At 38.2% G+C, this 60948-nt stretch overlaps 2 protein-coding genes across 9 annotated transcripts; one reads left to right on the forward strand and one right to left on the reverse strand.

Moving 5' to 3' along the window:
* Positions 1 to 30943: 30943 nt before the first annotated feature.
* LOC110622792 (probable aquaporin SIP2-1) lies at positions 30944 to 48366 on the forward strand. Its single transcript, XM_021767428.2, has 3 exons — positions 30944 to 31455; positions 47636 to 47896; positions 48014 to 48366. Exons 1-3 carry the CDS (start codon positions 31159 to 31161, stop codon positions 48167 to 48169), a joined length of 714 nt encoding a protein of 237 aa, XP_021623120.1. The 5' UTR covers positions 30944 to 31158; the 3' UTR covers positions 48170 to 48366.
* Positions 43637 to 50085, reverse strand: LOC110622791. Of its 8 annotated transcripts, none has more exons than XR_006351920.1 (6): positions 49641 to 50084; positions 49403 to 49550; positions 49020 to 49285; positions 44338 to 47894; positions 43987 to 44075; positions 43637 to 43814 (listed from the first exon to the last, which is right to left on the reverse strand). XR_006351920.1 is itself a non-coding variant. In XM_021767427.2 (4 exons), the coding sequence occupies exons 1-3, from the start codon at positions 50010 to 50012 to the stop codon at positions 49056 to 49058; spliced, it is 750 nt and encodes a 249-aa protein (XP_021623119.1). In that variant the 5' UTR covers positions 50013 to 50085; the 3' UTR covers positions 43637 to 47894; positions 49024 to 49055. The 8 variants fall into 8 exon arrangements, 3 of the variants coding, with proteins under 3 accessions (XP_021623119.1, XP_043815488.1, XP_021623118.1); XR_006351919.1 differs by having other exon boundaries at positions 44302 to 47894; XR_006351918.1 differs by having other exon boundaries at positions 43637 to 44075.
* Positions 50086 to 60948: the final 10863 nt, after the last annotated feature.

The raw sequence follows: 60948 nt of genomic DNA on the forward strand, positions 1-60948 counted from the left end.
TGTCCATCAGTCTGGGGATGGAAGGCAGTACTGAAATCTAACCTGGTACCCATAGCATTCTGCAGACTCCGCCAAAACCTGGAGGTGAACTGGGGCCCTCTATCTGACACTATCGAAACAGGAACCCCATGCAGTCTAACGATCTCATCCACATATACCTGCGCCAACTTGTCCACAGAGTAGCCACTTCTGACAGAAATGAAGTGAGCAGATTTGGTGAGTCTGTCCACAATCACCCAGATGGAGTCCAATCTGTTGGACGTCGCCGATAACCCCACTACGAAGTCCATAGCTATATTTTCCCATTTCCATTCTGGAATAGGTAGCGGGTTAAGCATTCCAGCCGGCTTCTGATGTTCCAGCTTCACCCTCTGACACACTTCGCAGGCTGACACGAACTGTGCCACTTCTTTCTTCATAGCTGGCCACCAATAAACCTTCTTCAGATCTTGATACATCTTGGTGGCTCCGGGGTGAACGCTGTATCTTGCATTATGAGCCTCTCTCATAATGTCTCCTTTTAGCCCTATGTCATCTGGTACACATAGTCTGCTCCCATAGCGGAGGATCCCCTTGCTGTCGAATCTGAACTCACTATCATTGCCTGACTGAACAGTCCTGGCAATCTTTACTAACTCCGGGTCCTCATGCTGTTTCTGAGCCACCTGCTCCAGAAACACGGGTGTCACTCTCATCTGGGCCACCAAGGCACCTGTACCAGACAACTCCAACTGTAGACCTTCCTCAATAAGCTTGTAGAACTCCTTCACCACTGGTCTCCTCTCTGCCGCGATGTGGGATAGACTGCCTAGTGACTTCCGGCTTAGGGCGTCTGCCACGACATTCGCCTTACCCGGATGATACTGAATCTTGCAATCATAGTCACTCAGCAGCTCTACCCATCTCCTCTGCCTCAAGTTCAAATCCCTTTGACTCAAGATGTACTGCAAGCTTTTATGATCGGTGAAGATCTCACATTTTACCCCATAGAGGTAATGCCTCCACATCTTGAGTGCAAAGATTACTGCTGCCATCTCAAGGTCATGTGTGGGGTAATTCAACTCATGCTTCTTCAGCTGCCTAGAAGCATAAGCGATCACCCTCTCATTCTGCATCAGTACACAACCCAGTCCCACACGGGACGCATCACAAAAGACTGTAAAGTCCTCATCACTAGATGGCAGAGCTAACACTGGTGCTGAAGTCAACCTCTTCTTAAGCTCTTCGAAACTCTCCTCGCACTGGTCGGTCCACAGAAACTTCTGATTCTTCCTGGTTAATCTGGTAAGAGGAGCTGCTATCTTTGAGAAGTCCTGAACGAACCTCCTGTAGTAACCTGCCAAACCCAAGAAACTCCTGATCTCCGTCACTGAAGTGGGTCTAGGCCAGTTAGCCACAGTTTCTGTCTTCTTGGGATCTACCTCAATACCATTCTCTGACACTACATGCCCCAAGAACGAAATGCTCCTCAGCCAGAACTCACATTTAGAGAACTTGGCATACAAGCCATGTTCCCTCAAAGTCTGCAAGACCAACCGCAGATGATGGGTATGCTCCTCTGCATTCCTGGAATACACTAAGATATCATCTATGAAGACAATAACAAAGTGATCCAGGTACTGGCTAAACACTCTGTTCATGAGATCCATGAATGCTGCAGGGGCGTTGGTTAACCCGAACGGCATTACAAGGAACCCAAAATGCCCATATCTGGTCCTGAAAGCCGTCTTTGGCACATCCTCATCCCTTATCCTTAGCTGATGGTACCCCGATCTTAGATCTATTTTGGAGAAACAACCCGCTCCGGCTAGCTGGTCGAATAGATCATCGATCCTAGGCAATGGGTACCTATTCTTGGTAGTGACTTTGTTCAACTGTCTGTAGTCGATACAAAGTCTAAGGGATCCATCCTTCTTCCTCACAAACAAGACCGGAGCACCCCAAGGTGAGGTACTCTGTCGGATGAAACCCTTTTCTACCAGCTCTTGCAATTGCTCTTTCAACTCCTTTAACTCGGCTGGAGCCATCCTGTAGGGAGGGATAGAGATCGGTCTAGTGCCAGGCACCAACTCTATCTCGAACTCTATCTCCCTAGCAGGTGGTAAACCTGGAAGCTCATCAGGAAAGACATCCTGAAACTCTCTGACAACTGGCACCGAGGCCGGCTCCCTGACCTGACTGACTAGCTCTCTCACATGAGCTAAGTACCCCTGACATCCCTTCCTAAGCAACCTACAAGCCTGAAGAGCTGATATCAGACCTCTAGGTGTGCCCCTCTTGTCTCCTCTGAAGACGACCTCTGACCCGTCCTGATCTCTGAACCTGACTACCTTGTCCCTGCAGTCCAAGGTAGCACCATGGGTAGATAGCCAATCCATCCCTAGAATGACGTCAAAGTCTGTCAAATCTAGAACCACAAGGTCGGCGGAGAGGCATCTTCCCTCAATAAAAACTGGACTGTACTGGCAGACTGACACTGCCACTGACGGGTCACACTTGGGTCCACTGACCCATAGGGGACACTCTAACCCAGAGACTATCAGACCTAACCTCTCAACGGCTCTCGGAGTAATAAATGAATGAGATGCACCCGGGTCCATTAATGCATACACATCAGAACACCCAATGACGAGATTACCTGACACCACGGTGTTGGATGTGTTAGCCTCCTGCTGAGTCATGGTGAAGATCCTGGCTGGAGCTGATGGACCTTCACCTCGGGAACCAGAAGAAGAGGCTACCCCTCTCCCTCTACCTCTGCCACTGCCCTGAGTTGTGGCTGGAACTGCTGGCTGTGCCACACTACCAGAAGCTGTCTGCTGGGGCTGGCCCAAAAAAGGCGCTCTAGGACAATCCCGAGCTATGTGTCCCTCCTGTCCACATCTGAAACATGCATTAGTCCCAGCTCGACACACTCCCCTGTGTGGTCTTCCACATCTCTGGCATTCTGTACCATCTGAGCCTGAGCTCGAGCCACCGCCAAATCCCAGACCGGATTTCAACTTGTTCCAAAACTTATTCTTCTTCGGCTTCTTAGTGGTGCTATCCCACCTCTTCTTACCTGAGCTCTGAGAAGAGAAACCTGGTCCTCCTCTGCTTGGGGTCTTAACCCCTGAAGACTGGGTCACTGACTGCTTCACTGACCCCTCAACTATAGCACTTGCCTCCATTCTTCGAGCCATATCCACCACAGTGTGGAAACTTTCTCTCTCAGCTGACTGAACCAACGAGGAGTACCTGGAATGCAGCTTCATGACATATTTCTTGGCTTTCTTCGTATCTGAATCTAGAGCTTGCCCTGAAAAAGGCAATAGCTCCAAGAATTTATCCGTGAACTCCTCTACACTCATGTGCTCTGACTGCCTCAGTTGCTCAAACTCAATCATTTTCAGTTCTCTAGAACTGTCTGGAAAAGCCCATCCAGCGAACTCATTCGCAAATTCTTCCCATGTCATACCGTCTAGTCTCGGGTCCACATAACACTTGAACCATTCCCGTGCCTTCTTGCACTTTAAAGTGAACCCTGCCATCTGAATGGCCCTGCTGTCACTTGCCCCTAGCTCATCAGTTATTGTCTTCACTACTCTCAGATACTCAAAGGGGTCATCCCCTGACTTGTATTTGGGAGCATCTAGCTTGAGGTAATCTGTCATCTTTACCTTGCTCCCATCAACTGAGCTAGGTCTAGGAGGTTGAGTAACTGGGGCTGCTGGTTCTGTAGGTGGTGGAGGTGGAGGTGCAGCATTCCCCGAGGTGGGGTTTGCCGGGTTTGGATAGAAGGGTGAGGGTGGATAAGCTGGGTACTGTGTGTATGGTGGGTAGAAAGGTGGATAAGGCATGTAGGTAGGGTAGGGGTTAAAGCTGGAGTAATCCGATGTGCCTCCCATCGGATACCCTGAACCCTGTGGGAAGAGTGGATAATGGGGTGGAAAACCATACCCCGAGGCCTGAACGCCTCCCTGAGACTCCCCTGTCCCTTCTTCCTGCATGCTCACATCCAGGTTCCCATCCCTCCTCTGATCCTCTTCCATAATCTCCCTCACATCTGAAGAACTTCCTCCTCTATCAGTCCCCCTTCTGCTGGCATCAAAAGACCTTCTAGGATCCCTTGACACTCTCTCTCTGTTGGCTCTACAAGACATTGCCCTAGGCAATGTAGGAGGACGGGCGCTCGTGCCCTCATCCTCAGGTGGCACTCCAGTCAATCGCGCAGATCGACGAGTTCCTCTCATCCTATTCTCTGAAAAACAGCTCATAACAAGCAAACATTAGCATCATATGGTTCATGTGGGCACACATGAACCCTCATCGCATACATCACATAGCATAGCATATCATTAATGCACATGCATAAAGTCATGGCATTTCACATCATCATGCAAGACAGGACTCAACATCCTATCCTAGTGGACATGACCTTCCTATTGTGCTTGACCTTCTAGAACATCTATGAGCCCGACACTCTAGGTCCGATCCTATGAACCTAGGGCTCTGATACCATTCTGTAACGCCCCGAAAATCCGGACAGCTACCGGCGCTAGGATCCGGGTCGACTTAAGGCCGCCGGGACCCGTAGCAAGCCTGACATAAAACCTGTAAACCTGTATAATCCCATACATGATCAACAACATGCATAAAAATTTAAACTTTTCTTCATACATACTGTCATTCAACTAACTCAACCTGTGCATACTCTGAACATATACATAACATAGCCCCTCTGTGGGATCTCATCAAGCCTTAAAGGCAAAACAACCTGTGTTGAGTTAGTTTACATAAACATCATAACATAAGATCATGTATATACAAAAGGGATTAACAATATATTATGGTCAAGCACAACTCTATCCTCAATAACCTCATTACATAACATCCTGAATATTTTTACATTTCATCATAATACAATTATCATGTCCACAAACTAACTATTACATACATATGACTTTTTCTTCTTGCCTTCTCTATCTATCCCGTACCTGCAAACCTGGGGGTTAGGGGAGAGGGGTGAGCTAGATGCCCAGTGAGTAGAACTATAAAAAGAATATTTAAAATATGCTATCATGAAATGCGTCACTGCACAAACAAATCACACCACGGATGGACTGATTCAAAAATCCCTCAACTCCATGCCCGGCCCTATTATGGGCACCACAGGACTTCGTATTGCCCGGCCCTAATATGGGCACCACAGGACTTCGTACTCGGAGTTACTGCCCGGCCCTATTATGGGCACCACAGGTCTTCGTATTGCCCGGCCCTATTATGGGCACCACAGGACTTCGTATATAGAAGGCTAATGAATCATCCTAATGTCCATCCACTATCATCTATCACAACAATACAATGCGGCATAGTCGTGAATTCTAATGCAAACAACCTATAATATGATCATGATGCATGAAGCATGATAAAAGCATTTCATTTCTTAATTTAAAAAGGTTAAGTTTAGTTCCACTCACCTCTGGCTGACTCTGACAAACTCTGTAGCAGCTGGCTCACTGCTGGGGTCCTTAGTTCCTCGGGTCCGAACCTACACAGGTGGACTCCAATGAGGGACCAAACATACATAAACATAACTCTAATATATTCCCCAAAAACCCCTTAAAACATCCTGAAAATATCACATAGAGATATGCATGAAATGGCTGAACAGGGCACTTTCGGCGGCACCTTCGGCGGCCGAAAGTCCTGGACAGAGACGAAACTCAGGTAGGTTCGGCGGCACCTTCGGCGGCCGAAAGTGCCAGACAGAGACGAAAGTCTCTTTTCGGGGGCAACTTCGGCAGCCGAAAGGCCTGCCTCCCCAGCCATGTTCGGCGGCCGAAAGTGCCTTCGACTGCCGAACCTGGTTTCTGCCAAAGGGCAGAAACTTGGCTCTTTTGTGCATTTTCGCCTCCAAACTCACCAATCATGCATACCACTCAACCAAAACATGCATACAAGCTCCTAGGGGCCTCAAACAAGCATATACCCCAACTACAACACTTCAAACATACTCAAACATGCCACATTGCTCAAAGATCACATAAAACCTAACATTTACTTAAAAACTCATACAACCCTATACATGCCATTCTACCCCATAAAACTTCTTAAAACTTCTTTAAAACATATAAGGAGCTTGAGATCGGCCCTTACCTCTTGAAGATCGAGAGGAAGACGACCCAAACTTGGAGATCCACGAAAATGAGCTCCTGAGTTCCCAAAGCTCCAAAACTTGGTTTAAAAGCTCAAAACCTTCAATGCAAGCTTAAAACTCAAGAAAAATGGTAGAGACTTGGAGGAAGAACACAAGAGTTGAAAAAGGAAGGTCGGAAGTTTGCTATGGCCGGAAATGGGAGAAAGCTCGCCCATTTCGGCTAAGTGCCCCATTTATAGGTGGCTGGCCAGGCCACGTTCGGGGGCCGAATGTGCCTCCGCATCCATGCAATGTTCGGCGGCCGAACTTGACTTTCGGCGGCCGAACCTGGACTGCCCTCACTCATGCTTTCGGGGGCCTAACGTGCCTCCAAAACGCATGCATGTTCAGCGGCCGAACTTGACTTTCGGCGGCCGAACCTGGGTTTTCCTCCAATGCTATTTTCATGCAAAAACTCATTTAGTTTCATACTTAAAACCATTAAAACATGAAAACATTTTATGAAAGCATGGTTCTACCCTTCTAGAGGTCTCCGACATCCGAGATTCCACCGGACGGTAGGAATTCCGATACCGGAGTCTAGCCGGGTATTACACTTTCTCTGCTTGATCTACATGACATTGCCCTAGGCAATGCAGGAGGACGGGCGCTCGTGCCCTCATCCTCAGGTGGTACTCCAGTCAATCGTGCAGATCGACGAGTTCCTCTCATCCTGTTTTCTGAAAAACAATACACATCACACAAACATCAGCATCATATGGTTCATGTGGAAACACATGAACCTGCATCACATACATCACATATCATTAATGCACATGCATATACTCATGGCATTTCACATCATCATGCAAGACAGGACTCAACATCCTATCCTAGTGGACATGATCTTCCTATTGTGCTTGACCTTCTAGAACATCTATGAGCCCGACACTCTAGGTCCGATCATATGAACCTAGGGCTCTGATACCATTCTGTAACGATCCGAAAATCGGACCGCTACCGGCGCTAGGATCCAGGTCGGCTTAAGGCCGCCGGGACCCGTAGCAAGCCTGACAAACAACCTGTAAACCTGTTTAATCCCATACATGATCAACAGCATACATAAAATTTTGAACTTTTCTTGTACCAAGCTCAACCTGTGCATGCCCATAAACATATACATAAACATAAACCCCACACTGGAGCTATTATCAAATGCTCCAATGGGGCATCTCATCATACACAAGCTTGGTGGAACATAACATCATAAAACATAGATCATGTTTACAAAAGGGATTTCTATACAAGCTCGGTCAAGCACAACTTCTAAACCTCAATCTCAAAATCAACATTTACATGACATAACTATATATCATTTTACAATTTATCATGTCCACATTCTATCTATTACATACACATGACTTCATTCATCTCGACTTCTCTACCTAGCCCGTACCTGCAAACCTGGGGGATTAGGGAGAGGGGTGAGCTACTAGAGCCCAGTGAGCAGAATAATAAAAATATTATATTAATATTTCATGCTTTCATGGAATGCATCACACCACAAACATATCACATCAAGGATGAACTTGTCACCAGTAGCCCTCTACATATCCAATAGTGCCAAAACGTAGAATGGGTCCTGGTCTTTCTCTAACATAGCATAACATAACATTCCAATGTGCCAGAACGTAGAATGGGTCCTGGTCTTTCTCTTACATAGTACCAGCGAACGTAGAATGGGTCCCACTGGTCTTACATTCCATACCGTACATATCATATCGTCACATCATAGGTCGAGGGCTATGGATCATCCAACATTCATCCACATCAACAACAAAATATGCAATGCAACATATTCATGAATTCTAATGCAAACAACCTAGTATATCTCATGGCATTAATGATGCGTGAATCATGCTAAATGTCCATTACTTGCTTCAAAACGTAATGAGTTATTCCACTCACCTCTGGATAGCTCTGACCAGACACTGGAGCAGCTGACTCACTGCTGGGGTCCTCGGTTCCTCGAGTCCGAACCTACACAGGTGGACTCAAATGAGGGACCAAACATACATGAACATAACTCTAAACTACTCCCCAAAAACCCCCTAGAACATCATTAAACAATCATAGAAAAACATGCAAAGGAGGGCTGGACAGGGCACTTTCGACGGTAGGTTCGGCGGCCGAAAGTCCCTCTAGAGCCAAAAGTCAGGCAGGTTCGGCGGCCGAAACTCCTAGACAGAGACGAAACTCATGCATGTTCGGCGGCACTTTCGGCGGCCGAAACTGCCCTCCAGAGATGAAAGTCCTCTTTCGGGGGCAGGCTTCGGCAGCCGAAGGCTGCCTCCACAAGTGGGTTCGGCGGCCGAACCTGAGTTTCTCCAAAGTGGCAGAAACTCAGCTCCAACATGCACAAACGCCTCCCAAACCTTTAATCAAGCATTCAACTCATCCAAAACATGCATAGATGCATACATTAACTCCTAGGGGCTTCAAACTATCCTAAACCCCATCTACAACACATCAAACATGCATATCCAACATACATTGTCCATAAAACACATAAAACCTAACAATGCTCAACTAACATAAACATACATTTCTACCCCATGAATCAACTTAAAACTTGTTTAAAACATATAGTGAGCTCAAGATCGGCCCTTACCTCTTGAAGATCGAGAGGAAAATGACCCTAGCTCGGAGATGGGAGAGATTGAGTTCCTTGAACCTCAAAGCTCCAAAACTTATTTTATACTCGAAAATCTTCAAAACAAAGTGAAAACTAGTGAAAATCGTGAAAGATTTGAAGGAAGAAACTCAAGATCGGTGAGGGGCGGCGGAGAGCTCACCTTGGCCGAAAATGGGGGAAAAGCTCGCCCGTTTTCGGCTAAGGGACCCCTTTATAGGTGGCTGGCCAGGCCACAATCGGGAGTCGAACGTGCCTCCGCATGCATGCCATATTCGGCGGCCGAACATAAGGTTCGGCGGCCGAACCTGGACTTCCCTCACTTATGCTTTCGGGGGCCTAATAGCACTCCCGAAGGCATGCATGTTCGGCGGCCGAACCTGAGTTTTCCTCCAAGGCTATTTTCATGCAAAAAAACTCATTTTCCTTCTAGCTTAAAAACATAAAATACATTAAAACATTTTATAAAAACATGATTTTACCCTTCTAGAGGTCTCCGACACCCGAGATTCCACCGGACGGTAGGAATTCCGATACCGGAGTCTAGCCGGGTATTACAGGTGATCCTTAAGACATACCTTTTTTAAGTCAATGAAGTCCATGCACATCCTCCACTTCTTATTTGCCTCCTTAACTAGTACTACATTAGCAAGCCATGTAGGATACTAGACCTTTTTTATCATCCTTGCACTTAAGAGTTTGCTAGCCTCCTCCTTGATCACATGCTGCCTCTTCGGTGCAAACTTTTTTTTTCTTTTGTTGTATTGGCTTTATTGTTTCATCGATGGATAACTTGTGATTAATTAGAGATGGGTCAACACATGTTACATCTTCTGGAGACCAAGCAAAAGTGGTCATTATGTATTTTAGCACTTCTATTAAGCTATCTTTTACTTCACTGCTTAATGCAGTTTCAAATCATATCTTTTCGTCGATTTCTAGTTGGACTTCTTCCACCAGGTTTGTTGGCTCTAGCTTCGTGTGGGAGTCTATTTTTTCAGCATAGATCGATGGACATAGTCGCCTTTCTAAGGTTCTTTGTGGGGTGCTTGTAGCATTCTTGTACTGATCTCTAGCTACCTTGAACAATAGCTAATCCTCCTGATATTGGTAGCTTTAGACACATAGCACCAATGTTAATAACTATAATATGACAGTTTAAGACTGGGCAACCGAGTATTATATTATATGCAAGTAGAATGTCCATGACTGCGAATTTTGCATATAGCTTCCACTTATACTTCTCATCACCTAGCACAAGCGGGAGATTAATGGTGCCTAGTACTGCCACGATCTTGTCCTCTAACCCCACTAACAGGTAGGAGACCTTAGCAAGATTATTCCTATCTAATCCTAACTTGTTAAAAACATCTAAGGTGATGAGATTGATGAAACTACCTGTGTCGATCAAGACCTACCTCCTGTCATACCTGTTCAAGCGGACACTGATGACTAACGGGTCATTGTGGAAAAACCCCATTGCCTTATCTGCAGATCCAAACTTTATTTTCTGTTTTTTCCATGGCTCCCGTTCTAAACATAAGACGTCCTTAGTGAGATGCTTATTCTTTCCCTTACCATCATTAGGACCTCATGCAATCACATGTATAACCCCTATGGTTTCACTGTCAGTGGTATTTTTATGAGTTCTTACCTCAGGCTCAGGTCTCCTTTCATCTCTATCTTTTTTGGTAAAATTTTAAAGCGTGTCATCCCTTATCAACCTCTCAATTTTGTCTTTTAGCTGCTAGCATTCCTCTGTTATATATATGTGATCTTCATGGAAACGATAGTACTTAGTCCTACCTCATCTACTAGCCATCTAACCTCTTTATCATTTTTCCCAATTCATATTAGAATGTGTGTCCATGAGTCATTCAATAGAGTGTAACTCTTATACTTACCTTGGTCATTCCTTCCTCGAGACACTGAATAATTCCTACAGTCTCCTTCTTACCCTCGCCCCGTTGGCTTCTAGGTTTGCTTTTGACTCATCCTTTTATCTTCTTTCAGTGCCTAGAATTCTTCATCAAGCCTTATATACTCCTGAACTTTATCCATCAGCTACTAATTCGTAGCGGCGGAATTTTTTATTAATGAATCCATAAATTTGAGGTTGCGAGTTTCCTGTATCGCTTTAGCATTGAAATATGAAATGAAGCTCCTTTAAAATGTTTAAATTATAAATTAATTATTAATTAATATTATATGTAATCAAAATATTTCAAAAGTCCAATGGGTCACACACAAGAATAAGAACCTAATATAAAATAACAATTTAAATATTGACATGAGATATTAATGGGACTAATTAAATATTGACATGAGATTTCACAAGCCTAAATAAGAGAGGAAATTAAATGGTCTAGTCGGTTATATAAAGTATTAAATAAAAAGGCTTAAGAGTTGGGCTTTTAAATTAATATAAGTATAATGAGCTCAGTTAATTAATTGGATTCAATTAATTAATTAAAAAACCAGCCCTAATAAAGAGTTTTTTTATTAGGATTAAACTGGGAGAATAATAAGTCAAAGGAGGTTATACATAACCCCTTTGGTAGATATTGATGAATCAAATCCAAAAAACAATATAAAAAAAAGGGTTTTATTAGGATTAAACTAGAAGAAGAAGAGTTTTATTAGGATTAAAATAGGAGAATAATAAGTCAAAGGAGGTTATACATAACCTCTTCGCTAGATATTGATGAATCAAATCCAGAAAACAGTATATAAATTTTTCTCCTCTCTTGGCCGAATCTCTCACTAGTCTTAAGGGAGATTTTCGGCCATTGTTATATCTCTTTGAGAGTTCTTGACTTCTCATCCCAGTGTGGATTACTATTGGAAGTAATCAATTTGGATTACTATGGTTTGTGACAACCCGATATCGAAAAAGAATTCAAAAAAATCAAGAAACAACAATTTCAAAAGTAAACTGTCTATACTTTTATCAAGAATTTAAATTTTTAATGGTTCCTTCTCATAAATGGAGCTCTCAAGATTGTATTTTTCGCTGCTATTATATTATTTATTATCTTAAAAATTTAACATGTAGTATATGGATAGTCTTCTTCATATATTATACAATGCTAAAGTTGGACACTCTTGCTGCAACTTGTTGGTTACTATATTGTATTTCAACAATTCTTGTAGTTGTTAACACTAGTTATTTTTTAAGGGAAAAGAAAAAAAAATATCATGTGATTTTATTGATTTTTCACTTCAAGATCTATACTTTAATTTATGTCAAAATAATATATTGTAATATTGCACCGTTAATAAATAACAACAATTTCTAGATACCCTTAGAAATATTGACCTACATATCATATCTCAAGGTACTATTCTGACATAAATTGAACTATAGACCTTGAAGTGAAAATGAGAGAAACTACATAATACTTTTTTATACTTTTTCCTTTTAATTAATAATTATTTTTTATTTACCACATCAATATTTTCTAGCCGCGTCTAAAAATTATTGCTGTTTGTTCATAATATGATATCACGAGATACTATTTTAACACAAATTGAGTCACTCATTTTAAGTGAAAATGAGGAGCCATAAGGTAATTTTTTTTAATTTTTCCTTTTTTAATTATATATGCATTTGAGTCTTGTATATTCTGTTTTTCATATATGTGAACTTATTATTTTTGTATTATTAGGGGATGCTTGGTATTAAGGTGAAGACTATGCTTGATTGGATTCTAAAGTCAAGTTGGGCATAAATGCCTAAACGCCCTTTAAGATTAACCAACTTGCATTCAAGTAGCTATGACCTGTATATTTATTTCTCTAGTTTTTTCTTGAAATAAGAAGTAGCAAAAGTATCCCAAGTTATATTTGAGTAAATATCACTTAAATTCAATTAAGAACAAAGGAAATTTTGCTGCAAGGAGTAGTTTTGCTGCATCAAGATAAAATGCTCGTACGAATTGATGCAAAATTACATGTTAATTTTGAAGACTTTGATTGCCAGTTTGATAAATCTCGAGTTCAATTAGCAATGTTCCTTCTCAAACTTTATCAACTTACCTCCAAAGATGCAAATAGAAGGACAAAGTGGAAGAGAACATTTTTCCAAACATAACATTCAGCCAAATGTACTCCTATGCTATCACATTTCCATTTTCTGGCATCCTTAAATCATTTAGTGGAGTTTCTTTGAAACCTATAAAATTATAATTTCTTCATATCATCTTAATATTTTCTCAGAAGTGTGTAGCACACACGCTAATTTCTGACAATTATTGGATATATTTAAACCCTTTAAAAGACTTCGTGGCATATTTAAACGAAAATTTTGAATTTTAACTTATTTAGCGTTTAAAAGAAAGTATAAGGCCGTATTTAAACTTATTTTCATTTATTACTCAGGTGTGATATATGTAGTATAAAAAATTTCCATTTATTAAATGAAGAATTCTTTGATGACAATCAAATATAATATTGTTGTCCTACTATCTCAATTTGTATCATTATTTGGGATTGACAAGACCTTTGTAATTTGTGATTATGGTGAATCTGTTTCTACTTGTAGAAACATATTTGAAATAAATTGTTTTTGTTTCTCTAAATGCATCCTTCAATGATAAAACTCCATTTAATATTAGTGTGTAATTTCCATATATTTTTGTTAATGATTCTCTACTCACTCATTATTTCTTTCAAAAATTAATTCCTAATTTTGTAATGATCGAAGATCTTTTACTTATAAATATGTACAAACAATAATTATATTTACTTGAAAAATTTTAAAAATTAAAAATAAAGAAATAAATGTACAATGTTTTAGAATCAAATTCTTCTTAGAAATTAGAATCAGAACTAATTCATTTCTAATATACTTTAGTTTTAATTTTAGTCTAATTAATCCATTTCAAAATAGAAACAATTCCTTTTGCTTCTAATTGGTAATTGAAGTCCGTTTCGTGAAATAATTAATATATATATAGTCAAGGCTAAAAAAAATATTTATTTATATTCATTTTTATTTGTTTTATACCATTTAAAAAATAAAAATAAATTTTTAACAAACTAACAAATTAATAATATATTATAATAAAAATATTGAAAACAAATTACTAATTATAATAAATTAGCAAACATATACCATACGATAATCCATTAGAGTTTAAGCCTCTTAATTTAGAAGTATATTTAGAAATATATTCATTTCAATTTCTAATTCATTCTATGTTTTTAGAGTTTTTTTAAGCACCAACTTTAGAAAATGAATTTCAAAAATTATTTTGAAATTAGAAATAGATTATGTGCTACAATTAAATTCTATTTCTAATTTGTTTTTAAATTTATCACATTTTACCAATGTACAATAAAAATTAACAATAGAATATCTAAAAAAAAGCAATAGATTCTTATCTATTCTTAATCTTTTGCAAAATTTAACATATAAATTTAGTTTGAATGCTATTGTAACTCCATTTCATATTAAAAACAAACATTATCCACTTCCAATTTCTATTTCTGGTCTTGCAATTTATTGTAGTATGTCAATCCTTTTCTTATCATTATGGTTAAAGATTTTGAGGACGAATCTTTTCAAGAAATGAAAGAATGATACGAGCACGGAAATGACACGGTTCGTCAACAACAAATTGTGAATTAAAATATTCACACTCTTTAAAGAGTTAATATGGGAAGGTCCAAATCATAACAAGTCAAATTACCATTGCCGAATTCAATATTTACGAGATGAGAATTATGTTTGAGAAGCATAGGAGAATAAGAAAATAAAAAACACAATCTTCAACACATGTGGACGCGCAATACAATTTCAGATAGCATAATACATGTATGGCTAAATTGCACTTAAGCCAATTTTGTTATTTTGGTATTTTACTATTTTGTGAGATTTGTTTTAAATTAATTTGATTTAAATTAGAAGCCAAATTCGTGTAACCCATTTAGGAAGGAGATTTTTTCAAGATAATTTAGAAAAATGATCTTTAATGTATTTGACTATTTGACTAGATACCCTTCACATATTGTAATTACACTTTCCTACACTAGAATTAGGGTTTAAAGACTATAAAAATACCCATAAGGTGGCAGCCATAAATATAATAAAAATAAATAGAGATGATATTATGAATAATATTTTAGTTTTTCTCTATTATTTAGCATCTTATCAAGGTTCAACCTTGAGACGTTCTAACATGGATCTCCTTTATGCTTAGTTAACTTATTAAGAATTTCTTGTGGCGTTCTCAAGTTGGAATCGTTTGATTATCTATGTTTCTAATCACATTGGTTAGTTAGAGGTGTAGTAGAGCAACCTTATGAAAGATATATTTACCTCGTTCTTTGTCAAATTGTGTGATAGGGCCTTTTTATCACACGTTGATGCTGGGTTTCGTATCACCTTAATCAATCCCTAAAATAGGTAGAGAAATAACATGACTAGCTATAATTGGATCACCATCAAAGAGTCTCCTCCAATAATAATATTTTGCAAATTATGATTGTGTGGTAATAGAAGAGCTTCCCAATAAGCCAAACATTCCCAGACTAGAGGATCCACTATGTTATCAGAAGTCTTGCACTATTAAAACCATAGGTAGGGGTGTTCGATGGTTGGTTTGGATTAAATTTGGGTTCAAACCATTTTCATCCATCATAACATATAGTTAGTTGGTTTTGAAACCAAATTTAACCAATAGTTAATCTTGAAAATGTACTTTTAGGATAAGAGCTGGAAAATTTCTAGGGTATACAGTCTCTTAAAGAGGTATAGAAGCAAATTCGTAAAAGATTAAAGCTATCTAAGACATGGAGGCACCTAGATCCATAAATGACATACAAAAATTAAATGGACAGGTCACAGCTCTTGGCCATTTTATATCATGCTCGGCCAGGAAGTGACTCCCATTCTTCAAAACCTTAAAAGGCAAAAATAAATTTGTATGAGGAGAAAAGTGTGTGGAAGCATTTAAAAATTTAAAAATTTAAAATTTTTTTTATTATCTCCTCCTTTGCTAAGCTCGTCTGTCGAATGTGAGGTGTTATTTTTGTATTTGTCTGTCATGTGAGAAACAATGAGCTCTGTGCTCGAACGAGAAGACAAAGGGGAGCAAATTCCTGTCTATTATGTCATTCAAGTCTTGAAGGGGGCAGAGTTGAATTATCCCCCTCTAGAAAACTCGCCATTCACGGTCCTTATGTCTGCCATAGAATTGTATCCCTACTTCAAGTCACATACTATAGAGGTAAGGACAAACTATCCCCTACCAAAAGTGCTTCACAAGCCAGAATTGTGGTTGTCCACCTAAGCGGTAATGCTGTCAGCATACGAAATCAGATATATTTCAAGAAACATGATGAAAGCACAAGCAATAGCTGATTTTATTGCAGAGATGACTCCACCACTAGAGACATTAGAACCACCCGCTGAGGAATGGAAGTTCTAGGGGGCCGGTGCCTGTGAAGTCGAGGATTTTGGAATTGGAATCTAATGTGGAATCTAGGATCAATATGTGATCAAGAATCCCAAACACACACTTGACAAAGAATGAGACTAAGATATCTTTCAGAGGTTGCTTTACCATACCCCTAACCAACCAATGTGATTAGAAACATAGATGATCAAGCGATTCCAACTAGAGAATGCCACAAGAAATTCTTGATAAGTTGACTAAGTATGAAGGAGATCCATATTAAAAAGTCACAAGTTTGAACCTTGATTAGTTGCTAAACAATGGAGAAGAATCAAAATATTATTCATAACATCATCTTTCTTGATTAAATTTGTGGATGCCATCTTAAGAGTGTTTTTATAGCCTCCAAACCCTAATTGTAATGTAGGAAGGTGTAATTATAATATAGGAAGGGTATCTAGTCAAATAATCAAACCTAGATTACATTAAAGATCATTTTCCTAAATTGTCTTAAAGAAATCTACTTCCTAAATGGGTTGCATGAATTTAGCTTTTGATTTAGGGCAAATTAATTTAAAACAAATTTCACATAATACTAAAATATCAAAATAACAAAATAATGTAAGTAGGGATGACATTCAAAGACAATAATTCACAACCAAATCAATATGCACATCCAATTTGGGGTATCAATAGATGCTTCCTAGTCAAATAAAACAAGTTCACAATGAGCATTTTCACCTCAAGGTAGTGTATATTTTACCCCTTCACTGTAACAAGAAAATCCATGTGGAAGTAGAAAAAAGAGGTTTTTATTTTTAATTTCAAAAAAAAAATCATATTTATAATAATATTAACCAAATCGAAATTATAACACCATACTTGAAAAGTGTTAGATCAGAAAATGGACAGACATTTGCTAGTGCATGGGGAGGAGTTGTTACACGGGTCACTGGACGAAAAGCATGCTTCCCAGATGTTGTTTGCCTATTGGAAGAAGGACGAATCACATGCCTCATGCAGTAGGATGTTGCGCACCTAGGCGAATCGAACGGCTTGTCGCATGCCTCACATCTAGTAGTCGTTGGTCGCTAATGGTGGCCCACTATTGGTCACGCTCACTGGTCGCCGTTGGTTGGAGTAGAGGGGTTGTGTGGGTTTTAGCAATCTGAGATGGTTGTAGGGAGATCTGATTTGGGAGGCAGCTGTAAAAAAACATGTAGATCCCTTAGGTTTTTTTCCCTTTAAAATAGTACTTTAACTTATTTCTGACGGATTAGCGATGAAATAATTTTTGTCGGTAATTTCATTGTTAATCCGTTGGAAATATGCTAGTGTAATTTTCATCCCTAATCCGTTACTTTTTCTATCGCAATTTTTTTTCAATGGATTATAAATCCATCGCAAATTCCATCGCAGATAGCCTATTTTTTTTATAGTAATACATGTATTATGCGATCTGAAATTGTATTCCGCGTGCACATTTGCTAAGAGTATGTTGCTTAATTTCTTATTCTCCTATGCTTCTCAAATATAGTTCTCATCTCATAAGTATTGAATTAAACGATGGTAATTTGATTTGTCATGATTTGGAGCTTCCCATATTAAATCTTCAAATAGTGTGAATACTTCAATGCACAACTTGTTGTTGAAGAATCGTATCATTCACGTGCTTGTATTATTCTCTCCTTCCTCGAAAAAATTCGTCCTCGAATCTTCAACCATATTGGCAAGAAAAGGATCGACATATACATAATCATCTTTATACAGGTTGTCTTGTGCAAGAATGGCAAAGGCAATTGAAACCTTAACTTCTTGGATTTCTTGTGTAACGACCCCAAAATGGACCGTCACCGGCGCTAGGATTCAGGTCGGCTTAAGGCCGCCAGAACCCGTAGCAAGCCTGCTATACTCTCTGTGTACCTGTAAACCTCATACATGATCATACATTTTCTGTGAAAATAAAACTCTTTTCTGAACCAAGGCTTAACCTGTGCATGCACTATCTCTGTACTCTGTACTCATGTACTCTGTACTCTGTATCCCTGACTAGAGCTTGCTCTAGATGGGTTAACTCATACCTGTTAAGCCTGGTTTTCACATACAGGAAAACATATATACATATACAGATCATGTACAAAACATACATCACTAGGTCAAGCAACAACTATTACATCTCTTTAATATTACATGTCCACTCTAGGCTATTACAGATCTCTTTACTTTTCCTGTACCCTGCTGGACTGTCCCTGTACACTGTACACTGAACCTGCAAAACTGGGGTTAAGGGAGTGGGATGAGCTCTATAGCCCAGTGAGTAGAACAGTAAAACATCTCAGTAAAATATGATCGCATGAAATGCACCATATCACAAACAAGCCACATCAAGAGTAAACCTGTCACCACATAGTCCCAGTAACTCTGTGCCAGGGCGTAGAATCGAGCACCTGGTCTTCCTGTCATATATGTATATGTGTATATAACACCTCTGTACTTACCATTGCCAGGGCGTAGTCAAAGGCTCCTGGACTTTACTATATACCTGCCAGGGCGTAGTCAAAGGCTCCTGGACTTCCTGTCTGAGACTATTGGATCATTCAGCATTCACTCACATCACCAAATAACAATGCAATGCAACATATTCGTGACTACTAATGCAATCAACCTATGGCATAAACATGATGCATGAGATATGCTAAAAGCAGTTTGTGGTTCAATTAAAAGTCATCAGTTTAGTTCCACTCACCTTTGGCTATCTAGACTGACTGACTCTGCAGGCTCTGAATCTTTGGAGCAGTACTCACTGCTGCTCTCTCTGGTTCCTCTGGTCTGTACCTATACAGATGGACTCAAATGAGGGACCAAACAAGCGTAGAATAACTCTCTTACTTCCCCAAGAATCCCCTTATACTCACTCAACTATCCATGCAAAGCATGCAAAAGAAAGCTGGACAGGACACTTTCGGCGGCAGGTTCGGCGGCCGAAAGTCCTCTCCAGAGACGAAACTCAAGCATCTTCGGCGGCACCTTCGGCGGCCGAATCCCCCAAACAGAGCCGAACATGCACAACTCGCGGGGGCAAGCTGTGGCAGCCTAAGCCACCATGCAAGAGGTTCGGCGGCCGAATGAACCTTCGGCTGCTGAACCTGAGTTCATCTAGAACTCAGCTTCAACGGCAAACCATCTCCTCCTTCCCTTCAACCACTCAACCCATATATACTCCAACTCCTCAACACACATATACTCATGTATATGATCACAGGGGTCCAAAACTATCTAATAACCCCAAACAACAAATCAAACAAACACAGAAACATGTATACATGCATAACTTCATCAAAACCACTACTTCTCACTTAAACATGCATCTCTCTCCCTTACCTTCCATAAAACCTTCGAAAACACATAAAAACATGTTCAAGAGCATCACTTACCTCCTATAACACGAAGATGAACACTCTGAACAAGAAAAACGGACCAACTCTCCTCAAACTCTCAAACTCTCACAAACTTAGCTTTTTGCTTCAAACCATTCAAACCCTTGTGCACAATCAAAACACTCTGCATGAGCTGCTCAAACTCAGCAAATAAACCAGGGGAGACGTGGCCAAGCTTCTGGCAACAAATTGGACATAACACCTGTCCAAAATGCTGACTAAGGATGCCCAAAAGCTAGCTGGCCAACTCAGTTTCGGCTGCCCAATCGCATGCAAAACCATGCAACATTCGGGGGCCGAACTTGACCTTCGGAAGCCGAACATTGGGCACTTTCGGCGGCCAAACTTATCTTCGGCGGCCGAACTTGGCTACAGTCTCCATGAACCATTTTCTCTTCAACACTCAACACTATCGAACTGTAAAACTATAAAACACATCATAACACTTAGAAACCATAACTCCTACCCTTATATAGAATCCCAACACTCCGGATTCCATCAGACAATAGAAATTCCGGTGCCGGATTCTAGCCGGGTATTACATTCTCCCCTCCTTAAGAACATTCATCCTCGAATGTTCCTAAACCAACAAAAACAAAACACAAGGAGGAAACTAACCTCAAAACAGATGTGGATACTGCTGAAGCATAGACTCCCGCGTCTCCCAGGTGCACTCTTCTAGATTATGGTGGTTCCATACAACTTTCACCATCGGAATCTCCTTGTTCCTTAGCTGTCTGATCTGCATGTCCAGAATCCGCACTGGCTGCTCTATATAGGTGAGATCCGTATGAATCTCCACCTCAGGCTCACTCAGAACCTGATTCGGATCTGACACAAACTGTCGTAGCATAGAAACATGAAATACCGGGTGAATTCTCTCCATAGAAGCAGGTAAATCCAGCTTATACGACACATTCCCGACCCTCTGCAACACCTCAAAGGGTCCAATGTACCGTGGAGCCAATTTACCTTTCTTCCCAAAACTAACCACTCCTTTCATTGGAGACACTTTTAGCAATACCCAATTACCCTCCTGAAACTCTAACTGCTTTCTGCGAATGTCTGCATAACTTTTCTGTCTACTCTGAGCTGTTCTGATTCTCTCTCTGATCATGGGCACCATTCTACTGGTCATCTCTACTAACTCTGGCCCTGCAAGAGCTTTTTCTCCTACCTCTTCCCAGCAAACAGGTGATCTGCACTTCCTCCCATATAATGCTTCATAAGGAGCCATCCCAATGCTAACATGATGGCTGTTATTGTAGGCAAACTCCACCAAAGGTAGATGCTGCCTCCAAGAACCGCCAAAGTCTAACACACATAATCGAAGCATATCCTCTATGGTCTGGATGGTCCTTTCGGACTGTCCATCAGTCTGTGGGTGGAAAGCAGTACTAAAATCCAATCTCGTGCCCATCGCACTTTGCAGACTCCGCCAAAAGCGGGAGGTAAACTGAGGTCCTCTGTCTGAAACTATAGACACTGGAACTCCATGTAATCTCACTATCTCATCCAGATACACTTGTGCTAACTTATCCACAGAATAGTTACTTCTAACTGGAATGAAATGAGCAGATTTCGTGAGTCTGTCCACAATCACCCATATAGAGTCTATCCTGTTGGACGCTACTGGTAAACCCACTACAAAATCCATGGCTATGTTCTCCCATTTCCACTCTGGAATCGGTAATGGGTTAAGCATTCCGGCTGGTTTCTGATGCTCTAATTTCACCCTCTGACAAACCTCACAGGCTGTCACGAACTGCGCTACTTCTTTCTTCATGGCTGGCCACCAATAAACCCTTTTCAGATCCTGATACATCTTGGTGGCTCCTGGGTGAACACTATACCTCGCATTATGAGCTTCCCTCATAATGTCTTCTTTCACACTGCCTCTATCTGGTACACAAAGTCGACTCCCATAGCGAAGGATCCCTTTGCTGTCAAATCTGAACTCTGCACTATTGCCTGACTGAACAGTCCTGGCAATTTTCATCAACTCAGGGTCCTCGTGCTGTCTCTGAGCTATCTGCTCCAGAAACACAGGTGTCACTCTCATCTGTGCTATCAACGCACCTGTACCAGACAACTCTAGCTGTAATCCCTCGTCAAAGAGCTTATAAAGCTCCATCACAACTGGTCTCCGCTCTGCTGCTATATGGGATAAACTGCCTAGTGACTTCCGGCTTAGGGCGTCTGCGACAATATTCGCCTTACCCGGGTGATACTGGATTTTACAATCATAATCACTGAGCAATTCAACCCACCTTCTCTGCCGCAAATTCAGCTCTCTCTGACTTAAGATGTACTGTAAACTCTTGTGATCAGTGAAGATCTCGCATTTAACCCCGTAGAGGTAATGCCGCCACATCTTAAGTGCAAAGATAACTGCTGCCATCTCTAGGTCATGGGTAGGGTAATTCAACTCGTGCTTCTTCAACTGTCTAGAAGCATAAGCTATGACTCTATCACTCTGCATCAATACACAACCCAATCCCACTCGAGATGCATCACAGAACACTGTGAACTCTTCATTACTGACAGGCAGAGCTAACACTGGTGCTGTTGTCAATCTCCTCTTGAGCTCCTCAAAGCTCTCTTCACACTGGTCTGACCAGATAAACTTCTGGTTCTTCTGCGTCAATTTGGTCATAGGAGCTGCTATCTTTGAGAAGTTCTGAACGAACCTCCTGTAGTAACCTGCCAGTCCCAGAAAGCTTTTAATCTCAGTCACTGTCGTGGGTCTGGGCCAGTTAGCTACAGCCTCTATCTTCTTGGGGTCTACCTCAATACCCTCTGCTGATACCACATGTCCCAAGAAGGCAATGCTCCCCAACCAAAACTCACACTTCGAGAACTTGGCATATAAACCATGCTCTCTCAGTGTCTGCAGAACGATCCTCAGATGCTGGGCATGCTCCTCTGCATCTCTGGAATACACTAAGATATCATCGATAAACACAATGACAAAGTGATCCAGAAACTCACTGAATACCCTGTTCATGAGATCCATAAATGCTGCAGGGGCGTTAGTCAACCCGAACGGCATCACTAAGAACTCATAATGCCCATATCTGGTCCGGAAAGCTGTCTTAGGCACATCTGCCTCTCTGACTCTCAACTGATGATACCCAGATCTCAGATCTATTTTCGAGAAACAACCTGCTCCAGCTAGCTGGTCAAATAGATCATCAATCCGAGGTAAGGGATACCTATTCTTGATAGTGACCTTGTTCAACTGTCTGTAGTCGATACAAAGTCTAAGGGATCCATCCTTCTTTCTGACAAAGAGTACTGGAGCACCCCAAGGTGAGGTACTAGGGCGGATGAAACCCTTATCTACCAAGTCCTGCAACTGTTCTTTCAACTCTGTTAACTCAGCTGGCGCCATCCTGTAGGGAGGAATAGAGATAGGTCTGGTACCTGGCAGTAAGTCAATTTCAAACCCTATCTCCCTATCAGGTGGTAGTCCTGGCAAATCGTTTGGGAACACATCGAGAAACTCTCGGACTACTGGTACTGTGGCTGGTTCCCTCACCTGACTGTCTAGCTCTTTCACATGAGCTAGAAACCCCTGACAACCCCTCCTAAGCAAACGATGAGCCTGAAGGGCTGAAATCATACCTCTGGGTGTACCTCTCCTGTCTCCTCTGAAGACACACTCTGACCCATCCTGGTCTCTGAGACTCACTAGCTTCTCTCGACAGTCCAACGTAGCACTATATGCAGATAACCAATCCATCCCTAGAATGACATCAAAATCTGTCAAGTCTAGAACCACAAGGTCAGCTGGAAGGCATCTACCCGCTATGAATACTGGACTGAAACGACAGACTGACACTGCCACTGATGGGTCACATCTAGGTCCACTGACCCAGAGAGGATACTCTAACTCAGAACTGATCAAACCCAATCGCTCTATGGCTCTCGAAGCAATAAAGGAATGAGAAGCACCGGGGTCCATCAAAGCATACACATCTGAACACCCAATGATGAGATTACCTGACACCACTGTGTTCGACGTGTTAGCCTCCTCCTGTGTCACTGTGAAAATCCGTGCTGGGGCTACCGGATTTCCACCTCGGGAACCTGCTGCTGAAGTAGAGGCTACCCCTCTCCCTCTACCTCTGCCACTAGTCTGAGGCATGACTGGAGCTGCTGGCCGTACAACTGGCTGTACCACACTGCCTGAACTCATCTGCTGGGATGGTGCAAAAGTCATCTGCGGACAATCCCGAGCAATATGCCCTTCCTGTCCACATCGAAAACAAGCTGTAGATCCCAACCGACAAATTCCTCCATGTGGTTTTCCGCATCGTCTGCAGACTGGAGCTGTGCCAGAGCTTGAGCCACTACCTATTCCCAGACCTGACTTGACTTTACTCCAGAACTTACTCTTTGTTCCCTTTACTCTATCCCATCTTTTACTGCTTGGTGTGGGGGCTTTAGAACCCGAAGCCTGTGCCTTTGACTGTTTCTGAATATTGGCACTAGCTTCCATTTTCCTGGCTGCGTCTACTATCGTGTGGAAACTCTCCTTTTCTGCTGGAAGAATCAAGGAAGCATACCTGGGATGCAGTCTCATCGTATATCTCCTTGCTTTCTTCTGATCAGTATCATAGGCTTGACCCACGTACTGAAGCAAATCCAGGAACTTATCTGTGAATTCATCAACACTCATCTCATCTGTCTGTCTCAACTGTTCAAATTCAATTACTTTCATCTCCCTCGAACTGTCAGGAAAAGCCCACCCTGCAAACTCATTGGCGAACTCTCCCCATGACATGCTGTCCATTCTAGGCTCCACATAATTCTTAAACCATTCTCTGGCTTTCTTGCATTTTAGTGTGAAACCTGCCATCTCAATGGCTCTCCTATCATCTGCTCCCAATTCACCGATTATCATCCTAACTGCTCTAAGGTAATCAAATGGATCATCTCCCGTGTTGTATTTAGGAGCATCTAATTTCAAGTACTCCGTCATTTGGACTTTACCTCCAGATGAGCTAGGTTCATGTCTGTCAACAACAGGGGCTACTGGTTCTGGTGGTGGTACTGGGTCATTTGGCTCTAGGTGTGCTGCACTTGGATGGGTAGGGGAAGATGGATACATCGGATATGGTGGGTAATAAGGAGGATAAGGCATATAAGGCATATAAGGAGGATATGGCACAAAACTCGAGTACTCCGACATACCTCCCATCGGATACTCTGGATAGCCAAAACCTGAGGTCTGAGCACCTCCCTGCGACTCTCCCATACCTTCCTCAAAACTGCCTATACCCATGCTGTCATCTCTAGACTGATCAATCTCCATAGCTTCCCTCCTTTCCTCTGATCTTCCTCCCCTAGCTGTTCCTCTTCTACTCTCGTCGACAGACCTTCTAGGGTCTATTGACGTACCTTCCCTGCTAGATCTCTGAGACCTTGCCCTTGGCAATGCAGGAGGACGAGCAGCTGGTCTCTCATTCTCTGGTGGGACTCCAGTCAATCGAGCTGATCGACGAGTTCCTCGCATCTTTACTCTGGAAACACAACATATAACATACCACTTTAGCACATAAACATCACATAGCAATCATACACTCATGGCATATCATAGCAGATAAGACTCAAGACCCTATCCTAGTGGACATGATTTCCTATTGTGCTTGACCACTTCTAACCTGTCTGAGCCCAACACTGTCTCTATAGGTCCGATCATGTGAACCTAGGGCTCTGATACCAATCTGTAACGACCCCAAAATGGACCGTCACCGGCGCTAGGATTCAGGTCGGCTTAAGGCCGCCAGAACCCGTAGCAAGCCTGCTATACTCTCTGTGTACCTGTAAACCTCATACATGATCATACATTTTCTGTGAAAATAAAACTCTTTTCTGAACCAAGGCTTAACCTGTGCATGCACTATCTCTGTACTCTGTACTCATGTACTCTGTACTCTGTATCCCTGACTAGACCTTGCTCTAGATGGGTTAACTCATACCTGTTAAGCTTGGTTTTCACATACAGGAAAACATATATACATATACAGATCATGTACAAAACATACATCACTAGGTCAAGCAACAACTATTACATCTCTTTAATATTACATGTCCACTCTAGGCTATTACAGATCTCTTTACTTTTCCTGTACCCTGCTGGACTGTCCCTGTACACTGTACACTGAACTTGCAAAACTGGGGTTAAGGGAGTGGGATGAGCTCTATAGCCCAGTGAGTAGAACAGTAAAACATCTCAGTAAAATATGATCGCATGAAATGCACCATATCACAAACAAGCCACATCAAGAGTAAACCTGTCACCACATAGTCCCAGTAACTCTGTGCCAGGGCGTAGAATCGAGCACCTGGTCTTCCTGTCATATATGTATATGTGTATATAACACCTCTGTACTTACCATTGCCAGGGCGTAGTCAAAGGCTCCTGGACTTTACTATATACCTGCCAGGGCGTAGTCAAAGGCTCCTGGACTTCCTGTCTGAGACTATTGGATCATTCAGCATTCACTCACATCACCAAATAACAATGCAATGCAACATATTCATGACTACTAATGCAATCAACCTATGGCATAAACATGATGCATGAGATATGCTAAAAGCAGTTTGTGGTTCAATTAAAAGTCATCAGTTTAGTTCCACTCACCTTTGGCCATCTAGACTGACTGACTCTGCAGGCTCTGAATCTTTGGAGCAGTACTCACTGCTGCTCTCTCTGGTTCCTCTGGTCTGTACCTATACAGATGGACTCAAATGAGAGACCAAACAAGCGTAGAATAACTCTCTTACTTCCCCAAGAATCCCCTTATACTCACTCAACTATCCATGCAAAGCATGCAAAAGAAAGCTGGACAGGACACTTTCGGCGGCAGGTTCGGCGGCCGAAAGTCCTCTCCAGAGACGAAACTCAAGCATCTTCGGCGGCACCTTCGGCGGCCGAATCCCCCAAACAGAGCCGAACATGCACAACTCGCGGGGGCAAGCTGTGGCAGCCTAAGCCACCATGCAAGAGGTTCGGCGGCCGAATGAACCTTCGGCTGCCGAACCTGAGTTCATCCAGAACTCAGCTTCAACGGCAAACCATCTCCTCCTTCCCTTCAACCACTCAACCCATATATACTCCAACTCCTCAACACACATATACTCATGTATATGATCACAGGGGTCCAAAACTATCTAATAACCCCAAACAACAAATCAAACAAACACAGAAACATGTATACATGCATAACTTCATCAAAACCACTACTTCTCACTTAAACATGCATCTCTCTCCCTTACCTTCCATAAAACCTTCAGAAAACACATAAAAACATGTTCAAGAGCATCACTTACCTCCTGTAACACGAAGATGAACACTCTGAATAAGAAAAACGGACCAACTCTCCTCAAACTCTCAAAGTCTCACAAACTTAGCTTTTTGCTTCAAACCATTCAAACCCTTGTGCACAATCAAAACACTCTGCATGAGCTGCTCAAACTCAGCAAATAAACCAGGGGAGACGTGGCCAAGCTTCTGGCAACAAATTGGACATAACACCTGTCCAAAATGCTGACTAAGGATGCCCAAAAGCTAGCTGGCCAACTCAGTTTCGGCTGCCCAATCGCATGCAAAACCATGCAACATTCGGGGGCTGAACTTGACCTTCGGAAGCCGAACATTGGGCACTTTCGGCGGCCGAACTTGGCTACAGTCTCCATGAACCATTTTCTCTTCAACACTCAACACTATCGAACTGTAAAACTATAAAACACATCATAACACTTAGAAACCATAACTCCTACCCTTATATAGAATCCCAACACTCCGGATTCCATCAGACAATAGAAATTCCGGTGCCGGATTCTAGCCGGGTATTACATTTTGAATGAAATAATCATCTGAATCAGAATTAGAGCCAATATCAAAATTTTGCTCAATTTCAATGTCTAAAAAATCATCTTTATATTGGTTGTGTTTTTCAACAATTTCAGTGGCAACTTGAATTTCTTGGCTTTCTTCCATATGACCATATTTAAATTCAGAATCACCTTCTTCGTTATTTTCAAATCAATCTATATCGTTATTGGATTTTTTCATGATTTTCATGAAATATTTGAATTCAATTTGAAATTTTGCGAATGAAGCACTAAATTTTGACATCTCTTATTTTTTTTAGATCAAACAACTGAAATGATTTTTTTTTCACTCTTCCTTTTTTTTTTCTTTTGAATCTCACACAATTGAAATAAAACTCTTTTTCTCATTTTTTTTTGTTGCAAATTGAAATAACGAGATGAAACTAAAATTAAACAAAAATAAAAATAAAACTTAAGAAATAGATAAACATAGATAAATATGACTTTATCTATCACCGCACTCTGATACCAACTGATACAGAATCCAAGATCAACTCATTATCAAAAAGTCCTGTCACACAACTTGACAAAGAACGAGGTAAGATAATTTCCAGAAGGTTGCTCTACCACACCCTTAACTAATCAATGTGATTAAAAATATAGATAATTACGCAATTTCAGCTATAAAATGCCACAAAAAATTCTTGATAAGTTAACTAAGAAAGGAGGAAATCCATATTAAAATGCTACAAGATTGAACCTTGATAAATTGCTAAACAATAGAAAAGAATTAAAGTATTATTTATAACATCATCTCTCTTAATTTCTCTTCGTGGCTGTTATCTTAAGAGTGTTTTTATAGCCTCCAAATCTTAATTCTAAAGTAGGAAGGTATAATTATAATGTAAAAAGAGTATTTAGTTAGACCTAGATCCTTTTTCTAAATTGTCTTGGAAAAATCTCCTTCTTAAATGGGCTACACGAATTTGGCTTCTAATTTATGTCAAATTAATTTAAAATAAATCCCGCAAAATATTAAAATAATAAAATTGGCCTAAGTGCAATTCAACCATACGTGCATTACGCAATATGAAATTGTGTTGTGCATCCATATATATTGAAGAGTTTGTTGCTTGTTTTTTTTATTCTCCCATGCTTTCCTAATATAGTTTTCATTTCGTAAACCTTGAATTAAGCGATGATAACTTGATTTGTTATGATCTGGAGCTTCCCATATTAAATCTTTGAAGAGTGTAAATACTTCAATGCACAACTTATTATTGAGTAATCGTATCATTCTCATGCTCGTATCATTCTCTCCTTCCTCGAAAAGGTTCATCTTTGAATATTCAACCATAATGACAAAAAAAGGATCAACACACACAAAGCCATCTCCATTCAGGTTGTCTTGTGCAAGAATGGTAAAGGCAATTAGAATATCAACTTCTTGGATTTCTTGAATGGAATAATCATTTGAATTAAAATTAGAGCCAATATCAAAATTTTGCTCAATTTTAATGTCTTGAGAATCATCTTCATATTGGTTATACTTTTTAACAATTGCAGTGGCAATATAGATTTCTTGGCTTTCTTTCATATGATAATATTTAGATTCAAAATCGCTTTCTTTGTTATTTTTAAATCAATCTACATCGTTATTGGTGGTTCATTCATTCACTTCCTAGATGACTTTCTCTATGATTTTCATGAAATATTTGAATTCAATATGAAATTTTGCAAATGAAATACTAAACTTTGACACCTCTTTTATATATTTTTTTTAAATCAAACAACTAAAACGATTTTTTTCTTCACACTTTTTTTTTCTCTTTTTTTTTTCTTTTAAGTCTCATACAACTAAAATAAAACTTTTTTTCTCTTTTTTTTTTTTTGAAACTGAAATAACGAGATAAAACTAAAATTAAATAAAAATAGAAATAAAACTTATGAAGCAGATAAATATAGATAAATAGGACTTTATCTATCGCCATGCTCTGATACCAACCGATGCGAAACTCAAGATCAATTCGTGATTAAATAATCCCGTCACACAACTTGACAAAGAATGAGGCAAGATAATTTTCAGAAGGTTGCTCTACCACACTTCTAACCAACCAATGTGATTAGCAATATAGATAATCAAACAATTTCAACTAGAGAATACCACAAGAAATTCATGATAAGTTAACTAAGTATAAAGGAAATCCATATTAGAACACTATAAGGTCGAATCTTGATAAGTTGCTAAATAATGAAGAAGAATCAAAATATTATTCATAACATCATCTCTCTTGATTTCTCTTCATGGCTATCACCTTAAGGGTGTTTTTATAACCTCTAGACCCTAATTCTAGTGTAGGAAGATGTAATTACAATATAGAAATGATATTTAGCCAAATAGTCAAACCTAGATTACATTAAAGATCATTTTCGTAAATTTTCTTTGAGAAATCTCCTTCCTAAATGGGCTATACGAATTTGGCTTCTAATTTAAGCCAAATTAATTTAAAACAAATTTCACAAAATACTAAAAATATTAAAGTAACAAAATTGGCCTAAGTACAATTTGAACATACATTACGCGATATGAAATTGTGTTGTACATCCACATGTATTAAAAAGTATGTTGCTTATTTCTTTATTCTTCCATACTTCACAAATATAGTTCTTATCTCGTAAGTTTTGAATTAACCAATGGTAACTTGATTTGTTATAATTTAGAGCTTCTCATATTAAATCTTTAAAGAGTGTGAATACTTGGATGTACAATTTGTTATTGAAGAATCGTGTCATTCTTGTACTCGTATAATTCTCGTATTTTAATTAAATTAATTAGTTAAGAATGTAGTAGAACAACCTTCTGGAAAATATATTTATTTTATTTTTTATCAAGTTGTGTAACGATATTTTTTATCATGAATTAGTTTTGAATTCCACATCAATATATATATATATATATATAAAATAAAAAATAAACATTAAAGTATTTTTTTATAATATTTTAACATAAATATTTAACTAAATAATTATGTTTAATCCATTTTAATTTTATTACAATTATAATTAAATTTAAAATGATTTTGATTAGTTTTAAATTATTGCACATGTTATACCAATAATTATTTATTTATATTTTTAAATATTAGTTAAATTTATATATTCTTATTTATTGTTATAATATTTTATCTAAATTTTAAAATCTCTAATTTAAAATTATTTAAATTTAGAGATATTATTCAAATAGAGTACTAATATTTTAAATAGTAATGAATAATAAAGATTAAATGTAAAATTTTATATTTTTATATTCAATTAAATAAATAATTTTATGGATAGTGGGTAATAGTAATAAATTGAAAAGTTTTCATTACAATCCATGGTGATTAAACATGTTTTTTTGTGGCGTATAAAATACAACAGAAAAAGAACCTAACAGCTCATCCTATTTTGACCGGCTGCGATAACAACAGGAAGATGGTTTTGAGAAAAAGCGGAGAGCCTCACCTGCGACAAATAGGAAATAGAGCAGGAAGCTGTGTGGTGCTCAGTGACAACACCACCTCCTCTCCCTTTCTATAATAAAAACAACGTCCATTTTCATGCATTAGTTACACAGGAAACAAAAAAATAAAAATAAAAAAAAAAAAAAAAAAATTCAGGGTGGAAATGGATTCTGCAGTTACTCTTCGTTTGATCATATCAGACTTCGTAATTTCTTTCATGTGGGTATGGTCAGGAGCTTTGATAAAGATTTTTCTGAATCGTTTTTTAGGTTTGGGGCATCATGAACCCAGAGACGAGGCTATCAAAGCTGCTTTTTCTATCATTAACATGTTCTTCTTTGCCTTCTTGGGTAAGATCACCAACGGAGGAGCTTACAATCCTCTCACAATTTTCTCTTCTGCAATCTCTGGGGATTTCAGTCAATTTCTCCTCACTGTTGGGGCCAGAATCCCTGCTCAGGTTTTTACTCTTTTTTGTTTCCCTTTTTTTTTTTATACTTTATATTTTTGTTTCAATAGCTGAATATCTCCGATGGAGTAATTTGGACTTGGGTTTCAAATTATTTCTTTTTTGTTTTATGGGTTGCCTGAAATTTAATGCACAAAATTTGATCTTTTCGTTTTCTCAGTAAAATGAAAACGTGATTTGAAGTCCAGATTGGTTGTGATGTGAATAATATTCTCGTCCAGTCATTTTCCCCTGTTGTTTCTAATTTTATCTCAGAATTACTGGATGTGGATACGGCTTTTCATATTGTGCTAGTAATTTTTCTGTAGATCTTAAATTTTTGGAAAGAGTTGAAGAATTCATTATTATCAACATATTTGCATTTGTTTTTCTCTCTTCATAATACTCTCTTTACCCACAATTTTTAAGAAACAGAAAAAAAAAGAAATAATTTGATGCAAATAATTAGGTTGCCCTTGAAAAAGCAGAAAGGGAAATGTAGCCACCCTCACCTAGTCAGCTTTGTTTGATGAAATTGCAAATTTAGTGAAGAAAATACGAGAGTCCCATATGTTAGTAGTCCCTGATTTAAAATTTGAGATTCAACTGAATTATTACCAAAATATATATTGTGAATTTGATGATATTTGTGAAAAATGTCACAACTAAATTTTACATTCGTATGAATTTAGCATGCTAAAGATAGGGGTGATGATGGTGGTAATATGGTTTTCGAATGACAATGATGTTATCTAACAACTATAGGTGCTTTTAAGTAATGGTAATTTCTATTAGGTCAATGCAGTAATGGTTTTATTTTGGGTCCTTTTCTAGGTTCTTGTTAAGGATTGAATCCATAATTAGTTAGTTACGGGTAATGAAAGAGAAAGGAATAGAATCAGAGGAATAAGAAAGACTATGTAATAGAAATGAGAGAAAATAGAGTAGAAATGATGAGATATTTATTGGGATTTCTTGATATTGATTCAGACAATTCAATGCAAATATCTTTTGCTGCTATTTATACAGCCTGCTAACTCAGCTGAAATACAAGTTCTGGCGGGATTCCTTTCTTTCTAACTACTTGTGTTACATTTCTCCAACAACTAAACATGGTTTGTATTACTTAAGACGATTTTCAAATTCTGGATCCTTCTTATTTGGATTCTTATTTTCATATGGTCTGCTAAGTCCTTCCAGCTGTTCCAACTGAAATACTTGTTCTGCTGAGATTCCTTCTGTTACATTTCTCAGACAACTAAAACATGATTTGGATTACTTAAAAGGATTTTCAAATTCTGCATCCTTTTCTTATTTGGATTCCTATTTGCTGTGCATCTCTAGAGAGTCAATTTCTTTTCAACCAAGGGGGAACGATGCAGGGTTTTCTAGAAATTTTGGGACTGCCTATTGTAGGAAGATATATAGGAAGTAGAGTTTTATTTTATTTAGGAAGAAGTATTTGTTTGGTATCGCTAATTAGTATTTCTTGTTTAGGGTTCTAAATCCTAACAGTAGTAGGATTATTAATTCTACTATAAATAGTATCTACTATCTACATCCTTTGGGCATTTAGATAGATCTTTTCCATGATTGGAAATTGATTTGAAAATAAATAAAATTTAGAATTTATATCTCTTCCCTTTGTTTTATTGGTTCTACCATTCTACTACCTAGAGGGACGGAATTTCCTTAAGGACTGTGTCAAACATGCCTCGGACAAGTGCAATAACTGTGAATATCTGCTAACACTAATAACAGTAAAAAACAGTAAGTACAACCTGTTGAAAATTAAAAATAGTCAGCAGATGTGTGCTTTCTTGAAGAGGTTAAGTTGTGAAACTCTTCAATTGGTATTGAGTGTTGACTTGATGTATAAATTGAGAAATAGAGTGAGTGTTGACTTGATGTATAAATTGAGAAATAGAGATGGAAGAACCTTATGATTAATAAATTGGCTTAATCAATTTACAAATTCAATGGTCTAGTTCAGGACAAAGAATTACAATATACTTTTTTTTTGGCACAAGTAATGAGAAGTAAATGGTGTCATATTCAAGGTCAGAAGTTTATGATAGTGTAACACTTTAAACCTCAATGCTGAGCTTTATCAGTCTTGCAGAGTTTAATGCAAATATGAGAAGATAAAATTCCAGCAATGATTGTTTTCTTATTTTAATGGTCTTTTATTAGCATGAATATTAAGTTTGAGGTACATTTTGTTTTCACTCAATTTCCTTTTAAGGTTATTTGATGTTTTAGAAATAATTGGTATTAGTTAGAATCTTTGTTAGTTATTATATATCTATGGTTTTTTGGCCTTAGGAATTGGTCACTCTTCCTTTATGAAAGGAACTCTTGAAAGTACATACGTTGTCTCCAAATCAGAACATTACTTGGAGTGGGGTCAATTCTTCATTAAAAATGACCATGAGAGTATTAATTCTCTGTCACACTTTTTGCACTCTAACATTTTTCCTTTCTTTTTCTTTGCATCATTTCCTTCATTTGTTCTTCATCTCTACCATTATTACTCTTCTTTATCTCGGTTCCACTGTTCATTCGTGATGATATTTGCAGCCCCATACCAAATTTGCTTAATGCATGTGATAAGGGAATGAGACATGCCCATATTGAGATAGGAGAGGGCAATAACTTTGCAATTCCAAAATGGCCTTTTGTTTACGAGGGATGTGTTTATTTGGACTTTGGAGGGAGGATATGAGTTAATAGAGTTAAAAGTTAATCCCTTTTAATATGTTTTTGTCTCCTCCCCTATCAAGGAGGGGGGAAAGGGTGAGAATAAAGAAAAAATATTTATTTAACTTTTTTAGTGTTGAGATTCTAGATATTCTAGCCTTGGTCTCCTAATTAGATTATTGTAATCATATGTGATTTCCTAATTAGCCAAAAATCTATATATTCCTATTTGGGTTTGTATTCCTATTCTATAATCTTCTGTAAGCTATATAAAATTCATCAAGGTTGAGGAAATAATCAAGTGCTATAATTTCTTCACAATATTTTCTCTCTTTAGTCTTTACATGGTGACCTCCTTTTTCTTTCTCTTTTTAATCTCTTTGCTTTAAGAGATGGGCTTGCCATTTCTTGTTGAAAGCCTTCTAGAAGCCAATTGGTCGCACCACCCTCCTCGCTAGTCTCGTTAGCGATTGATAGGTGCCTCCTCAAAGTGTTGTCGCAAGAGCTAGCTTCATGCACAGCCACACATCGCCTCTTCTTCTCAACCTCCAATACATATGCTAGTGCATGACGACTTTCCAGCAAATATTTATAGTGGCGACATCTTGAGTAGCCTCGCCAATGGTGGGAGACCCCAACCAAGTGGGTCGCATCACTTGCCATCCCTTCAAGTCTTCCCTCAGGTCTCCAAACACTTCTTTTTAATTTTACCAACTAGATGTTAACATGAGAAGTAAGAGTCTTCCAACATAGGTTCTATGATTCTTAAACCTATTTGCTCTTCAAATGCAAGCTCTCCAAATATTACTACTATCAAATATATTGAGTTGCATCAGTAGAATTATAATTTATGGGGCAACATATGATGATCATCTAGAAAAAATTGCTTTGGATACCGCTTTTAGCAATCAAACAAATTGGACTAAGATTGATGTGCAATTATGCTGTACCTTATATTATGGCACTCATTACATCCAATTACTAGTTTTATTTTAGTCATGTAAGACGTGTAGTAAGGTCTGGCCTAAGCAAAATATTATACACCAATGATGTGCATTGTATTTATGAAGTAGTATCAAACACAGTTCATTCATAAAAAAATCATTCAGATATGGCTATTTATTTGGGACAAGTAGAACATTGAAAAATGAAGTTAAAGCTCTCATGCCTTTTACTAATAGTGTGACTGCATAAGAAAATAGCGAGACAAGTTCTTCATGGTTCTAGCATTGGTTGGGCTTCCATTTGATCTTGTTGCTATAAAAGATGAAACACTAATTTGTTTAGTTTAGAGGTTGTATTTGCAAGGCTAGCTCTCATCCTGCTTATTAAGGATATCTCGTCAGAAATGGAATCCTATCCGTTGGCTATATAGAAGGGAAATCTACAAGAACAAGGGGCTACCAAAAAGGTAAAAAGAAAAAAAAGTCTCATTGCATCTATTGTGATAATAATGCTCACAATCAATATGATAATACTGGTAGATCAACTACTCACATGATCTACAGTAATGGAGGTGGTTTGCTTCCATTACCTAATATGTAAGATCAGTTGCCACACTCCGTCATCTTAAGTGGTGCAGATAACAAGGAATATTTACAGTTCCAAGCAGTAAAATAATAGTCCTTTTCATTCACTATTTATCACTTAAGTAATTCTTTTGCTTCTCTAACAAAGTCTTTACCCGTTGTCATTGGTCCATGGATTCTAGATTCTGATGCTTCTAACTGCATATGTAGTAATAACAACATTTTCTCCACTCTTATTTCTCCTTTGACGCTATTTAAAGTCAATTTAGCTAATAGTTCCAAAACTATAGTTAAAAGGATAGAAGTAAATATTCTTCCTTCTATTCCTTTAACTCTAGTCTTATTTACCCTTGAATGCTCAAATAGTTTGATTTGCATTAGTAAATTGACTAAAAATTTTCATTATTTTGTAAATTTTTTGGTTGACTTTGTTATTATGTAAGATTAGATCACAGGGAAGATGATTGAAGTAGGTTATAAGTCACAAAGCATGTCTCGTTGTGCACTTGAGAGTCACCAGTTATTTTCTTCTTCTTCTTCTATTTTGCTTTCTTTCCTCTAATTCTTCTTTCTTCTTCCTAAAATTTCTTTCTTTCCCGTTCTTTCTTCTCTCTTCTTTTTTCTTGGCAGAATCTTTCTTCTTCTATCCCTGGGAATTCTTCTCCTTCTTTCTTTTCCATAATTTTCTTCCTCTCATTTGCAGAAATTTCTTCTATTTCCTTCCTTCTGTTCTTGCTCTGTCTTTCTTTTTCTTGGCAAAACCTTGTTTCTGCACTTCTTTCTTTCCTTTGGAACCTCTTTCTTTCTTAAATTCTTGAACCAAATTCTTTTTTGTTCTATTGTTTTCTAGTTCTTATATTTTCTTCTTTAATTCCTCACTTTCAGCATTTCAAGAACTTGTTTCTTGGAATTCTTGAAATTTTCGTTCCTTCCTTTATTCACATTCTTTTCATTCTTCTTCTTCCGACTTTATTGATTTTTCCATAAAATTTCTCCCTTGAATTATCATTTTACTTCTTGAAAATCAGATTGCTCTTCTTGATTTTCTTTGTTTCCTTGAAATTTTTGAATCATGGAAGTGCAATATTTGGCACAAGTTTTTCTTAATGAAGTTCAAGAAATTCTAGATAGAAGATAAAAAGAACAAAAAGAGTGGTTGGAACAAAGATCGAAAAAGTGATTCAAAAAGTAGAAAATTTAGATTAGAAAATGGAAAGGTTTGAACAATCAATTCAAGTGACAAAGAAAAAGATTGCAGTATTGATCAATGAAAATTAAATTTTTGAAAAGCATACTAAAGAACAAGATGTCTCATGTGAAATTTCCGATAAGAAAGACAGCCATTGAGGTGGAGCAGGAGCTTTTTGTTGACATGTCTAATGTAAGTGAGATCAAGAAGGAGAAAAATGAAGATGGTGATGATGGGCAACTAAAGTTTGAAATGAGGACAATATTAGTTGAATCTAAAATGTTTGCACAATTCAGTCCCAAAACTGAGTTTTTTGCTACTGAAATTCTTGAAAATGTTCTTGAAGAAAAGAAAGATAAAGGTGTGGGGGCTGGAAACATGTGGCAGTATTTTTGGAGCTAAGATGGTGAGTACAACGGTTGTTGTGACATTCAGCACCATCCTTGGGAAAGGATCCCACATTGGCGGTTTATGGAAAATCAAAATTGTATATAATAGCTGGCATTAAACTACTAAATAACTTGGGTTAATCATTTTGAGCCAAGTGGAAAGTGGGTCCAAAAGTTATTTGGGTCAGTTTGGGTTGGGCTGTTTCAATTGGTATCAGAGCCACCCTGGATCAGAAAAATTGTGCAGAGCTAGTGGGCCTGGGAGGAAAAGGCTGCCCGTGTGAGACGAGGTGGAATCGCCCGAGGTACTAGCGAACCACAATACCCGAGGGTTCGGTCCTAACTTAGCAAACTATTTTGGACCAAGTGGAAAGTGAGTCCAAAAGTTATTTGGATCAGTTTGGGTTGGGTTGTTTCAGTTGTCATCATGTAATCCTTATGGAAGATAAATGGGAAATAACAAGAAGAGAAAGGAAAAAGGTTATGACATCAAATTCTATTGTAATCTTGAAGGAACAAGCATGGGAAATTTGGAGAAGGAAAAGGAAGAAAGTTTAGCATCTTTAGACTTCAGCTAAGCTTTATGTGTCATTTCAGCTGAAGAAGAAAAAGGGGAAAAAAAAGTTCCTCGTCAATAAAGAGTCCATAAAATCACTCACAACTTTAGCCCAACTTTCTAGAACATTTCAGCTGAAGCATGTGCTGGAAGTTAACATTTGGGGTTCTAAATTCAGGGGATTAATTGACTAGCAAAAGCTTCTATGTGGCATTTTCACATCCTTCTGACCAAGTCTGAGGAAAGAAGCAATAGAAATTCATTTCAATTTTCAACATTTTCTTCGTTTCTAAGGACAAGAATGATTTCAAGGGGTAGGGAATGTTATGAGTAAGGAATAAAGAAGTATTGGATTAGTCTCTGCATTCAGTTGTAACTTGTAACGGTAGAAAGTAATTGTGGCACCCAAAGTAGTATAAATAGGAACTTATTTGTGAAGATAAAAATATCCAAGATCATTAGCAATTAAAGATAAACTCTTTCTCTCTACTTCTTCTCTTTCCTCTTCTCTGATTCTCTCTGTTACTTCTCCCCCTTCTATTTCTTTTTGAAGAATTTTGAGAAAATTTAGAGTATTCTTGTATTTCACTCTTAATCTTTACAATTGGTCTATATGACTATTTATACACAAAGAATTATATCTAAACAGGAAGCAAATAATCAAATAATAATTATAGAGATAATTAAGGATCCCAATCAAATCAAATCATATCTCTAGAATCAGTTAGGATTAGCAAATAAGTCAACACTCCCTCTCAAGTTGGTGCAAAAATGTCACACATGCCCAACTTGCAAATCAGATTATGATAGATCTTGTTGTTGAGTCCTTTAGTAAACACATCCGCAAGTTGCCCAGTAGAAGTCACATGAACTAGGCTCAAGACACTGTCTATTAATTTTTCTTTAATGAAGTGCCGATTAATTTCAATGTGCTTCGTCTAGTCATGTTGGACTGGATTTTGTACTATACTTGTAGTAGTTTTATTGTCACAATACAAAGTTATCTTGTCTCTCTCGAGCAACCTCAACTCCTCCAATAACTTCTGTAACCATAAGAGTTCACACACACCTTGGGCCATTGCTCTATATTCTGCTTCAGCACTTGACCGAGCAACAACACTTTGTTTTTTACTTTTCCAGGTGATAAGGTTCTCTCTCACAATTGTGCAGTAGTCAGAGGTGAATCTCCTGTCATCAAGAGATCCTGCCCAATCTGCATCTGTAAAAGCTTCAACTCGGAGGTGACCATGTTTGGAGTAAAGAAGCCCTTTCCCTAGTGCAGACTTTAGGTATCTTAAGATGTGAAGTACAGCCTGCATATGAGTTTCGCGAGGGTCATGTATGAATTGGCTGACTAAGCTAACAGCATAGGCTATATCCGGTCGAGTGTGTGAGAGATAAATCAACTTTCCTACCAATCTCTGGTATCTTTTAATATCCACGGATTCACCAGTTCCTGCTTCCAGCTTGTGATTACTTTCAATGGGAGATTCTGCTGGTTTACACCCCATTATACCAGTTTCTTCCAAAAGATCCAGAATGTACTTTTTTTGGGAGATGAAAATTCTTTTTTCTGATCTAGTCACCTCGATACCTAGGAAATATTGCAGTTTTCCTAGATCTTTGATTTCAAATTCCTAAGTAACCTCTTTGGTTGAGCCATTTCCTCTTTGTCATTGCTGGTCACCATTATATCATCAATATAAACAATAAGAAGGGTGATCTTACCCTTGTGATGTTTGATAAACAGAGTGTGATTAGCATTACTTTGTTGATAACCAAAGGACATCATGGCTCTGCTGAACCTGTCAAACCAAGCTCTGGGAGATTGTTTTAGTCCATACAAAGCCTTTTTTAACTTGCACACCTTTCCTTGTGTCTTCTCATCAGCGAACCCAGGAGGAATTTCTATGAACACTTTTTTCTCTAAATCTCCATGGAGGAAAGCATTCTTCACATCAAACCGTTACAAGTCCCAGTCCAAGTTGGCTGTGCAGGATAACAGAACTCTAATTGAGTTCATTTTTGCAACTGGGGCAAATGTCTCTTGGTAATCCACTGCATAGGTTTGGGTGAATCCTTTAGCAATCAACCTGGCCTTAAACCGTTCAATTGTGCCATCAACTTTGTGTTTCACTGTGAACACCCATTTACAGCCAATGAGTTTTTTCCCAGGTGAGAGAGTGACAAGCTCCCATGTCTCATTTTTAGCCAATACTTTCATCTCTTCAATCATTGCTCCCTTCCATTTAGGATCTGCAAGAGCTTTCTTCCAATCCTGTGGAATAGGCACAGAGGAAATAGACAAGGCAAAGGCTCTATAGGAAGGAGACAAAGATTCATAAGAAACAAAGTTAAAAATAGGGTGTTTAGTACAATATCTGACCCATTTTCTTTGTGCAATAGGTTTATCTAAGTCATTGGAGCATTTAAGAGTTGTGGGTAACTCACTAGAAGAGGATTCTTGACTCTGAGTAGACTGCATAATGGCTTTTTCTGTCTTGTCTCTCCTCGAATATCTTCTCAAATCTGGCTTGTCCAAACGACAAATTCTCTCTCCTTGATTGGACATCTCCCCCTGTCTACTAGAACTCAAACTATCTAGTTGAACCATATCATTCAGAATCACAGAATTCGGGATCACCTCTTCTTGCTCATTATTCTCCTCCTGAAGAAGTGAGTGGATGGAACTGAAGTAGGGTTCAGTTTCTCGGAAGGTAACATCCATACTGACTAAGTATTTCCTAGAGGGAGGATAATAACACTTGTATCCTTTTTGTGTTGGAGAATACCCAACAAACACACATTTAAGGGCCTTGAGATCCAATTTGCCTGTCGTCCAGTATGGACAAAGCAAACACACCCAAATACTTTTGGTGGAACAATGTATGAATTCTTCCTTTGTAGAACCGCCAAAGGACTCATAAAGTCAAGAGTCTTGAGAGACATTCTATTGATAAGATAAGCAGATGCAAGGTTGCATCTTCCCAATATGCTTTGGGTAGATTCATGGTAAACATAAGAGATCGAGCTACCTCTAATAGATGTCTATTTTTCCTCTCAGCAATGCCATTTTGAGCACTAGTATAAGGACAACTAGTCTAGTATACTATCCCATTACTCTCCAAATAAGTAGAAAAGCTACTATCTATGTATTCTCTTCCATTGTCAGTTCTCAAAATTTTCACCTTAGTATCAAATTGAGTACAAACCATCTTATGAAAAGATTGAAAACAAGAAAAGACATCACTTTTAGCTTTAATCAAATAGACCCAAGTCATTCGAGTGCAACAATCAATAAAGGTGACAAACCATCGATTACCAGACAAGAAGACAGTTTGAGTAGGCCCCCAAACATCAGAATGAATAGTCGCAAAAGGAATTTGACTTTTATTATGACTCAAAAGATAGGATGTTCTAGTGTGTTTAGCATACTCACAAGCATCACAAAATAGAGAATCAAACTGAGTTCTAGCAAACAAATTAGGATAAAGTTTTTTTAAGGCAAAAAATGATGGATGCCCTAACCGCCTGTGCCACTGTATTATTTCCTGATTGACATCCTTATTTTCTCCAAAACAGGCTTGAGATATCGAAGAACCTGGATCACCCTCCAACACATATAAGCCATCATGCAACCTACCATTGCCAATCCTCTTTCCTGTGCGAAGATCCTGAATAACACAATGATCAGGAAAGAATTCAATTTTTACAATTAAGGGCATTGGTGATAGCACTGACAGATAAAAAATTGACAGGAAAGTGGAGAACATGAAGGACAGATGATAATTTAATGTTGGATGTGCAAATAACAGAGTCTGTTCCGAATATGGGAGTAAAAGAGCCATTAGCAATTCTGACAATATCTTTGGTTAGAGAAGGAGAATAATTGAGAAAGTCTTTAGAAGAGCCTGTCATGTGTCTATTCGCACCAAAATCGATAATCCATGGAATATTATTCAGAGAAGAAGCATTATTTGACTTTACAAAGTTAGATGTGACACCGGAAAACGAGTAATCAGAGTTAGGAATCGAAACCTTTTTACCTTCTGCCATGGTAAAGATTTATGAACCGTGAAAGAATAGGAGGTACCTAAGGTTGTACACACAAGAGAGCCCAATCGATTCACCAAAAGACCGGTTAGCAGCATGGGAAAGCCGAAAAGATGGTTGGAATCATCGTTGGAGTGATCGGAGAGGCAAAGCAGCATCAGGCGATTGGTCACTCGCCGGGACGCGATGGGTCATGCGCCGGGAAGGGGAGGCGCGTAAGCCTCACGCTTGGGCTTTTCCGGCGTCTGAGCTGGGCGATCGGCCGGCGACAGTCCGACGATTCTCCTGGTGCCAGCGGTGAGAGGAGGAAAGACTCCTAGACGGGTTAGTTCTAAAAAAGGTAAATCTAGGGTTTCAAAACCCTAAAGAGGAAAAATTGAATTTGAACTCTAAAATCAGGAAAAGCTCTGATACCATAAAAAATTTTGAAAAAATTTAGAGTATTCTTGTATTTCACTTTTAATCTTTACAATTGGTCTATATGACTATTTATACACAAATAATTATATCTAAACAGGAAGCAAATAATAAATAATAATTACAGAGATAATTAAAGATTCCAATCAAATCAAATCATATCCCTAGAATGAGCTAGGATCAGTAAATAAGTCAACACTTTTCTCAGCCATTTTACTTCTCTCTTTCTCTCTGCTATTTCTCTATTTCAAAGGGAATTGCAAGTCTGCCATGTAACAGGTTGTTATACTTTTGTAGTACAATTGAATTAACCATCATGTACTGCATGTAGTTGAAAGAAAATTAATATAAACTTTGTTGTTATTAATGATAGTTATCTATCTTCTAATTTTGTTATCATTAATGTATGATGCGCTAGATGGTTGATATTGTTTAGCATGTCTCAATTCTTTTCTTCTGGGTTGATATTGTTTAATAGGTTATCTACCAATTTAATAGGTGCTTGCCTGCTGCTATGGTGCAGCAGGCACCTGCTGTTCACAGCAGCAGACCTGCTGCTGCTACCACAGCATCAACAAGTGCCTGCTGCTGCTGTTTGCACAGCAGGAGGGCTGCTCACAGCAGCAGACTGCTGTGGTGCACAGCAGACACCACAGCAGCAGCAGGAAACTGCTGTTGACTTGCTGCCCACAGCAGCAGACCTGCTGCTGCTGTGCACCACAGCAGCAAGTGCCTGCTGCTGTGGTTCAATGTTTAAGCTCCCATATTAAACATCCATAATGTTAGCAGATTTTATTTCTAATCAGTAGAATAAAACTTGAATCAAACAAGGGCTAGTTTGTAGTATCTATTGCTAAACAAAACAATAGATCATCTATTTAAATTTACTCCCATTCGGTGACTCCTACCATCATGTAAAACTAATAGCAAAATGACAAATCCTATCTTTCAGGTCCTGTGTTCAAACTATTAACCAAAAGAAAAAATTATATATTCAGGCTATTTTTTCTTTGTCAAAAATTCAGGCTACTTGAGTAATGTTTAAGAGATGATCTAAACTTGGACCAATTTAAACGTAGGCAATGATTTTCTAAGTAAATTTTAGTGATGTACCATCATGTAAAACTAATAGCAAAATGACAAATCCTATCTTTCAGGTCCTGTGTTCAAACTATTAACCAAAAGAAAAAATTATATATTCAGGCTATTTTTTCTTTGTCAAAAATTCAGGCTACTTGAGTAATGTTTAAGAGATGATCTAAACTTGGACCAATTTAAACGTAGGCAATGATTTTCTAAGTAAATTTTAGTGATGGAAACAAAGCTCACCAGTTTGATAAATATGGTCAAAATGCATTGAAAATTAAAATATAAGGATGTGTTATCATTGATATAAAGGCAAAAGCCAGTAATGCTACAATATCATTCCCAGCTTAAATAAAAACAACTCAAACAATAAAATAGGAACTCAAATTAAACATGGAACTCAAATTAAACATACTTACGTCTTTTAGTTTGTCCTAAGCTGCACCAGCATACTGCAATCAAAGGAGGTGAAGGAATGAATATCAAAGAATGCAGAGAATATAGAATCAATGTTACAAATAAGTGGATTGTATGTATACATAAGAGCATCAGATCCAAGGCAGATCCAAGCCACAAGAAATAATGATAGGAATGTGGAGAGAAGGGAGAATGTAGAATTAAGACCATGAGAGTGTAGTTTGAGGGTGAACTGCCAACCCTAGTCATTGCACCAGTTATTCCAAACCTAAAAGGAGCACTTTTGTTTTGCCAATCTGCAACAGAAATAGTATGCCTCATTGAAAACTGTCCTATATGCAATGCAAATGTTCAGGCATCATATACAGAATAAAAAAATGGTCAAAGGATATATATGCAGAAACTTGAGCACCAAAATTGAAATACACTAGTTAATGATTCTCGTCAAAAGACATACAGTTATTTTCATGCAGTTATTTGCAAGGACATTAACCTTCATAAATGAAGCAAACAAAAGCATACCTAAGCAACAATGGGTAACCTTGAGGAGAACACTACCTCAGCAATGGGCCTTCCAATCTTAACAATCCTCCAATCTCGGCAGTCTAGCAATTTTAATCTCAGCAGTGGACTCGATTTTCGTAGCAAGCTAGCAGGTCCCAAGCAGGTATCCTCACAGTTTCGCAGCAACCAAATCCCAACAGCACCTCTGCTCCCAAACGCGCAGCAAGCATGTCAACCTCCCCTCCCAAACGCTCAGCAAGCAGGTCCCAATCTCCTCCTAAAATCGCAAGAAGCAGCTCCAATCTCCTCTCAAAATTACAGGAAGCAGGAGTAAGTGGAAGAGCAATTTCTTCTTTATAATGTGGCCACAAAATTCTAGTTTAGTCACTCCTAATCTCTGTACAAAATAAAACTCAGTAAAATGGAGAGATAGATGATAGATGAAGAATCCCCAAAATTCTGTTCTGGTTAAGGAGAGGATTGGGATTAAGTCTTATGAAGGTTACCTTTAGGAGACTACCTCCTGTGGGAGGGGAAAGGAAATTTGAAGAAAAAAACTCTATAAAATAAAAAAATGTATATTTTTCTTAATAATAATAGTGTTATTGTTATTTTCAAAACACAAAAGATCCAAACTAGGTTTAACGATGGCTATTTTAATTTTTAACGATAAACATTATACGTTATAAATTTATATAATTACGATAAGTTTTATAGTTGGTCGTTAATTATATAATTAACGAAAGATGTTTAATTTCATCGTTAATATTTCGTTGTTAAAAGCCATGTTACTTGTAGTGTTTGATATTTCGGTTAAAGTTTTATGTATTGACAATGCAAGGGACTCTCGCTTTCTCTTTGCTCCTTTTTTATTTTCTTCTCAAGGTATTACTTGCTAGAATTCTTGTACAACATGTCCACAACAAAATGGAGTTGAAAAAAAATCAGCATTTAATTGAGACTTTCTAGACCTTATTTTATATATTAAAATGTTCCTCCTCCTTTATGGGGATTTTGTTCTCACTACATGCTACTTGATCAATCACTTACCCTCTTTTATTTTGTAGCATCAAAATCCTCGTTCTATTTTATTTTTCATTCAGGATTCACATTAGTTGCCCTTATGTGTGTTTGCGTGTACTTGCTTTATTCATGATCATCCTCCTGAATAAGACAAACTTAGCCTATATCAATCAAATGTGTATTTTTAAAATTTTCTTGCCATAGAAAAGGTTAAAAATGATAATGACTCTACTGCCAACAAATATTTTGTATCCGCCGATGCAACCTTTGAAACATCTCCTTACTTTTCATCCAACTTAACACATCATAAGTTTATTAAGTCTTGTTAGTTCCTACTCTTCCTCCACCTCAAATTAGCCAATCTCCTACCACTGTCCAACCGCTCCATGTCTACTTTCATCATCTTCCCACTCTCGCTACCACCACTAATGCTTTTTTAGCAGAGCGAAAAGGGTTTTCCATGAAATGGGAAATGGAAACTATTCACCCCATGTGAGGTTTGTGAATAAGCAATTGTCTAATAATAAGCAAGGAATATACATCTTTTTGCTAAACAGGGTGTGTTGAACTCATAATTCATTGGATACTTTTTATGAATGTCATTTAAGTATCGTAAATAAATTGCTTTTAGGATTTGGTGGTCTTCTTATTGGGCAAATCTACTATTAGATGTCGTTGGGTTTTACACAATCAAGGTGGATCTAGATGGCAAAATATCTATATAGAGTGATCACTAGGATCGGTTGCTTGGAAGTCTAGCTTGGTATGCACTTATGATGATCATTATATGGCTTAAAGCAGTATCCAAGAACATGGTTGAAGAGATTTAGTGATGTGGTCCAATAATTTAGAGTGTTTCAAAGTGAAGTTGATCATTCAATATTTTCTTTAAATATACTAAAAGAGATTAGCATGATAGATTGTTGACATGTGGATGCTTCTATGGATCTAAATGTTAAATTTGTTTTTAGATAGAGGAAGCCATTGAAAGATCCCGATAGATACTCACAATCACTCAACTAAACATTTCCTTTGCTGTTAGTGTAGTTTAGTCAATTTTTGCAAGTGCCGTGTAGTAGTCACTAGGATGTAATTATTCACATTTCTAAGTATATAAAAAAAAACCCCTAGATAAGGCTTGTTGTGTAAAGAGAAGTGTCATTCACAAATTGTTGGATATTCAAATATAGGCTCAGAAAGCTCTCATCAGATAGATGTTCTATTTTAGGATATTGTGTCATGTATGGGAGGAATTTAATATTTTGAAAGAGTAAAACGCAAGATGTGGTTGCCAAGTCTAGTGCAGAAGCTATGGCCTCAGCATCGTGGGAACTTATATGGAATAGACAACTTCTTCAAGAGTTGAAGTATGGGAAAAGTAAGCAAACGAAGTTGTTATGTGACAATCAAGTTGCTCTTCTTATTGCCTCTAATTCAATCTTTCATGAAAGAACAAAACATATAATGTGTTGCCACCAGTTTCAATAATTCCAATGATCAGTTAGTAAACATCATCACTAAATCCCTTAGGAGTTCTAAATTGGGTACATTTCTAGCAAGCTTGGAGCATATATGACCTATACGCTCCAGCTTGAGAGGGGTGTCGAGATTCTAGCCTTGATTTCCTCCTAATTAAATTTCTGCAATAATTTGTAACATTCTTAATTAGCATAGAATCTATACTCTTAGCGGGCATATATTCCTATTTATAATCTTCTGAAAGCTATATAAACCCATTAAATTTGAATCAAAAGCTCTATAATTTTTTGATAATATTATTCTACTCTTTACAATAAGCATTTGTCACTACTGACCCCAACTAATTCGGAATTGAAGAGTAATTGTAGTTGTTATGTTGTTGTGACTATTTAAATTAAAATAATATAATAAATAAATAGTATTAACCTTTTCTTTTCTAATCCTGTATGAAACATAGTTCTTACTCGTAACTTCTGTGTCATTTTTTGCTTCTTAAGTTTAGCACCCTTATATGTTGCTTCCGTAGCTTTTAGCTTCCAATTCTTCAACTTCAAAACAAATGCACCAGAAATGATACTGTTACAATTTAGAGAGAAATTGATTGGAGCTCTCAGGTTTATGGCGAATGAGCTAATCATTTTTGCAATATTTTTCTTGGAAAGAATTTGATTGTTGTGAGGCAGTTCAACTTTTGCTTTTTTTTTTTTTTTAAAAAAAAAAAAGGTTCTGGAAATAATTGATCATATCATTTTAGTAGATACAATAAGCGGATATGAGCAAGTCTGAACTGTTACACAAAGGCAACTTATTTGGCAAATCATCTGTCCGTTGTCTTTTATACTTTTCCCAGGTAATTGGATCTATCTCTGGAGTTAGGTACATTCTTGAAACCTTTCCTGAAATAGGATTTGGGCCGCGACTAAACGTGGACATCCATCGTGGTGCACTCACTGAAGGAGTCCTTACATTCGCAATTGTTATCATCTCTCTCGGACTCTCAAGAAAGATCCCTGGTAGTTTCTTCATGAAGACTTGGATATCAAGCGTCTCCAAATTAGCTCTTCAGATACTGGGCTCTGATCTGACGGGCGGTTGTATGAACCCAGCTTCTGTAAGTGTTGTAAATATCATTAGTACGTGATGAATAATACATCTTAGATATGTTTTCCATTGTCAAAAATTTTGAAACAGAGATGAACTAGTATGTATGGGTTTTTAAAATGTGTAGGTGATGGGATGGGCTTACGCCCGTGGAGATCATATAACCAAGGAGCATATAATTGTATATTGGCTTGCTCCAATAGAAGCAACTGTTCTGGCAGTGTGGACATTTAAGCTGCTTGTTCGTAGCCGAAAGCAAGAGAAGAAGGGTAAATCAGATTGATGATTTTTGCCCTCTAGGTTTGATGAAGAATGATCAAACAGAAGTAATTCACTGTGGTTTCTAATTGTAGAGCTCTTTCATTTATCTTCTTTTTGCTCAACAGCCTATCAGATCAACTGTGTTAGCCTCTGCTGGAGACTTTTAACTAATGTAAATACTTTTATTATTTTATGCATAATAACTATCACTTACGCATCCATTATTTCTGGAAAGTAACTTAAATATTTTTTTGTAAAAAATATTTTATTTGGTCAATTTCAATGTCAATTCTTAGTGCTTTAAATAAATAAAAAATTAACTTAAAGGAAATAGATATCACAAGTAGTTTTCTAAAAATTCAATTGAATATTTTTTGGAAAATGATTTTTTTAATTAAACATTTAAAAAGTAAATTAAATTCTTGTAAAAATAAAAGCCAAAGAAACACAACAAATTCATATTAGGGGTTAATATAATTATTTTTATTTTTTATTTTTAAAGGCAAATGTACAAGTATGAATTTATGAATAGGCTTTTTATACAGACAGGTCAAGAAAATGATCTGCCAGTTTAGTGCGGAAGAAGTTAATTATTTGCAATTCATTGATTTCCAGTTATAAACAATGGAGTTTTAATACAAATACTAGTTCAAGCTTATAAAAATTAATTAACAATTCACTCTATAATTTTTTTATAAAAAAAAATTATTTAATTTGATGATAAATCTATTTCTCCATTTGTATAAAATTTCAAGCCAAAGTTCTTTCTATTTTAATAAAAAAATGGAACAATATTCATATTTCTTTCATAAAGATTGATCACTGTCTTAGAAAAGAAAAGAAAAGAAAAGAAAAGAAATAATAAAACTTACAGACGTTAGAGTCATCTCCAAAACAATGACATGGAGCTACCAGAGGTGATGCGCCACAAGATGTTGTTGAGTAGCCTCAAGGATGGGAAGCTTTACTCTGGGAGAGTCAGCGGAAGCATAAGATTTGTCGGGACAGAATACAATCCACATGCTCCCATCCACAGGATCATTTTCTAGATTATATAACACCTGCCCAGCACCATATCCTCCAAGAAGCTGGTATGATCTCTCTGATTGATCCATGGCCAGACATAGATCATCCGTGCCTTTATTTTTTCTCAAGAAAAACACATATTGTTAAAATTAGTCCCTTCGATACATATATAAAAAAATTATAAATTGATTTTTTTAATTTTATCAAAACATCAATTAATTAATCTTACAGGCTGCAAGTTCAATCTGGGTTTGATAAATAAATTGGAGAACAGCAGAAATGTCCTGCTCAAACTGATGAAAAGGTCCGCTCTGAAAATTCATCTTTCTAAGCTTACACAGTCCCTCTCCCAGCTCCATCATTGCCCCTTTATGATTCTACATGCATATGTATTTATTAATTTTCTTCAGGTTGATAGTTTAATTTCTTCCAAACCCATTTTAGAAAATTCAAGTTAGTTGACCAACCTGGTTAAAGAGATGATGAAATCCAACAGCACATTGAAGAATCCCATGAACAATAGTTCTGGTGGGATCTTCAGCTTTGATCCAGAGAGCTTCAAGAGAGTCATGGCACTTATAGTATTCTCTCCTGTTGAAAAGATCAACTGCTTCGTCGAAGCTGCATGATTCTTCATCTCCTTCTTCATCATGCGCGGTGTAGTTGTATCTGTATGAGATGCGAAAGCGACTTCTAGTTGGAGTGATGAGTTGCTGTGATGGAGGCTTAGGGGAAGGAAGAAGATTGCTCGACGACTTGTAGTTTGGTGAATTATGGAGAATGAAAGCAGGAGGAGAGGATGCTGATGATAAAGGAAGGAATTTGAGGGTAAGTGCCATTAGTGATAATTGATATATAGCTTGTGTGGCTGAGGCTGATGAGCTAAAAATCCCAAAATATAAAAAATCAGCAGATGCTGTTGGGGATGGTTGAGTGTATAGCTATCTTTTCTTCGCTACGGCTCCAATTATTTTAGGGAAAAAATTTTTCAAAACAATATTTTTTTTATATTTTTTGGCATTTTAAATTCTAAAAAAAATTAATTGAAAATATTTTATTAATTAAAATAAAAATTAAATAATTTTAATGAAAATGTCTTTATCTTTTGAAAAAAAAAGTAATTTTCTGCATTTTATTAATTCATCTATATATAAATTTGTTAACGTATTTTATTTAAATTAACGTTAAATAATAAAAAATAATATAATTTGTTGAAAAATTTTATTCATAGAAAAATTTTTTTACAGAAAATATATCACAAACAAATTATTTTCACGAACAAATGGAGCATAAAAGAGAAATTAATTTTTTTTTTTGCATGCTTTTGTAGTGTTGTTTAATATTTTTAATTTAGTGTTTTATATAATTTAAAATTTTAATTACAATTATATTTTTTATGAAATTGCAATGATATATGTTAATCGATCAGAAATAGTAAAAGAAAATGCTTCAGCATCAATTTTAATAAAGAAAATAATGTTTTCTTACACAATACGATTATACATCTAATAAATCAAAAGTAGTAAAAGGAAAAGCTCCAGCATCAATTTAAATATATAAAGTAATATTTTCTTTAAAAATTACAATTATACATCTACCGATGATTTAAATAAAGAAAATAATAATTTTAAAAAAAAATTACAACTAAATAAGCTTGTCAAAACTGTAAATTAAGACTGTCTTACTATTACGTTTTCAAACCAATATTGAAGCCAAGGTCCCTATTTTGATTTTCTGTCTGAAGCTAATCTGGAAGAACTTTTGTTTAAAGGTAACAAATTTACTTGGTCAAATAAGCAAAGATCCACTGCATGGATATGGAAAATGTTGAATTTAGAATGTTTTTCCCTTATTGCTAGCTTATTCATAGAAAATTAGTGGCTTTTGATCAGATACTTCTTGTGCTGCTCCTCTAACCAAAAAAGAAAAAAGCTAAAAATTTTCAGTTTGGTATATCAACAATTGTTCGCATATTATAGAACAAGTTCTGCGAGCACACAATCCATTAGATAATTTGATAAGTAAACTTGATCAATGCAAATCTACTCTTTAGAGGGAATTTTTTAAGAGAAAGAAAAGTAACATTCTAAAATTTTAAGGCCTAATAAGTAATACATAGAGATCTCAATTAAACAAATAGTTATGCCTTAAAATGAAGAGAATGAAGAGAATAGAATGTAATGCAAGTTGGAGCAAGTTACTCCCTAGAAATGCTTAGGGGTTTCCCCACGTAGCTGGTTGATGTGCTTGCTGAATAGTGACGTACTACTCCATATGACATGGACTCCTAAGATTTAAAGATGTAAGAATAGTAAGTCAATATGAAAATATTAGAAATTTAAAAACAAAATTGAAGCATGCTTGAAACTTTAGTAGGTTAAAATATAATTTTGGAAAGTTAAAAGGATAATTTATTCCTAACCCTTGAAATAAGAGTGAAGAACCACCCCAGCCATCTATTTGTCATCCAAGTAAGTTAAAAAGGAATGAATAAGCAAACAAAAGCAGTCATCTTCTTCCAAAATAAAACATGGTTGATGGATACCGTGTGATACAAGCATGATACGATTCTTCAACAATAAATTGTGCATTGAAGTATTCACACTCTTCAAAAATTTAATATGGAAAGTTCCAAACCATGATAAATCAAGTTATCATCGCTTAATTCAAGACTTATGAGATGAGAACTGTGGGAAGTATGGAAGAATAAGGAAATAAGCACACACTCTTCAATACATGTAGACGCGCAACACAATTTCAGATCACATAATGAATGTATGGCCGAATTAAGCTTATGCCAATTTTGTTATTTTAGTATTTTGTAGGATTTGTTTTAAATTAATTAGCCTAAATTAGAAGCCAAATTCGTACAGTCCATTTAGGAAAGAGATTTCTCCAGGACAATTTAGAAAAATGATTTTTAATGTAATCTAGGTACACTATATAGAAGCCAAATTCGTACAATCCACTTAGGAAGGAGATTTCTCCGAGACAATTTAGAAGAATGATCTTTAATGTAATCTAAGTACACTACATACCCTTCCTATATTGTAATTATACCTTCCTACATTAGAATTAGAGTTTGGAGGCTATAAAAACACTCTTGAGGTTGCAGCCATAAGAGAAAATGAATAGAGATGATGTTACGAATAATATTTTAGTTTTTCTCCATTATTTAGCAACTTATCAAGGTTCAATCTTGTGACATTCTAATATGGATATCCTCCATGCTTAGTTAACTTATCAAGAATTTCTTGTGACGTTCTCAAGCTGAAATCGCTTGATTATCTATATTTCTAATCACATTGGTTGGTTAGGGAGGTAGTAGAGCAACTTTCGCTCCATAATCTTCGTTTCTAATCACATTTGTTGATTAAAGGTGTAGTAGAGCAACATTTGAAAGATATCTTTACCTCGTTCTTTGTCAAGAGTGTGTTCGAAATTTTTTATCACGAATTGATCTTGGGCTTTGCATCAGTTAGTATCAGAGTACGGTGATAGATAAATTCCTATTTATCTATGTTTATCTGTTTCATAAGTTATTTTTATTTTTGTTTAATTTTAGTTTTATCTTGTTATTTCAGTTTGCAAAATAAAAAAGAAAAAAAAATTAATTCAGTTGTGTGAGACTTTAAAAAAAAAAGAAAAAAAAAAAAGAAGAGTGAAAAAAAAATTCATTTCAGTTGTTTGATTTAAAAAAAATAAAAGGAGAAATGTCAAAATTTAGTGTTTCATTCACGAAATTTTAGACTGAATTCATTAAGAGTTGATATTCCAATGATTCAATAGTAGCATAAGATGCAATTGGTATGAGATACCTACCATAAAAATTAAAATTGGATTTATTGAGCATGCTCAATGCTTAATTTTAATTTAATTGAAAACTGACTCACTAGGAAAACCCCAATAAGCTTTCTCGAGTTAATAGTGAGGGCTATTGGTTTGCAATAAAATAGTGGGTAAAATGCATAATTTAAAGACTATAAATAATGCATTCATATTCGTACTCTAATATGTCTTCTTTACATCTATCTCATCATCATCATGAAAACTTAAAACATTAACTTGGAAAGCATTCTTGATGCAAATAATCTATCTGGCTCAAACTTCATGGCCTGGTACTAAAACTTTAGAATTGTTCTCCAAGTATAAAAAAGCGGTTAATGTGTTGGATAAGGCTATTCCACTAGTTCACGAGATGATGCACTTGCTGAGGAATATGCTGCTTATCTAAAGCATACTGAGGATAGTGAGTGGGCAACATGCAACATGCATCATGCTTGCCTCTATATCTTCAGAGCTCTAAAAGCAACACGAGCATATGGATGCTCATACAATCATCTTCCATTTGAAGAAAATTGTTTGAGGAATAATGTCGCATGGAACGATATGAGATATCAAAACTGTTATTCCATTGCGAGTTGTTGGAAGGAACTCCAACTGAGCAACATGGATGAAGATGAATGGATATACTGATATTTATATTATTAAAATAAATACTAATATTGTTTTTGAAAATCAGTTATGGGTATTATATATTGATTATATTATACACTTATGTTTCAATAAAGGGGATTAGAGTTGGCCCTAAAAAGATTGAAGAAATCCTTGAATAAAAGCCATATAAGAATGCTACAGAGATTAGAAGTTTCTTTCAGGTTAGTTGGATACTACATACGATTTATAAAGAGATTTTCACTTATAATAGCTGTACTAACTAAACTGTTGCATAAAAATACTAACTTTAAATAGGATGGAAAATGCTAGGAAAGCTTTGAAAAACTACAGGCGATGCTTGTAGGAGCACATGTCCTTAATCAACCAATGTGGGACAAGGATTTTATGATTTGTAGTGATATTCTCATTATAGACTTGGTTGCATTTTGATGTAGGAGGGAAAGGTAGTTGTCTATGGTTTTGGGCAGCTTAAATTGCATGAGAAAAACTATCCCATCCATGATTCGAAGTTGGCAGCCATAATTTTTACATTAAAGATATGGAGGCAATATATTTATGGCGAAAAGCGTTACATTTATACAAATCACAAGAGTCTTGAAATATTTTCCTACACTAAAGGAACTTAACCTGAAGGAAAAGTGTAGGAAGTTTCATCCTTTTATATTTTCCTACACTAATGCGGCAAATTGTATACCTATTGGGCAATATATGTTTAGAAAGTTTTAACTTCTTGTGTAAATATTCAATTGAGGTGTAACACGAACAAAAGAAACTTAAGACAATAAACTAAAACTTTAATGAAATATCATTTTCTGATTCTAAATCTAAGATAATGAAAAATGCAAGTAAGACAAAACTGGTTCTAGGATTAGTATATCCAAAACAGTCTATATTCTTTAAACTTTAACTAGATTTATACTTAGTAAAATAAGGTAAAGCTAGAGCCAAATGAATTGTAAGAAGTAGAACTAAAATTTTGTAAAAGACACCTAAGTCTAATAATATATGCAAAATTACCAAATTATTTTCTTTAGTAAGTTAGAATCGATATCTAATCTAGACTGTTAAACATATTGTAAGGCAGATTATAAAATAAAATTCCTAAGTTAAGTATTAAGTATACCATACCTTATTGAAAGTTAAGATAAAAATATACAACTTTCATGAAGAGACTTTACTCTAATTTTGTCTTTTAAAATGTGTCACAAATTTGGATTGAATGTATTCTTAGTGTGATAATAGGCTTAAAAATTTGGTGTGCTTGCTTTTTGTTAGAATTATGCATGTTCTTGCTTGACATGCTTAGTTTATGTACTTGCTAGATTATCGAAAAACTTTTCGTGCATCAATAAGTACAAAATGACCATTTCATGCTTGCTTGAAGTTCAAGATGATTATTTCAAGTTTACTTATTATGCCACTAAAATTATTAAGCTATTAAAATTGTGCATTGAAATAATGCTACCGATAATGAGCATCCAATAATATGAAATTACAATATTGCCAATATGCATAGTTTGATATTTTTGTTTAAAGAATGATATGGAATAATGCATATGTTTATCTAATATAATTTGATAAGTGATATCTAATGTATTTAGTTCTAATAAACTCAGTAGAAGTCGAGATTAGTATAAGGGTATGACATGTTATATACACAGATCTACAATACTAATACCTTTTGTTTGACTTATATTCAAAGGGTACAATGAGATACCGTACAAGTTCAGACATTTATAAATCTAGCTTGTAATACCCGGCTAGACTCCGGTATCGGAATTCCTACCGTCCGGTGGAATCTCGGATGTCGGAGACCTCTAGAAGGGTAGAACCATGCTTTCATAAAATGTTTTCATGTTTTAATAGTTTTAAGTATGAAATTAAATGAGTTTTTGCATGAAAAGTCTTTGGAGGAAAACCCAGGTTCGGCCGCCGAAAGTCAAGTTCGGCCGCCGAACGTGCATGCGTTTTGGAGGCACGTTAGGCCCCCGAAAGCATGAGTGAGGGCAGTCCAGGTTCGGCCGCCGAAAGTCAAGTTCGGCCGCCGAACATTTGCATGGATGCGAAGGCACATTCGGCCCCCGAACGTGGCCTGGCCAGCCACCTATAAATGGGGCACTTAGCCGAAATGGGCGAGCTGTCTCCCATTTTCGGCCACAGCAAGCTTCCGACCTTCCCTTTGCAACTCTTGTGTTCTTCCTCCAAATCTCTACCATTTTTCTTGAGTTTTAAGCTTGCATTGAAGGTTTTGAGTTTTTAAACCAAGTTTTGGAGCTTTGGGAACTCAGGAGCTCTTTTTCGTGGATCTCCAAGTTTAGGTCGTCTCCCTCTCGATCTTCAAGAGGTAAGGGCCGATCTTAAGCTCCTCATGTGTTTTAAGTAAGTTTTATGCTAGATCTAAGGGTAGAAATTCATGTTAGGTTATATGTTGAGTTTATGGGTTATTTTGATGATTTGAGCAATGTATGTTGATTTTTGTGTGCTTGAAGTGTTGTAGTTGGGGTATTTGATGTTTTGAGGGCCCTAGGAGCTTGTATGCATGTTTTGGTTGAGTGGTATGCATGATTGGTGAGTTTGGAGGCGAAAATGCACAAGGGAGCCAAGTTTCTGCCCTTTGGCAGAAACCAGGTTCGGCAGCCGAAGGCACTTTCGGCCGCCGAACATGGCTGGGGAGGCAGGCCTTTCGGCTGCCGAAGTTGCCCCCGAAAAGAGACTTTCGTCTCTGTCTGGGACTTTCGGCCGCCGAAGGTGCCGCCGAACCTACCTGAGTTTCGTCTCTGTCCAGGACTTTCGGCCGCCGAAGGTGCCGCCGAACCTACCTGAGTTTCGTCTCTGTCCAGGACTTTCGGCCGCCGAAGGTGCCGCCGAAAGTGCCCTGTTCAGCCATTTCATGCATATTTTCATGTGATGTTTTCAGTATGTTTTAGGGGGTTTTTGGGGAATGTATTAGAGTTATCTTTATGTATGTTGGTCCCTCATTGGAGTCCACCTGTGTAGGTTCGGACCCGAGGAACCAAGGACCCCAGCAGTGAGCCAGCTGCTACAGAGTTTGTCAGAGTCTGCCAGAGGTGAGTGGAACTAAGCTTAACCTTTTAAATTAAGAAATGAAATGCTTTTATCATGCTTCATGCATCATGATTATATTATAGGTTGTTTGCATTAGAATTCACGACTATGCCGCATTGTATTGTTGTGATAGATGATAGTGGATGGACATTAGGATGATTCATTAGCCTTCTATATACGAAGTCCTGTGGTGCCCATAATAGGGCCGGGCAATACGAAGACCTGTGGTGCCCATAATAGGGCCGGGCAATAACTCCGAGTACGAAGTCCTGTGGTGCCCATAATAGGGCCGGGCAATACGAAGTCCTGTGGTGCCCATAATAGGGCCGGGCATGGAGTTGAGAGATTTTTGAATCAGTCCATCCGTGGTGTGATTTGTTTGTGCAGTGACGCATTTCATGATAGCATGTTTTAAATATTTTCTTTTATAGTTCTACTCACTGGGCATCTAGCTCACCCCTCTCCCCTAACCCCCAGGCTTGCAGGTACGGGATAGATAGAGAAGGCAAGACGAGAAAAAGTCATATGTATGAAATAGTTAGTTTGTGGACATGACAATTGTATTATGATGAAATGTAAAAATATTCAGGATGTTATGTAATGAGGTTATTGAGGATAGAGTTGTGCTTGACCATAATGTATTGTTAATCCCTTTTGTATATACATGATCTTATGTTATGATGTTTATGTAAACTAACTCAACACAGGTTGTTTTGCCTTTAAGGCTTGATGAGATCCCACAGAGGGACTATGTTATGTATATGTTCAGAGTATGCACAGGTTGAGTTAGTTGATGACAGTATGTATGAAGAAAAGCTTTAATTTTTATGCATGTTGTTGATCATGTATGGGATTATACAGGTTTACAGGTTATATGTCAGGCTTGCTACGGGTCCCGGCGGTTTTAAGTCGACCCGGATCCTAGCGCCGGTAGCGGTCCGGATTTCCGGGGCGTTACAGAGTGGTATCAGAGCCCTAGGTTCATATGGTCGGACCTAGAGTGTCGGGCTCATAGAGGTTATAGCAGGTCAAGCACAATAGGAAAGGTCATGTCCACTAGGATAGGATGTGGAGTCCTGTCTTACATAATGATGTGAAATGCCATGATTTTGTACATGTGCATTGATGATATGCTAAGCTATGTGATGTATGTGATGAGGGTTCATGTGTGCCCACATGAACCATATGATGCTAATGTTTGCTTGTTATGAGCTGTTTTTCAGAGAATAGGATGAGAGGAACTCGTCGATCTGCGCGATTGACTGGAGTGCCACCTGAGGATGAGGGCACGAGCGCCCGTCCTCCTACATTGCCTAGGGCAATGTCTTGTAGAGCCAACAGAGAAAGAGTGTCAAGGGACCCTAGAAGGTCTTTTGATGCTAGCAGAAGGGGGACAAATAGAGGAGGAAGTTCTTCAGATGTGAGGGAGGTTATGGAAGAGGACCAGAGGCGGGATGGGAACCTGGATGTGAGCATGCAGGAAGAAGGGACAGGGGAGTCTCAGGGAGGCGTTCAGGCCTCGGGGTATGGTTTTCCACCCCATTATCCACCCTTCCCACAGAGTTCAGGGTATCCGATGGGAGGCACATCAGATTACTCCAGCTTTAACCCCTACCCTACCTACATGCCTTATCCACCTTTCTATCCACCCTATACACAGTACCCAGCTTATCCACCCTCACCCTTCTATCCAAATCCGGCAAACCCCGCCTCGGGGAATGCTGCACCTCCACCTCCACCACCTACAGAACCAGCAGCCCCAGTTACTCAACCTCCTAGACCTAGCTCAGTCGATGGGAGCAAGGTAAAGATGACAGATTACCTCAAGCTAGATGCTCCCAAGTACAAGTCAGGGGATGACCCCTTTGAGTATCTGAGAGTAGTGAAGACAATAACTGATGAGCTAGGGGCAAGTGACAGCAGGGCCATTCAGATGGCAGGGTTCACTTTAAAGTGCAAGAAGGCACGGGAATGGTTCAAGTGTTATGTGGACCCGAGACTAGACGGTATGACATGGGAAGAATTTGCGAATGAGTTCGCTGGATGGGCTTTTCCAGACAGTTCTAGAGAACTGAAAATGATTGAGTTTGAGCAACTGAGGCAGTCAGAGTACATGAGTGTAGAGGAGTTCACGGATAAATTCTTGGAGCTATTGCCTTTTTCAGGGCAAGCTCTAGATTCAGATACGAAGAAAGCCAAGAAATATGTTATGAAGTTGCATTCCAGGTACTCCTCGTTGGTTCAGTCAGCTGAGAGAGAAAGTTTCCACACTGTGGTGGATATGGCTCGAAGAATGGAGGCAAGTGCTATAGTTGAGGGGTCAGTGAAGCAGTCAGTGACCCAGTCTTCAGGGGTTAAGGCCCCAAACAGAGGAGGACCAGGTTTCTCTTCTCAAAGTTCAGGTAAGAAGAGGTGGGATAGCACCACCAAGAAGCCGAAGAAGAATAAGTTTTGGAACAAGTTGAAATCCGGTCTGGGATTTGGCGGTGGCTCGAGCTCAGGCTCAGATGGTACAGAATGCCAGAGATGTGGAAGACCGCACAGGGGAGTGTGTCGTGCTGGGACTAATGCATGTTTCAGATGTGGACAGGAGGGACACATAGCTCGGGATTGTCCTAGAGCGCCTTTTATAGGCCAGCCCCAGCAGACAGCTTCCGGTAGTGTGGCACAGCCAGCAGTTCCAGCCACAACTCAGGGCAGTGGCAGAGGTAGAGGGAGAGGGGCAGCCTCTTCTTCTGGTTCCCGAGGTGAAGGTCCATCAGCTCCAGCCAGGATCTTCACCATGACACAGCAGGAGGCTAACACATCCAACACCGTGGTGTCAGGTAATCTCGTCATTGGGTGTTCTGATGTGTATGCATTAATGGACCCGGGTGCATCTCATTCATTTATTGCTCCGAGAGCCGTTGAGAGGTTAGGTCTGATAGTCTCTGGGTTAGAGTGTCCCCTATGGGTCAGTGGACCCAAGTGTGACCCGTCAGTGGCAGTGTCAGTCTGCCAGTACAGTCCAGTTTTTATTGAGGGAAGATGCCTCTCTGCCGACCTTGTGGTTCTAGATTTGACAGACTTTGACGTCATTCTAGGGATGGATTGGCTATCTACCCATGGTGCTACCTTGGACTGCAGGGACAAGGTAGTCAGGTTTAGAGATCAGAACGGGTCAGAGGTCGTCTTCAGATGAGACAAGAGGGGCACACCTAGAGGTCTGATATCAGCTCTTCAGGCTCATAGGTTGCTTAGGAAGGGATGTCAGGGGTACTTAGCTCATGTGAGAGAGCTAGACAGTCAGGTCAGGGAGCCGGCCTCGGTGCCAGTTGTCAGAGAGTTTCAGGATGTCTTTCCTGATGAGCTTCCAGGTTTACCACCTGCTAGGGAGATAGAGTTCGAGATAGAGTTGATGCCTGGAACTAGACCGATCTCTATCCCTCCCTACAGGATGGCTCCAGCCGAGTTGAAGGAGTTGAAAGAGCAGTTGCAAGAGCTGGTAGAAAAGGGTTTCATCCGACAGAGTACCTCACCTTGGGGTGCTCCGGTCTTGTTTGTGAGGAAGAAGGATGGATCCCTTAGACTTTGTATCGACTACAGGCAGTTGAACAAAGTCACTACCAATAATAGGTACCCATTGCCTAGGATCGATGATCTATTCGACCAGCTAGCCGGAGCAGGTTGTTTCTCCAAAATAGATCTAAGATCGGGGTACCATCAGCTAAGGATAAGGGATGAGGATGTGCCAAAGACGGCTTTCAGGACCAGATATGGGCATTTTGAGTTCCTTGTAATGCCGTTCGGGTTAACCAACGCCCCTGCAGCATTCATGGATCTCATGAACAGAGTGTTTAGCCAGTACCTGGATCACTTTGTTATTGTCTTCATAGATGATATCTTAGTGTATTCCAGGGATGCAGAGGAGCATGCCCATCATCTGCGGTTGGTCTTGCAGACTTTGAGGGAACATGGCTTGTATGCCAAGTTCTCTAAATGTGAGTTCTGGCTGAGGAGCATTTCATTCTTGGGGCATGTAGTGTCAGAGAATGGTATTGAGGTAGATCCCAAGAAGACAGAAACTGTGGCTAACTGGCCTAGACCCACTTCAGTGACGGAGATCAGGAGTTTCTTGGGTTTGGCAGGTTACTACAGGAGGTTCGTTCAGGACTTCTCAAAGATAGCAGCTCCTCTGACCAGACTAACCAGGAAGAATCAGAAGTTTCTGTGGACCGACCAGTGCGAGGAGAGTTTCGAAGAGCTTAAGAA

The sequence above is a fragment of the Manihot esculenta genome, chromosome 9 (genome assembly GCF_001659605.2).
Source record: "Manihot esculenta cultivar AM560-2 chromosome 9, M.esculenta_v8, whole genome shotgun sequence".
In the NCBI taxonomy this organism is placed as follows: domain Eukaryota; kingdom Viridiplantae; phylum Streptophyta; class Magnoliopsida; order Malpighiales; family Euphorbiaceae; genus Manihot; species Manihot esculenta.

Coding starts and splice junctions, on each gene's coding strand:
- LOC110622792 (XM_021767428.2), top strand. CDS start 31,159: ATGGATTCTGCAGTTACTCTTCGTTTGATCATATCAGACTTCGTAATT. Junction 31,456..47,635: donor GGGCCAGAATCCCTGCTCAG/GTTTTTACTCTT, acceptor TACTTTTCCCAG/GTAATTGGATCTATCTCTGG. Junction 47,897..48,013: donor GTTGTATGAACCCAGCTTCT/GTAAGTGTTGTA, acceptor TAAAATGTGTAG/GTGATGGGATGGGCTTACGC.
- LOC110622791 (XM_021767427.2), bottom strand. CDS start 50,012: ATGGCACTTACCCTCAAATTCCTTCCTTTATCATCAGCATCCTCTCCT. Junction 49,551..49,640: donor TTCATCATCTCTTTAACCAG/GTTGGTCAACTA, acceptor ATATGCATGTAG/AATCATAAAGGGGCAATGAT. Junction 49,286..49,402: donor CCAGATTGAACTTGCAGCCT/GTAAGATTAATT, acceptor GAAAAAATAAAG/GCACGGATGATCTATGTCTG.